Genomic DNA, 51,876 nt, shown 5'->3' on the forward strand with positions numbered 1-51,876 from the left:
TTTTTAATCTAAACTGACACGCAGCTGAAGGGTGGGAGAGGAAAAAGGTTGAAAGCAATAACGCTGCTTGCCAGAGGTCATGCAGCAGATTAGCAGCTGTGCATGTACATCTGAGAGGACACCACTGTTCTCATTTGTTTTTGTTTTCTTCCAAAATGTAACTTCAACAGGGCTCAAAGGTAAAAATGCAAGTTCTGTTTCTTCTGTTAAGTTTACGTTCCAGATCTAGCTTTGTCTACGCAGCCCGTTCTCTTTCCTTTAACTTTTCTGCTTTCTTTTCTTTTCTTTTCTTCTGAGCAGCCTCCTCTTTTGCTCTCTGTGCTGGAATAATAAATCATGCCAGGTTACTAAAACCAGGAGCAAATTGTCCATGCGGGAACTAAACAGGAAACCAAACAATCAAAATGGCAAAACACAGATAGCGTGTCACCTAATAAGTGTCGGCACATATCTGTCTTGGAGTCAGGCTTTTAAAAGCACGTGCTAATGAGACCAGAGTTGCTGTTGCTGGGTGTGGAGAGAGGTTAACTTCCCCCTTTCCAGGACATGTGCTGACAGTGCAGTTGAGTTTAATAACACTGAATCAATGAGACATCACGAACAGTCGTGCCCCGGGCTGGGATTAGGCTGGCCTGGCACATTCAGCCCTGAGCACAGCACGCAGCTGAGTGAGTAATGGGGTGGGTTTGTTACCTCCTCCATGGAGGTGTCTCTTCAAAAGTGATAAAATATTTGCTGGGTAATGTGCGCAGTAGCTGACAAGAAATGTTCAGGCCAAACTCTGTTTATCGTTGCGTGAGTACTTGGTTATCCTGGCCAGCATCCTCTGCAAGCTGGTTCCCCAAACGCCCTTCATCACTAATAGTGGCCAGAACTGCAAAAGCTGCTACTGGAAACCTGCTCGGCGTCTCATGTACAGGATCCTGCAAAACCATGATGCAAATCATTGAGTGAGGAAAACCGCAGGGAAGGATCTCAGTGAGAAAACCTACCTATTGCACTCCCTCGGTGTTAAAATGGACCCATACAGAATCAGTTATAGGCTTGGCTTGAGCCTCGTATTTTTATATTTTTCTGAAACCAGATCTGTATTTTCAGGAAGCTAGGAACAAAACCAGACAGCATGCTTAGCAGAAGTGGATGGCATCTGTGAGGACTGTCTGTGATGATGAAGCACGAATGGCAGGGACCTAGTCCTCAATGGCTGTGTGCTTCTCTACCTGTTGGTAGCTATTTGTGTGCAGATCTTTGGTGTCTGTGCTAATTTTGTTCCCTGCTTTACTTACTTTTGGGCTTTGGATATCTCTGCAAGATAGATATTTTTGTTTGTAGGATGTAATTATTTTATCATCCTTCCTTTTAAATCTCTCTCTTCTGCTCCATATGTACCAACCACCTTTTTTTTCCCCACAATTAGCCTAACCAGTTAATACAATTTAGTTAAGCTAAGAGATTTTTCTTTTTCTGCATCTGTAATTAGCCTGAAGTGTACTGCTTCCATTTCGTATATGAAGAAAGACTTGTCTGGGGTTTTTTGTCTTGTTTTTTTGTTTTTCCCCAGGCCTATCAGTTGCTTTTACAAAAAAAGGAAAAACCTTCTCCGTGCTTATGTGTTTTGCAGAGAACAGACTAAAGTGCAGACCTGTGATGTAAATGCTCAAAGACACATGTGACCCGATATTTCAAACAGCCTCTCTGTTGCAGCCGCTGTGCTTTTTGGGGAAGCATTAGCACTAGCGCGTTAGTAAGGACGGGCTTGGCGATGGGCCCAGCTCGGGGAGTTGCTGCGGCTCTGTGTCTGCTCGCCGCGGCGCTGGGTTAGCATCGCTCCCAGCACAGCTGGTGGGAGCCGTGGCAGCCCCCACCCGTTTCTGATCCCCGATCTTGCAATTTAAGTGACAAGGCCCGTCGGTGTGCTCCGGGGCTGGCCCTTCCGGAGAACTTCATTTCCCGGCAAGGCAGCCAGCGAACGCTGCTCGCTTACCAGTGACTGGCGGGGTTTCTGGGTTTTCGTCCATCTTCAAATAACAGCCGGTTCAGGCTGCTTGCTTTTATTTTACTTCTGAAATAGGTGCAAAGATGGGCTGAAACTGGAAATACGAAATAGGTTTGGCAACAAGTGGGAAAGCAGTGTTTTTCCTAAAGGAAAAAAAAAAGTCATGTTTGTCATCTACCAGGTATGATATAACAAGTATGTGTTTTTTCCGCATCTTTCTCCAAAAGTCAGGAGAAATCAAGCTGGAGTTGGTTTCTATATAAATTTAGACTGAGAAACAATTATACTAACATAAGGGCACATATGCAATCCAATATTTAAATGTATGTCTCTTCCTTCATGTACCTGATATTTTTGTGTATGAAGCTTTATTTTTGCGTCGTGATGGTACCTGCCGGAGGTGCAATGTGAAGCATCAGCTTCCTCAGTGAATGGAAGCAGAGTTGGAGCATCTTCCCCCTGGTGAGTGCTGGGGTTTCCTAACCCCCTGGCAGTTTTGGAGGCAGTCCTTGGTGCGTCCCCATTCCCATCGCTCTCCAATCACTAAATATGGACTCTCACTCTATTAAAAGTGCTGCGTCTCCTTTTCTCAGCTACCCAGCTGCCCTCAGACATCCTGCAGCCGGCGGTGACGGGAAGCGGTGGCCCAGCAGCGCAAGGGCTTCCTCTGCGGTGACCCTGGACCGCAGGCGCCCTGTGGTTTGCTGGTGTCGGATACCTCTGAGCAAACGCTCGGAGCGGGCATTGCACCGGGAAGCGAGACTCCCGTTCCAACCTTATGGTTTAAGGAGGACTTTTTCACCAGATCGGGCCCTTTGAAGTGACGTTTCTCTCCCGGAGCGATGCCCTCCTGCCAGCTGAGGACACTCTAGAGTGGGACGTGCTTCAAAACAGTTTCACAGTCTCTTTTCCATTGCTCAGTTCCCCTTTTCTGTGCCTGGGACATGTAAAATGAAACCACCTGCACTTTTTTTTTTTTTTTTCCCCCCCCCTTTTAGAGAGATTTCCTCTGGCTGAAATCTCGGTGCCCCCCCGCTGTCGCTGGGGACTGTCCTCATGGCAGTCAGCTGAGCCCGGGAGCAAGAGGACGTGGGGCTGTGCTGTAGCTGGGCTCCCCCAGCCTGCAGCCCACCACCTGCGCCTTTGCCTTTTCTAGCAAACCACGATACTGCTAATTCCCTCTCTCTCCAGCATAAACCAGCTGCAGGGCGGCTCCGATACTCCCAAGGTAATGGAGAACAATGTAACAGCCTGGAAAATAGCCTCGGTGCAGTAGGTCGAAGTGGGGTGCTGGTGAAGGAAAACCACAGTTCACAGCGAAGAAAGTCACTGCTTTCTCTGTCTGCACTTGGGGTTTGCATGGGTTGTTTACAGCACGGAGAATAACCCTGCCTCGGACAAAATCTTGATCTCTCTTTAGATACCAGCCACCCAGCAGCCCGCAAGCTGTGGGCTTTATCATTTAATCATCAACATCTACCAAAACTGCAGCTGGCTGTAAGGCTGGTTACCCAGCACTAGGTTCTCCACTAAAGGTGGTACAAGCAGAGGGAGAAAAAAACCTGGAGAAAGGCCAGCAGCTGGGATTATCGGCAAGTTTTGCACGTGTATTTTTGCTGGAAATGAAAGCTAGTTTGCTAGCTTTCACAGAGGGCACAATTACGTTCTCCGGCATGAGGCCGCCTTGGCCGTCCCTAAACGCTCCCAGTCTTTTCGGGTTCCTCTTTGGTCTCCGGGAGCGAAGCGTTGCCCGTGTTCGGCTGTTGACAGCCGAGGGGCGGCAGCACGTGACGAAGAGCAGAACAAACAAGCACGCGGTGTACTTGCGGATCCTGGCCTCCCGTCACTGTTACGGCCTGAGAGCGCGTCAGATAAAGACCGGTGGAAAGCGCAGTTTGATACCTGAAGCGGTGCTGAAATCACATCCTGACCCGTGGGATGACGATGACTATGGGTAAATACCTGCTCTGTGTGGTTCTGTCTGCCTTTATTCAGCCTGCTGCTTCTTCATGAGTAATACAACATGGTCGTAAGTTTTAAAAGCAACTATTTGAGGGCTGTTTTTTTTTTTTCCCCCCCAGGGGTATTTTTAACTCTTATCTATGTCCTAATCCAGTTCACAATGCAGTCTTAACGTCGTGTACAAGCACAGCCGGAGGCATGGAGCAGGGGCGAAAATGGGCAGCTGGGGTAGGAGCTGCTCAAGGCAAGACTGCTGCCAAAAGAAAAGTCCATGTGATGAGGGCTGCAAGAGACAGGAGGGCTATAAAGGGATCAGCTGTAATTCCAGTGGAAGCGACAGTATGCCGTATACTTAAAGTGACCTGAGCCTCAATTTTCACACTCTTAATGTAGTCGCACTTTTAATAATTTTCTTCTCATTGCTTAATAAACACAGGCTTGTTTCAGAGCTGATTCTACTACGATGAATGTGCTAAAATTAGCTAGGAAGCTAACCCTAGTATGTATAAAAGGGCGAGTTTAAATCTGAAGCGAGTGCCTTTCGAAGCAAAGGAAACCAGAGGCGTAGCAGCCGCTTTGTGGCAGTAGCTCATCTCCAGCTCCAGGGGACTATGGATAAACAGGAGATAGGGACGATCCGAGTGTCACATTCGGAGCAAGGTTTTATTGTAGCTTGTAGGTTACCTGCCTGTGAACCAGCTGTTTTCCCATTCACGTGAGAACCCAAATTGCCCAGCAAGGTTGCTGTATTTTCACCTTTATTAGTTGCCCAAGACAAATATAACTTGAAAACACCGCTTCAGACAGCGCAGGGCTTCTTATCTTGTCGGCCCTGAGAAGAGTGAAAGCACCTGCAATAAAACCTCTGGCAGCAAATCCAGTTAACGGCATTATAAATGTTGGCATGAAAATTTTCGGCCCCAGACGACTCCAGCAACTGCAGTGTCAGACGTCTGGCTTTAGATCAAATGCAGGGACTGACACAATCCACTCATTTTGTTAATGTCATAAAGTAAGTAGCTACTGCCACTGTTTCTACACTTACTTCGTAGAAACCATCATTAAAGAATTTTTAGACTTGTTTGCAAGGAGAAATGAAACTTTTTTTTTTCCAGCAGCCATTCTCACTATTTCTCATGTTCTCATTAAAAGGGCTCTCCACAGAGAGAAGGATGCTGAAATGCTCGCATCCACCAGCTTGAGCTGCACTGTTTTCCCAGCAGATAGATGAGCAAGGTCTGGTGTGGAAATGCCTTTAGCTGCTCTTTTGGTGTTTCTGTACACACGCGAGGTATTCCTGCACGTCGTCCGGAGAACCGAGAATAAGAGGGACCCTCTGGTGAAGAGCCTCGGGTTTCACATCCAGCACGGCCTCGGTCCCTGTAGTGGCCATGCCACCTGCCTGCTCGACGATGAAGGCCATGGGGTTGCACTCGTAGAGGAGTCGGAGCTGGAAGGAAAGAGGAAATGGGCGATTGCATTTGGGGAAATAAGACCAGAGAACTTACCAGCACTGAACCCTACTTTTGCGATTTTTGGCAAATTTCATGTCAAGCATCTACCCTTTTTTTCCCTTCTTCTCCTCCTCCCACCTCCCTTCACACCTTCTGCTCTGAAGACTAGCACACTGACCCCACATCCTCACCCCAGCGCCCCAGTTTGCAAGCTGCTGCATTGGTGTGTGGCATCAGCGAAGCTGTCTGTATTTTGTCAAAAATGTCAGAGTAGCTGCTGGGGCCGCAGTCGTCAGTGATATGGTTAAGCCAGGAACAGTAGCAATACTGGGGAAACAAAAGCCAGAGTCTCCTCTTGTGTACAGGCTTTATTTGTTATCTCAAAGCCTGGGGTAATTGTGTTGTTTGGTCAGGATATTTTGGAGTTTGCAATCCAATGCTCCCGGTCTCGAATTTCAGGTTGCAATTGCAGCTCTTCAGAAATGCAAATAGGCACTAGTGGCCTGCACTCGTGCAGACGGCAGCTCTGTTTGAAGAAGGAACTACAGTAATTATTGAAAGCAAATTTTCACTTTGAGTATGAAGGCAGTTGGACCCTGATATCTGTTCACATCGTTGGAAAAGTTAGCCTCTGTTATGCCTGTGCTCTAGTCAAATGCAAACTTATTTAGGACATTTGCCAAAAGCTTCTAAGTTTGAAAGGGTGCAGAGGGTACTGGTTGTTTTTTAACAGATGTTATTTCTGTAGATTTAGCTGAATGTTTCACTTGCATTTTTTGAGGTGCTGATGTACAACAATGGCGGTAGAAATCATGGAAAGGCTTTTCGTTTGTGCAAAAGCCAGGAAGTTTTCTGGGGAAAAAGGAAGTGTGCCAGAAGGCAACCGTCTACAGGGACAAGCAGATGGACTGGACAAAGGGCTTTACTGCCTGTCATTCCTCTGTCACCCCGTTTGTAATAAAACTGTGATATATTATGCACTTCAGCAGCACACACTGCCTCCATTCTGGTCTTTGAAGCGTGCTGAAATGCTCTTTCTGGTAGAGGAGTCCATGTGACGGGCACCGTGGAACCGACAGCCTTGCTGCTTCTCCTTAGAGCGTGGCAACGTCTGAACGGTCACGAGCCAGAAAGCCGCGGTGGTATCGCTGGGGAGCCACGTGCTGAGCTTCTTGCCACTTCACGGTGACTATGTGGCTGAAGGAAAGCATGGTTTTCCTGCCAGCAGCAATGAAATCTCGCTTAGGACTGGAACCTCCTGTCTTTTGATGGGCTTAACATTTCTAACGTAGCAGAGAACTGTTCATAAAAATATTACTTAGCATTTCCAATTTGAAGAGAGCATCTATAGGTTGGCTGGTTCTGCATTGCTTATTTCTGTGTAGTGAAGCAAAAAGATTGACTCATCATTTTATGCTCACTTTCTTTAACTTGTGGGAAGCAATCTACAGGCTAGGGACTACATGCATATCGTTTACATTTGCTCTAAAACTTTTGGATCAAATCCAGTCCCATTTGCTTCCTCTCAGTTCCTAAGTGCACAGACTGTCTTTCAGGGGAATGATCAGGGCGCCAGCCACAAAGCATCATCTTTCCAAAAAGAAGTTTGGGCAAAGTGATATCGATACAGCACTCCTATATGCTGCAGGCAACACAAGGTGGGAACTGGCGTCCTGATCCTTTGCTCCAGAAATCCATTAACCACTCCATATGTTTTCCTGTAAATAGTAGAAAGCCCCTGCTTCTGTTTTTGAATCAGCCTCAAAACACAGCATGGTCCTCTTTGCTCCAGACAGAATTTCTGTGGGCTCGTAAAAAAGCAGTGGATCCATTCAGCAATTTTGAGAGGTTAAGTACATTATCTTCACCTGCACCTGGACTCTGAGAAGGAAGGAAGGGTTTTGTCTTGTAATGACGGTGGAGTTCTGTTTCCTTCATTTCTCTCTCCTATGGCAGTGCAACGCACATCTAATGGCCAATGCAGGCTAACACGTGGAAATCTTGATTTATATAAAAATATTTGTACTTTGTACATTTGTTCTTTTTTCCTGTTTCTTATCTATAGTTTTTGACAATGGTTTAATGTAGATTTCCAAACAGAGTTTAACTTGAAGAGGGCAGTCAGCAAGTCCGCTTCTGTCACACACAGTAAATTCCTGCTGTCTCTTGTTCTGATACAGATGCCCACTATTTTCTGATACCCACCATTTAATGATTTTTTTTTCTTTTTTCTTTTTTTTTTTTGCTGGGATGCTATATCAAGTATTTAAACGAATTTGTCTGTAGAAACATAGACAACACTTCTGGAGTATTCTGAACACAGTTTTTCTCCTGTTCTCCTTACTTCCTGCATCTCCTGGATCTGCTGTTCTTCATATGACAAATACGTGCTGGCCTAGATGAACCAATACTCCTCTGTCCCTAAAGAACTGTACAGATCAGTATGTTCTGATACAACCATAGGAGATGGGGCAAGCAGATGTATGAGGGCAAACTCCTGCATATACCAGCCAAGGATATAAAAACATTTAAATAGGAGTCCTCAGGTATGGTATTGACCAGAAGAAGGTGTTGGAGGCAGCACAGCATGACCGTTCTGTAATGCACTGAGCCAGTCGCTTTCGAAGTGTGATCTGCAGGCTACTGGTGGTCCACCAATATAACCAATCTCTTGTAAAACACTTTCATTTAGAAGTTTGATGACAAGAGTGCCTGATGCCCCAGGAGAAAAACTGAGGTTGACTGTGGTCCATGGCCCAACACGTTCAGGGAGTCGCTGTTTGGCATTGCACTGCATTAAGTCGTACGGTATTTTGTACAGGGGAACATGCATTTCTCCGCATGGGAAAGCATAACCAACTTCCCAGAACACCAATCTCGGCATGTGTAAAACTCGCCTTCCACTGACAGAGATCTTTAGCCCAGTTAGCAGAAGCCTGTGTCTTCAGGGCTGGTGACGATAAGCCCAGTGTCCACTAGAAATGGGAGGTAGGCAGACTCAGTTGTCCAAACACTGGACAAGACCCTGTCTGGGGTTTCGAGTATCCCGCCTGGACTCCAGCTGCCAGTCCAAAGGGCAGAGGTCTCCTTCAGTTCAGTGTTGTATCTGCTAGCTGTGTGTAGGTATCTCAAATGGCTTCTGTGGCATGAAAAGGTTTCTATTTAGACAGTACATCAAGACCTTGGTTTCAGTGAATTACATTTGACTGATTTGTAAAATAAAAATACAAAATTTCTTGCCTTCAGAGGTATTGTAAATTGAATTGCTGACCATCATATCCATGAAAAATTTTCTCCAGGAATGGAAAATTATCTGTCTAGATATTTAAACTTTCCCTTTATGTTTCCTGGAAAAGCAGAGGTATTAGGTCAACCATGGAAAGAAGTCAAACGATTTACCTTTCCTTTAGGACTCTTCTGATTCGCTGGGTACATGAAAATCCCACCGTACATCAGTGTACGGTGAACATCAGCTACCATGGAGCCCACGTACCTGGCACCGTATGGGGAACTGCCATCCTGAAAAACATAAGGTAAAGCTTTAAATCTACCAGACTGGGCAGCTGGTAACACAACAAAATGCCATTTTGTTATAAACCAGGCATCAAAGTTGCTTAAATCAACTGCTGCTTATGGGACACTGTAAATGCCTAAACTAGCCTAAAATTTAGCTTTTTCTAAAATGTAGTGACTATGTATGAGATTGTGCACTTACTAATTTGAGTGCACAACAATATAGTGTCCATCTCCCAGTCTGTGAGCGAGCAAGGGCTGAAAAGAGTGAGCAAAAAGCTTCTTCCTGTGATCAGAGTAAGGTATCCGGCCGAGTGCTGATCCTCTGCTCACTCCTGAGTCATGGGGCGAGGGGGATAATGTCGCTCTGCTACAAGTCCGGACAGTTCCCAGAGGACCGTGGCTGTTTTCCGTCTAGCTTACCTGCCAAGCTGTGACACTGCTCAGAGCTTTCGTTTTGGATCTCTCTGCAAATGCAGTTTTTCTCGCTCTCAGCTTAGAAATTAATGTTTTTGAAGGAGATGTCATTTTAGGGAGAGCAGTCAGCAAAACATTTGCATCAGTCTCAGGGTTACTGATGATAAAAACAGTAAGGTGGAAAACGCAGAAGACGAGCGAGGCGACTTGAACAAATAGAAGTAGTATACACCGAATAAGCTCCAACAGGAGAAAAACATCACGTGAAGGGCTTTTCTGAAGAGGAAACACACAATAAAGCTATGAACTGAAGGAAAGCTCTTTGAAAGCTGGCATGCCAAAAAGTCTTTTAGGTCTTCTGACATCTTTCAGTCCCTCTTCAAGGAAGCAAAGGAGGAATCCTGGCCTTTCCCAGAAAACTACCAAAGGCTGGAGCTTCACGTACCTTTAATACTCTCTATATATTGTGTAGTGCAATGCTAACACTTTAAAGAGGGCTTCTGCATGCTTTTTTCCATCTGGATCAGTTGTCTAATAACAGGTGTCAGTGCTCTCTACAAACCTTGCCTTGTGCTGATACTGGTTTTGGATAAATACATAAAGAGAGAAATTGTGCAGCACTGCCAGCTCGGAGAATGAGGGAGTCACAAGTTAGGCCCCCAACAAAATCATGAGGTTAGCTGGGCAAAAAAAACAAATATGCAAGTTGGAGAGGGAAAAAATAGATTAAAAAAATGTCTTTCTATTTTGAAATCACTTTTTCGAACTGTTCTATGCAACTGTGGAGTTTTGGTATTTACTCTCTTTTGAAATGGGAACAGATCCTCGTGTAATTACACCATGTGACGCAATACAACGCTAAAGGAATTTGAGTCCTGAGAAAACCACTAAATATAAGGCTTGTGATTTTTATTACAGCTGGTAGTAAAATTGGAATAGGGAACTGTTCCGGCCTATGTAATCTTTGTTCAGCTGCACTTACGCTATTTCCCAAGCTGCTTTCTTCTTGTACAGATTAGAAGAACTGTTGAAAATTCAGAGGAAAACAGTAAAAAGCCTTGATGGATGAGACATGGCCTGGAGCTTTTATTTTTCTTTGTCTTGTTTAAACCTGGCCGTTGGTCACATTTTTTCCTGATAAAGCTAAGCAATACTTTCAAGTACTTGATTCCTTAATTCCCATGGCTTACCCTCAAATAATCACGTGTTTAGACGTCAAATGATAGCTCCTCCATCTCACAGCTGTTTGCACCTGTGACCTTGCAGCTGTAAAATCTGAGGCTAGAAAAAAACACCTTAAAGAGGGGCCAGAGAGAAGTTGGCAGTATTAGAAAAGATAATTTTCAGGGAAAGATATGATTATAACCTAAAATTGCTTTTAAAAATACAGTTAAAGGAAGAGCTCTCTTTTATGGTTTCAGAAGGTGATGAAGTAAGTCTTGAGAAAAGTTTGTTGAACCTGAATTTTGATGACAAGTGGGCCGTGGCACAGGCTGCTAAGGACTGCATTTATGACCCTATCAAATAAGAAGGCTGCGCTCCAGTGTCAAACTTGCCAAGCACGAGCTGCCCGGCTGAGCTGCCTATGTACAGCTCAAATGCAATTGGGATGTGCTGGGCTTCCCATCTGCGTGCAGGTCACTTATGCAGCTTATGTGTGCTCGGGCAGTGCTAACGTCAACTCAGTGAAAGGTCGTAGAGAATTGTAGTTGTCTCTTATTTGATAGAAATTCACCTGCTCAGCGTAGTGCTGAGACTGTGCTGAGAAAAATACAGACCAGAAATTGCTCCGTTCTGGTACAGAGATCACTTGAACCGCAGGCTGAAATCAATTTTTTTCGTTTGCCTTAGTGTCCAGCTACTTGCACAGGAGGAATGAACAGTCCCTTTAGTCTAGTCTGGTCCCTTTAGAAACTTCTTGTTTCTCCAGTAGAGCCACTTCTATGTTTTTTCTTACAGATGAGAAAGTTGATAGGTTTTGCATGTTTGCTGGCATGTTGCCCCGGCTTTCTTCTCAAGCAAAATAACAGGGCGTGAGTGCTAGGGAAATTCATCTCCAGTTCTCTCTAATGCCAAACTGTGTTTGCCCAGCAAGCATTTCGCACTGATTCAGCTGATGCTAATGAAAGAGCTGGAGAGCCTTGACGTTCCCATGGTCAGTATCCGTATTTTGAGTAAAGGTGTGGTTGCTCTTAGTCTTACTCTTTGTCCTGCTTTTCTTTACTTAACCTAAAGGAATGGAAGTGGCTCATAACATATAGGTCCTCTGATTTTTTTTTAGTTATTATTAATTTTTTTTCCTTCATGATAGGATGAAAGCCTCTTTCTCACCTCTTCTACTACTTTGTGTGACAGCTATGTTCTTCTACAAGAGAATAAGACCAGGTTTTTCTTGCATTACTATGACAACTAGGAGAGTAGGGGGAAAATATCCCTTTCCTACAGGCTACAACAGCAACTCCCTGCATCCCACCTTCAGTATGTACGGTTACAGTGACAAAAGCACAGTGCTTTTCTTAGCTTTTTCATGTCACTCGGGCACAGCTGGGCTGGCAGGAGAAGGCTTTCTGCTGTGTGTCCAGGTGCTGTTCCTGTGGCATTGCTATGACAGGCCCTTAACCAGGGGGTCTGCACTGCATGGCTCTCAGCCAACATGCTGCCATGAGACGATTTCTCTCGTGGCCAAAGAAAATTAAGCTAAAATGAAGTGGAATAGCAAAGTATGATGGTCCCCACGGTATGTTTGTTTGTTCTACCATTGATGAACCAGCACCAGCTGGAGACTGAGGCCCTGCACGCATTACTAGAAGAAGCTGTTACTTTGAAAGGGGTTAGAGGGAAATTTGTGCAGATGCAGTTTTTGCATCAGCAGTGCCTGTTATACGGACCATGCTGGAGAAGACAGGTTGCATGACAGGGAGCCTTGCAGCAGCAGCTTGTTCTTCAAGCTGGTGAAGCAGCAGGAGGTTCTGTGTTGCTCAACAAAAAAGTAGCTTTACTCTTTCCAGAAGAAATGGTTGCATCCAGACAAGTAGTTCCCACTGTGACCCACATGGCAATGGTAAGAGGCTTATAGCTGATCTGCAGAACAGTGTCCTCTTTCTAGGGCTTTCAATTCAAGTTTGATGCCTTAGGTGGATGGCGGTCCACAAGAAATTTTGAGGGTCAGCGTGGCTCTGTAGTCCAAACTATCTCATCCATGACACTGTCATTAGATAGCATGGGAAAATCTACGTGAGAGGTCAATCTGTTACATTTGGTGGTCAAGGACAGTGATACAGAACAAGGAATATGTTATGGGCATCATCATACTTTGCTTTTCTGCTCTATTTTTCTTTTCATTTTCCTGCGGCAATGTTAGAGAGCCATCTGAACAGCAGCATGTTGACCAAGAACTAGGAGACAGGGGAAATACGGATAGGATCAAGGAAGAAAAGAAAGGTATTGGAAAGTAACAAATACCTGAAATTAGAGCCTGCTCTGGCCTGCGCCAGGCTAACCAGTGCAGTAGTGCGCTGCTTGCTTTAGAGTGGCAAAAAAATCCGCTGACTAGAAGAGTCAGTGTAACAATGCTTTTCCGCAAATGAAGCACAAGTTTGAGATGAAATAGTGTTTGTAAATGAGGTTCTTCCTGCGTGTCCTGACCTAGGGATTTAGTGAATCACATGATAGAGCTGTCCTTGCAGAGCCTGTGGTGACATATTGCTGCCTGTCCAGTCTTGCCCCTAAGTGTTTGAAATCTCTGTTCACTCTTTTCTTGTTTGCCTAGTGTTGTTTATTTATTTAGGCTTTTTAAAACACCATATGGGTGGTTTGTAAAAACACAAGTAAATAAATCCAGTTTCAGCGCACAGTACTGAATATACAGCTCAGCATACTATGGACAGCATGAGAAGCCCAGAAGCTGTGTCCCGGCTGGGTTAGTTTTCGGGAAGCAGGAAGGCTGTGCAGGGGGCTTCCACGTCTCTCACAGCCTGGCGGAAAGCTCCCTTTGGAGTTTCAGAGCAGCTCACTGAGCATACGTAAGATGCCGTGAGGGGACACGCTCTATAGAGATGATCCAGAGTAACATGCACGAGAGCCTTTGCCCAGACATCAGCGTTGCAGCTCTAGTCAGTGCAGTAAGATCCCATTTACAGCTCAGAAGGAACTTTTCCCAGAAACATAGCTTAAACTCTGATTCATTGCCTTTTCCTTGTATAGCACCCTGAAGTTTTCTCCTGGATGCATCAGCTTTATATGTGCCCCATATAAGAAGTCTTAAAAACTAATAGCTTAAAAATAATTCTATGTCTTTTTTTATTTTAGCAGGAAGAGGACTGAAACCAGCTTCCTGGCTAAACTCAGTCCTGAGGGGTTACATCTCACCATGTTTTGCTGTGTCTTACTGGTCACACAGAGTCACACTTTCCAGCGAGCTTCTGGGTTTCCACACTGAAAGTTTGTGTTGTGTCCTTGTAGCATTGACCAGAGGCGGTACAGAGCTGCGCATCTCCATGGGGATGTTCATCAGACATAGAAAAATTTCAGCTTTGTCCCCTTGAAGGATGCGATATAATTTTCTTAACAATAGAAACGGTGAAGTTGTGTCTCCCACCCCCTTTTATTAACCGATGGGTTGTTTTGTGCTCCGTCAGGGGCAAGTAGGCAGTGCAAGGGTTATATTGCCTTTCTCAGATGTAAAAGTGTACAGGAAGAGGAAGGTTATTCTTCCCAGATCCCTGCAAACACCTTCTGAGCAGTAAATGGGATCCAGCCCCAGATGCGCAGCTGCACACAGGACTGAGTTGCATATTCAAATATGCAGATTTTGCTGGCACAGTTTCAGAGGTTTGTTGAAAAGCCTCATTCTTCATGTACAGCAGCTCTTCCTCTGCGTGACGATGGACTGGCTATGAATTTATTTACCAAAGTCGAAGCTGTGAAACACGTCAGGGCACTGGAAACTAACACATTAGCTGTGGAGCCAAAATGAACTAGATGGTACCAAAGGGTTGTGGGGGCTGAATTCAGCAAGACAGTCGCATGCGCTCCCTTCGGTCAGGGCTACACGGAGGGCAGCGTTCACCAGTGCACAGTGAATTGGGTCCAGAGCAACTATTTCCTTACCTCAGGGAATTTCTTCTTCTGTAAATATTCTGTCATTGCAGGGTCAAAATACTTGGCATAACCTTCGTTGAGACTGTAGGTCTTCCCTTTCTTCTTGATTTTGACATCTTTATCCACCAAAATAAATTCCCCAAGAGCCTACAGGAGAACAGCAGAGACCAGTTATGAGTTTTGTTGACTTTCCATAGCAGTTGCCACACTAGAGATTGCAGAAGCGCTAGCACAGCTTGGCTCTGTCAGCACTAGTCTTGTGTATAACTTCACAGTATTTCAAACAGATCAAAAATCACAGAATCAGTGTTAAGTTCAGGAAAACTTGCTGTATTGATAATATAAACAAAAAGCAGTTCAACTGTAATTGTTAGCCTATTGAATGAGGACCAGTCAACCTCAAAAGTTGATGGACTCTGGATCCCATCCTCATGGTGTCCACAAATCATGAGGTTACAAATTAAGATGTTACACTGCCCTGTGATTTTTTTGAACTCTTCTTTCTTGCCTTATTGTATTTTAAAGTGACTAAAGTGGCCAGCTCCCCCCAGAAGCTGCTGTCCAGAGTTTGAATGAAACTTCCACCTTTGAGGGAACGATCCCTTTACTAAGGTTATTGATAAAGCGAAGGTGGAGTTTCAAAAACAAGCCATGCTTTGATTAAACAGAATTTCTATATTATTGCCTAAATCTAATGCTGGTGTCTCACAGGAGCAGTCTCCACCCATTCACTCAATAACTCTTGTGGGGTTTCTAGGCTGGGTGTTAAGGGACAATGTATGTCTGATTGCATGGGCACAACTCTGCTTTTGCAAATTGGGTATGCAAGTTGGAGCACTTAGCCATAAAACTAAATTGCACTCGGGAAATCAGACACGTCCGTGCATGAACTGTATCGACCGATGGTCCTCACCCTGATCTGCCCACTGAACAAGCTGAGGTTCTTTTACAAACAGAAAAAGCAAAACCAGAAAAGCAGGAGTCCTTTAAGGGAAGGCAAAGACACTGTTTAGACTAGATTTTTCTTAAGTGTTTCCATGTGGGACCCAGCAGTCTGGTTTGCATGAATGGGGTGTCAAATGCTGTTTAACTTACTCTTGTTCACTGAATAGGAAACAAAAACAAAAAACAAGTATTGCAGCCAACATGCACATGTATTATTGAGTACTAGTAAGATGCAGGTGGGCTGCTACCAGAGGTGGGTGAGAGGAGAACAGCATAGATTGTCTCAAATTCAGAGACGAGGAGCAACAAAAAAGAGTAGACCCAAGTAGAGAAGTTATAAAGGGTGATAGCAATGTCATTAACGCCGTGATTGTACCGGATCGAGCATGAAGCAGTCCACTCCTTGCCCCGTGGAGAGGGCCACCAGGGTAGCGCTGCCGTACAGGGCATATCCTGCAGCAACAATATTGCGTCCGGGCTGCAAAGCATCTTTCTCGGAGGGCTCGTCTTTTGTTTCCTGAGGAAAGAGTGCATTTCAGTAATAGACACTTGGAGCAGATTTCCTTCGTGTGTCAGCCTAGGCCTTTGAAACCATCAAAACAGAGGTGGTTCCCACTAGTTCAGGACAAGTTTGGTACAAGCATACGCGCACGCTGGGACAGGATGGTGGGAGTCGTGCGGTCCATATGATACATGCAACAAAGCTGATACCTTAGCATTACCGCTTAGCATATTAATTCAAGAGCATCAGAAATCTGAGACAGCAAACAGGTATTAACTTTTCTGTAAACTTCAACACGAGCTATCTTACTGATGCCCTTTACAGGGGTAACTGTGAGGGAGAACGCAGTAATCAACATTTCCTGCCTTACAGACAGATTGTTTCCAGTAACAGAGTAAAAGGGTAGATGATGCAGCATGCTGGAATGAAAATTGTGCGTAGGTCTCTGCTGGTAACTGAGGTGTGATAAATGTGCACACACACCTGATGTATGTATCTGGGTATATAGTGTGTGCGCGTGCACAGCTATGCCTGTATCAGTTCATATATAACTTTCGCATATCATTTTACTTAAGCTTTTTAATTTGTATCGATTTCCAGCACTCATTCCTATTTGATACTCTGGTTATCACTGAACAAGAATAGCCTAAGCAGACCTTATATATTAATATAAAAGTATTTCCAGCCAGCTCTCAAGTGTGCCTCAGCCACCAGAGGGGTTGACTGGTGGGATGAGAAAGAAGAAGAGCCTAGAGTACTTGGGAATACAGACTCCAGCCTGTACTTCCTGGGCAGGTTGTTTAAACTCTTGTTTGTTTGTTTGTTTTTGTTTTTTTCCTTAAGCCAACTACAAAGTGGGTAGGGAATGCTTGATATTAATGTCTAATAATTAATCTAAAAAAAGTTGTCGGTTGTGGTGGATTTTCTGCATGTCTGATGCTGGTTTATTAGGAACTAAAATGAGAAGTCCTTTGGTCCCTGTCTCAATGCACTGGTTTATCATTTAATTATTTCAAGCTCAGATAATTTCTCAGTGATGCATGGACTTAATTAGACTGAGTAGCAGCTGGGTAGAAATCTCAGGTCAATCCAAAAGTATCTGGTTTAAAACAAAACCAAAATCACTAGAGGCTGTTTGTGTAGGAAATCAAATATTAGATTAAGATTGAGTAAATTCTTTTAAAAATCAAGAATACTTTCCACGGAATTTTTCCACAGGAAGATAAAAACCCTGAAACAAATCGACAAAATCTCAGCTGTGGCCGGGGGGCAAGGAGGTCCCAGGGTGCCCAGCAGGGCCCCGGCAAGGCGCAAGGCCGGGGACATCGGGGGGATCAGGTTCATCCTCGTATGCCAGCTCCTAGAGGAAAGCAGAGGCGTGGGATGCCAAAACTACATCTTTCATGACATGTGCAGGCGGTAGTTCCGCATCAAAATGTTTTCACCTTCAGCAGAAAGATTATGATTGAAAGCATTTGTTGCTTTAGGTTTCAGAGGGTTTTTTCTTTTCCTGTATTTTGCTCAAAGCTCCCTCGCACCCACGTTATTTTGCTAAATTTTTCTGTGGAGGAAATCCGTTTTTTTTCAGCTTGCCACGGGGACTGAAATATAGCATGTGCAAATACATCTGCTATGTAGTCTCTTAGAATCACTCTATGTCAAGCTGCTTATTCAGGAAGGTTATAATACATGTAATAAAGGCAGACTAGTTAAAGTACCCATTTGTGTATACCAGAAGTTTGAATATTGACTATCAGTTCTCTGCTAAACAATCCTTTTCAAAATCAGCTATTACACTTCACGTAGTATTTTTTTCTTTTAAAAATGCATCCCCATGGCATATGCATCTCAACATCAAAAGCAATAAAGCAGACTCTTATTTGCAATATTAAATGCAGAATTAAGCATACATTTACAAAACTAATTGCAAACATATTTCGATTTTTCTAGCTTTCTGTATGTTTTCCTAATTAAAAACAATGCTGCTTTAATTTTGTATAAATATAATAAAGAGGTTTGTTTTGTAGGACTTAAGTGTTTATATACAGTGTATGTAGCTAGAGGTTACATCTGATGTTGTTTTAAAACACATTTTTCTGAGATGAGCTTTTCAGTTCTATCACTTGAATGCTTTTCCTCTCTATGTTTATATGCTGAGAAACTATAGATTTATTGACTATTCTGAAAAAAAACAAAGGAACTTCTCTCTTGGAAGAGGGACATTTGCCCAGAATTCACTTGTTTTTCAGTCCTTAGCTGCAACTGTGTTTTGAAGAGCCACCTTCCAAATGGAAGGTAAAAAGTTCAGCCTCAAGCAAATTTTTGCAGAGCTTGTTGGAGTGTAAAAAAGCTAAAGATCAGCTGATGTTTCACTGTTAACACTGTGGTAGTTATGTCCTGCCAAGTGCTGTGTAATACAAAACGAACCAGAGAATTAAGCTGGACAGTAAACTCAGATAGCTGCTGAATATTTTCACTTCTTTCTGGTGTACAGATGGAATTTCCTTTCTGTTACATGTTGGCTGGGAGATGGAGATAGTGAGAGCTCTTTATGCAGATCTTCGAAGTAGTCTTTGGACTGTAAGGGCTGTGCAGATTGAAGGTTCAAGCTCTGACAAAGTTACTTCAGCGCTTTGTGGCTGGGAAGCAGATGAAATAGGGTCCACGGAGTCTGGTACCCTCAGGTGATACCTGAGTTTGAAAATTTTTGCATGTATGATTTGCCTACATCACCCTGGGACTTCTCAGCACTGGGAGTAGCTCTGGCAGGTCTTGGTTTCCAAGTCTCTGTTCTTATCACGTATTTCATGTTCTGACTCCTTATACCTTCTCTGCAGGGACAACATGGTATTTCCTATGGCAAGGATGGGGGGGGAGGAGAAAATACATCTGGGAATCTGGGCAAAGTTAAAAATAAAGAAACAAAGCAAAGCTGCAGTCATAGCACATAGATGGAGTGTGAATTGTGCATTGTAGGTTCATCTCAGCAGGGTAAAGAACGGGGAAGAATCCAGGCCAAAAAAAAATACTTATTATCCCCACAAGCCTGACACTCCACCAACTGAGAGCATCCCACCAGGCGGTGACTGTCAAGGTGCTGAGGACCCCCTCGCACCAGTCTCAGCAGATCTCCTTCTTAGCCCCGCTATACGGACCCACAGGGTTTGTAACCATCCTGCCCATCCTTCAGGAGGAAAAAGGCAGGTGGAAAATGAAATAAACCTAAGATGGCATTTATTTCCTGGTGGTTCTCCTAAGAAACTGATACAGGGGTCTTCTGGCAGGAGGTGAGGATACCTGAGGCTGTGGTGGTGGTCCTGGCTAGAGATCAGGAGCAGCGACAGAGAACCATATTAAGGTTTGAAATGTATTGACAGAGTCTCGTCTTCACAGGAAAGTGTTGACTTTCTTCTTCCTGAAGTGAAGCCAATATTTCAGTTCTGGAGTGTGTGCCTTTGGGAATGAAATTAAGGCACTGGCATGGTGAGAAAATCAGCCAGGCGAACGTCTAAGAATTGGAAGGTACCAAATAGCAGACAGGTGCTGAGAATGACCCTCTGGGAGTAGACTTATTCTAGCTTTTCCAAAATGAGGGTCTTGCAGTTTAAATGGCTTGAAATAAATTTATATTTTCTTTCTTAAAGCATTTTCATCCACTGGGATAAATATGTCACTTTTGTTCCTTTCACGCTACCATACAGCAACAATTATTAAAGCTCCTATTATTATTTGTTTATTTTAAAGGGTTTGAAGTTAAAAGTTAATACTTTTGCTATGAAATATCTTATGCGAGAGGAAGGCATATTAATATATACTTTGGAATTAGCATTTTAATGAGAAGAATTATCCAAGTGAAAGTCTGAATGCAACATTGCTTCTGTCTTTACAGGGGAAATCGATAAGCTATTCCTGTAATTAAAAAACTGTGCTTCACCCTAGCGGCACTGTTTTCATTTGGGTATGAAGAATTTGTACTAAGCAATGTAAATATCTCTTTACGAAGAACTGAAGTATATTCACCCACATGAAAAGCAATAACTTAGAAACAGTGTTTACAATGAATATATTAAGGTATATTAGAACAGCAATTACGGAAAATTTAGAAAATGAATGGAAAACGTCAGTGTTTGAAACAACATGAATTATCTGGGAAATGTTAGTATTCTGAAGCAAAATCCTAGGGAAGGCTAGGAAGTCCATAGCCTTCGCATGAATTGACAAGTGAGTTAAAGATTATGGAGAAGTCTAATCTGTATTTCAATGCGCGAAGTTACATGAATCACACTGACCACTTGCCTCTGGAGTTACGTGGAGTAAACTAAACACAACACCTCTCCTTCCAGGCAAAAAGCTACTGTTTAATATTTGTAATGCATCATGCTTACTGTCTTTAGGCAATAGCTGTGTTGTCTGCTATACTTATGTTAAATGTAGGGAGGTGAGTAGTCTTTCAGGCTCTATTTCTAGGGTTAAAGGGGCGAGAGCCCCATTTCTGGCTACAAGGGCACGTGGCACGGCCTGCAGCTCCGCTCTCTTCTCTGCAGAAACCCAGGCAGCGGATCTGCTCTTCCCACGAGCCGTCCCCCGGCAGTGTCCTGGAGAGAGCTGGCCTGTCTGCGTGACCCTGCGACAGGGGCTCGTGCTGAAAATTAATTTCTGTTGGCAGGCAGCCACTGGGTTTGTGCTGTCACCCTGCTCGGCCTGAGCCATGACTCTGCCTGGTTTACCAGTGGACATGTTCTCACTGGTGATGACTGGAATAGCACCTACCTTAAATGTGAAAAATCATGACTGGCTTGGAAGTGACGGGTTAAAAGATAAGGGAGGGCCTTGCAAAGTTATCCTCGTGCTTTGAGATGCAGCGACTGAGTTTGCAAGCCTTTATTTGCAGCCACGAGGGCTGTGAAAGTTACCTCAAAAAAAAAAAAAAAAAAAAAAACCAAAAAAACCCCAGGTTCTCCCGCAGTCATATGACTGCAAACACAGGCTTTAGGAAAAACACCAGCTGCTGGGAGATTAGCAGTCAAATCACAAGACTTGGCACGACTATTAACAGCTGTTAATGATTGTTAATTGGCTGCAGAGCAGTGGTGCCAGCAGGGACCACTTCTCGCCATCCTTAGGTGGCCTCCATCACTGCCATGTGCATAAGTGTGCGTGGGGAGGCCACTGCTCTGGTAGCTGCGATGTGGTCCGGGCAGCGAGCTGCAGCCTCAGCCCTGCTCAGTGTCAGGGAAGACAAATAATGTAATTAGTAGCCATGGTGGAAACCAGAGCTCTAGGTCACCTGGCAGGTTTGGCTCCATGCCACAACATCCCTCAGCTCTCCTGCAGTGAGTAAAACATGACTGAAGTAGCTAACCAGCTGCCCAAAGGCGAGAGGGGGTTACTGAAGCGCCTGTGCGTCTCGAGGAAGGAAGTGCCAGCAATTTCCCAGGGCTGAGTGTCCACTTCCAGGAATCCAGGAAGCTCTTTAGCGCCGGTGGCTCACAAGTGTTGTCTCGTCTGCCCTTTCTAAAGCTCTCCCGAGCCCAAAGGTGCTTAACATTAAGGGCCTAGGAAAGAAACTAGGCAAGCTAATATACCCAGAACAGTTTGTTTTCACCGAGTGCATCGTGCCTCGTGTGTTTTGTTCATCGTCTTACCTTTTTGTAGATAGCAAATATTGTTCCTATTGGTGCCAAGCAATCTATGTTGGATGAGCCATCGAGGGGATCAAAGCATACCACGTATTTCCCCTGAAACAGAGGTAGCAAGGAAAGGATTAAGTGATATGTTGACTTGCAGTATTATTTCCCTTTACTTGGTACACTCCATGTTTTTATGCCTGCGCTCAGCTTCCCGCGTGCCCTCGATGGAGCTCCTCCAGGAAGGCGGCACTTCTGGCCCAGCAGCGAGCTGCCCTTTGCCCACTGGGCCGGCCACCGAAATCCGAGAGGGCCTGCTCCCGCTCAGCACGAAATCGGGTGACAGAGAGGAGCAGTCCTCTGCTTCCAAGCAACACGAGAAACAGCTCGGAAGCGAAAGGAGTCATTCTGAAGGGAGCAGCTTGCTTTAGTAAATGGGTTTTCTTACATTTTATTCCGAACCAAAGGGTTTTCCTACAATGTGAGATACGAGGGTGAGAAGGAAGAGCGAAACGGTCTTGGGGAAAGCTAGGGTAGGTCAGCGTGAGCACCGTCTCCGTGCACTAGGATCCCCTCCTGGGGGGGCCCGCTGAAGCAGTCACGTGTTTCCTCTGGACATACAATTTAAAGCCCGGTTCTGCCAGACCGTCATCTGGTTTTATCCTGCCTAAATAATAACACGATCCAAAACAGCTACACTAATGGTCAGGGAATGTAATAGTACGCTTAAACCTGGCAACCGAGATGTGTTTACAAGCTCCAGAATTATTATTCCCCCACCCCTTCAAGAAAGTTCAGTAATAATTTCCCCCCCAACGGCTCCTTGAGCTGTTGAGCTCGTGCCTCCACCACAGTTAATCTTCAAAGCAACAAAATAATCCTGCAAATGTGCTGAACGCCCCTAGGAAGAGCTGGTTTTGGGGCCAGGTCCGGGGTTCATACTTGAAACGAGAGTACCACCTGCTGCCGCCCGAGCCGAAAGCCCCCCGTGGGCAGAGGCTGCACGGACCTGCTTGTCTCTGGGGGTGATGATGGCCTCCTTGTTCTCCTCCGTGACCAGGACGCAGGTGCTGTAGGAGGACTGGAGCATATTGATCACCAGGGAGTTGGATAGCACATCCAGCTTCTTCACTTCGTCGCCGGTCACGTTCATGGTGCCAGCGATGCCAAACCTGGAGAAAAGCAAAAACATTAAGAAACCTGAAGCACTGAGGAGAGCCATTAGAGTTTTTAAGGAAAAAAAGAAAAAGTCAGGATGGCGCCTTCCTGCTCATCTTTCCACACGTCTAACTTTTGGATTCAAACTGTCAAGGTTCGTTAGGAGATGGTAGTCACTGTTAGAAAATAAAAGTGGCCATGAGAAAGAACAAAAGTGGTGGCATCATTTCTGGGATCTACCATGGTCCTTTTGGTCCAGCTGGGATCTCCCCCAACCTCTTCCCAGGAGCAGGCACCCGCCTTCCCCGGCAGCCCTGTGTGTGCCTGCTGTCGGCTCCTGGCAGAGGAGGTCCAGCCAGCAGCACCTTTGAGGAAGGAGAAAGGTAGTTTTCTGCCACTGGCACAGCTCGTACAGCTGTTCAGTGCTTTGCGATAGTCCGTTAATTCTTGTCCTGTAGGTCCCCGGCTGCCCAAAAATCAGGAGCTTGAAAGACACCTCTGAATAATTCCCCATTCTGAAATGTATCTCAGAATCGAGATCTGTTTGTTTTGTGCCGTGACAGTGGACTGTGTTGGGCTGATGCCAATGGCTGATGCCATTTTATACCCACAGTTTTAATAATATAGTAATATACCCATATAGAGAGAGTAATATATATATTTCTGATATTTTGCAGTTCAGGAACTTCAGTTTTGAGCTAGTGTGCATGGTTCAGGCCTGTTGGAAGTGTAAGGAATCAAATAGGGAATAGATACTTGGCATAATTCATTATGGAGGGGAGGAGAGGACAACTAATTAATTTCTATAGTGTTGGTTGAGATGGAAGGGGTAAGATCTTTTTTCTCACTCAAAGCTGCCTGAACTTTTCAGAAGTACCTAATGTTTTGGGTACTTCCATTTTGGCATGGCAAGTTTGAGACATGTGAAGGGAACTGGATTTTCAAGGAGTGCTGAGCACCCATTCTCTAGGCAGCATGTTTCCAGGCAGGTTCCCAAATTAAACTTTTATAGCTTGAAGCTGCTGCCTCTGGCTCTACTACTGTTTTTTGTTTTGTTTTTTTAACATAAGCAAGGCTCATGTTCTCACTGCGCATCACGCCCCACACTTGTAAAAGTGGGGGTGATAGTGCTGATTTAATTTGATCATTGAGGTCTTTGACCAAATATTCAACAGAATTGCAAAAAAAAAAATAACCAACCCAGGTGCCATACATTTTGGTGTTTCCATAGCTAAAAAAGGAACGAATTGTCTTCCTACACAGATATAGCCCATCTGCATATATGTGTGGGGCATGTGTATGTGTGTGTATAGATGTGTATTTATATATATATTTTTTTCTATATATACAAATACATAAACACAATCATATATTTCAATACATAAACCAAAACATGTATATCTTAAATATACAGTTTTATTAGTGATTTCTAGTCCTCTGAGCTGCTCCTTATAGTTCACCATTAAAAAGTTTGCATTGATGTCTTATCCGACTGGCTGCGTGAAGTTGAGCCAACCAGCTCAACTCATTCCAGGTTTTGCTAGGCCAGTTCTTTGATTGCATTTTCTGACCTGCTAGATGTCAAATTACTGTGTTTGCTTTTCATATTGGGCCTTTTGAGTCTTCCCATCTGTAGCCCTGACAGCACTCGGGGGAGGAGGGGGAGAACGTACTCGGGAATGCATATGGCATTTCTCGTAGGGCTGCTGCTTTACACCGTGACTCCTGCTGCCACCAGGGATCTGGCCTTCCCAAGAAGAGAAGGCGAGCCCTGGTTTGCACAGCTCCGGCACTGTGCTTCCAGGTTAGGAGAAAAGATGACAACGTGACACTCTGTAAATTCACAAGAGATTTAGAAATACAGCAATAACAACATTTGCAAGAGATAATGAGGCGACTAGTAGTGCATTGAAGTTCTGCCTCAAGTTTGAAGACTGAAACATTACACAGCAGCAATTAGTCTAAATGGCCACCTTGATATTAAAGTGCTCCAGAAAAGCAGATCTCCCATTTCCCACTCTTGATAATCCACGCTCTGCCTTCATGCCTACAGTCACTTGGCTTAAGAAAGACACTTGTATTTATGAATCCCTGCCCTTTTCTCTGTGCAAGCAGTGTTCCTCTACCTGCTCTTCCTCCTCCTCCTCCTCCTCCTCCTCCCCGTATTTCTAAGTCGGACTCACATTTGGGCAAGGCCTGCCTTCCTGACTGCGGAGGAGATAGCCTTTATGGCCGTCAGCATGGAGTTGAGCAGCTGCGTCAGCTCCCCCGTAGCTCCTTTCACTCGGCGCCCCTTTTCCATAACAAATCGCGTGAGCGTCAGCATATCCGTTTCGAAGGGGGTTTTGTCGGACATTTTCGCTGGGTACCCAAGTTCTCCTCTTCTCACCCACACAGGTCGCTTCCTTGCCGTGCCGTGCTCCCAAATAGCTCTTTTATTTTAAGGAGAAGCTGTTGGCTCTGTTGCTGATGCGAGTTTATTAAAATGTCCCCGAGACCACGTGGCTGAGTGCTCAGAATAGCTGTGCCTGGCCCTGCTCCTCTGGGGACGCCGCAAAGCCGCCCGAGACGGCGAATACCGCCTCCCAGCCGCCCTCCCCAGGTGGCACAGCTAGTGATGTGTGCGCCTGATTGTGTATCGGAATTGCGCTTTGAGACAGTTCCTGCCACCAGCGCTGCGGCTCCGCCGGCAAAGCTCCTGCCCTCGGTCCCCACGGTCTCCTGTGGACCCTTCCCCTTCCGGCCTCCTCCGTGGACGCTGAGCGTGGGGGTCTCCGAGGCGCGTGGCACCTCTCAGGGGAATCGATAGACGCAGCAGGGTGGCTGCTTGGGCAGGTTACGGGTGCTTTGGGCTGAGCGTCGGGCTTAAATCACTGCCTGTCTCTGAACCGGGAGTACTTAACCACCCAACCGTTGTGTGGGGGTTAACTCATCATGTATGGAAAATGCTTCAGCCAGGGCTAGGTCTTGTCTATGCTGGAGATTTTTTGCATGATAAGTTTACAAAAGGAGGACATTGAGCATCTAGACATGCATTTATTAAAAGTGTTTTATGTTGCCGGTCAGTCTCCTACAATCACATTTTAATGACTTTCATGCCCAGTCTGCGCTACTTGTAATATTATAGTGCTTGTATAAATGAGAAGCACTAGTGAGCTATGGCTTGATTGCTTACTAAGTAATTATCTCTTCAATAACTTACAAATGAAGTCTATCTGATTTAAGCATATCTGTGTCATAACTCACAAAATGAAATTTTAAGGCAGCTTTGTTACAGTGGTGCAACATCTAAGTATAGGTATGTCTTATTTTGCAATTATGCTGCATATAATTCTCCCATCCTTTCCCTTACAAGCAACATATTTGGATCCCAAGATACTAATGTGAAGGCAGATATGAACGTAAGTGAACTAGGTACATGTGATCTGTAACTCTGAAATTACAGATTTTAATTACAACATTATCTTCCCACTCAGATGAGGCAATAAGAACAATTGCACGTTGCAGTCTTCATTTTACTTGTTAGCAGCACTGTCTTCTTTTTAAACTGAAGATCTGGAAAGCCCATAAATAAAACAAGAAAATCTGAAGTTAAAGCAGAAAAGTTTTATCATTATTTATTTAAGCCAACTTATTGGGCTAAAATCATGCCAGGAAGAAAGCAAGCTAAATTCAATAACAAAATTTATATCTAGCTTTGTCTTTGTTAATATGAACTGCAGCATAGGCAAAGATTTCTGATTTTCCTTTACATTCCTTTTCTAACCTTTAGCATTTATTTGGCCTTTTCTAAAAGCCTCTTTTCACTCATGAACTGTATGTTACTTAGAGATTCATAAGAATCTTTGAGTGTAGAGTTTTTGTACGTTGAAATCAGCCTTAAGAAAAGGTCTCGGAGGCTAACAGCACTGAACTCTCCAAGAAGGAGAAAGATGTAGTTCTGTGCTGTTTATGTCATATGTGCTTATCTTTGGGATGTTGTTCATGTTGCGTTTCTAAGGAGGAGGGCAGGCTGGCAAACAGCTACTCAGGTGGCACAGCAGGCAGATTTTACGCTCTGTCCTCTAAGACAGTGGCAGAAGAAGAAAATGGTCTTGAATATTCCTTTTTTCTTTCCTAACACTGTGATGACTTAGTTAATATTACCTGATACCACTGGCATCGTGGGAAGAATAATCTGGAGCACATTTTGCCAGGTTAGGAGACTGACTTTCTTTAAAAAGGCTTTGTATGAAAACTTATGGTAGCGCATGGTGAAGCTATTAATACAAGAATGGGGCAGAATTTGCATTACGTGTGCAAACTGAGCTCTCCTGGCTTCACGTACAGTACATTACATTCAGCACGTTATTTCATCACTGTAGCAATTCTCAGCCCAACCATTGCTAAAATGCTTTTAATGTGCAATCCGGGCTGCATCGCTAGAATACCATTGGGATACCCAATCAATTCAGCAAATAAGAGATGAAGCAGGGGAGGCTGTGGCTTCTAACATTTGTTTAAAAAAAAATCACGCGGAGAACCTATTTACTGTTGAATTCAAGTGATCTTTTACACTGGTCAAAAAGACAAAGTTCAGATCCACTTGTAATAGAAAGCTTGTTTTGGAGACCCCTACTATTAAAACTATATACATTATTACTATTTAAATGGAGACAGAAGAGTGGGGAAATAAGATTGTTTCAAAATGTATGAAGACTCTTTATAAGTCTTGAGTACCAGTCAATAAAAAAGGTCTAAAGAAAATTCATTTGACAGATCTGCAGAAGGTTTGTCCTCTAATGTAAACCATAATGACTACGTAAAAGCTCTTGGGGTGATTCGTATTTCCTTTGGCATATAGGCTTGCCCTGTGCCTTAAAGGTGACACCTCTTCTAACTGGAGCTAAATGTTAGTTGTTTGAATGGTGCTGACTGAAATTAGAGCTGCTGACCTTTCACCAAATGCCATAGTTCAGCATCTGAGTGGAATAGTAGGTAATATTGCAACTGGAGCTGAAGATGGACACTGTGACAACCGAATTTTTTCCATCTCACTTTAATAGACGTAGCTGGCTCTGGAAATGGATTTTCCCTGCAAGTGATTACACAAGGATTGCTTTCAAATGTGATGCATACATGACAGATAAAAAACCTGCTCCTAATATGAGCGTGCTAACTATAAAATGTCAATCTACAGGCAAAATCAAAACACTAAAAACTGAACTAGTAAACACAGGCAGCACTGCCTTCTTTTCTATAACCTTTATCTGCTGCCAGTGTATCTGGCAGTGCCAAAATAGATATACGCTGCTGAGGGATTCCCGAGGTGTCTGAGGGCAGAATACAGCCAAGGAAGTACTTTCAGTAGATGAAGTGTGTGCTGTAGATACCTTCTGTCTGCTGTCAGGTTGTGTCAACAGATTGGTGAGGCACTGGTAGTCAAAATCAAACTATGAAAGCCACAGAAAAGCTGGGAGGACCTCTGACTATGCTCTACTTTGTGTAATAAATAAAAAAAATGTGTCCAACTAAGGCTCTGGAGACAAATTGAATTAAATACTTAAAATCTATTAAGTTAGGCATGGCTAAACTAACTTTCAGCCATGCACTTTGCTCTCAGAGTAGCGTCCAGGACCTCAGAGAGATTTAGAGTCCTCCTTAGCATGAACTCTGCTATAGCTGCGTTGGTGAGCTTGGACCCTTTTAAAGTGTTATTGGACATGTGCTGGAGCTAGCAAATAGGGAAATGCTCAGGATAGGGGTTATGCCTGTGATCCTTTCGGGGTGTCTTTCAGCGTGTGAGGTAGGCCACACCTTACAGCTTCGCTTATCGTCAAAAACTGAGAGGGACTTGCTCTTTCTTTCAAAATCACAATGAAAAGACAAAGCAGATGCAAGGATTACATTCTTTCCTTTGCAAAAGCGAGGGCTCGGCTGTGTCCAGTGGTTGGGCGCTCACCAGTACAGAGAAAGCCGCTCTGGTCCTAACGCAAGTGAGAGCCTGTGAAGAAGAGCCCAGGCCACAGCAGCCCCCATCACAGCAGATTCGTCTGCTGCGCACACAAACCCTGAGGTCTCCCCCACGTACTGACACAGCTTTGAGAGGTCGATGTCAGTAAACACTCTCCTTTTGCGCTGGCCCTCAGCCTGGCAGTAAGGGCACCCTCCTGGGAGATGTGGGCGTGAATCTCCTCATGGAAAGGAATTAAGACAGAAATTAGAAAGTATACAGCATGGCAGATATCACTGGATCAGACCCCCAAGCGTCCCATCTTCATTAACAGGGTCTCATGGGAAATAGCCTTCTCAGCAGAAAGTATGCCCTCCGGCCCCTCTCAGAACTCCTCCTCCCTTATCACTTTGGAGAGCACACCTATATACACTCATTTAAGGTTTGCTAGCGTGCCTGAAAAACACCAAAATTTGGTCTATTTCAGAATAAGGGCCTTCACGATTTTTTGAGCGCGAGCCTTCACAGAGCATACCTTCGTGCCACTGCCTCTAGGTCCCTCCCATCCACACCCTCATTTCTTGTTTAACATGAAGAACCAAGCTCAGACAAGCTATCTGCACTAAAATACACAGAGCAGTAAATCCGCAGATAGGCAGGTTTATGGTTCATTGTACCTGACATGAGCAACCACAGACTGTGGGCTGCAGCACTTGGGTGAGTGATCAGCTGAATTCTACTAAACAGGGAAATCCACATGTTCCTGTGTTCAAGTCTGGCAAAGGTAAGGGGCACTGAGAAATGCTGGCAGATTTGGACTGATGCAAAAAAGCCTGTAAACTACAGCCACAAACTGTACCCAGACAGGTGGACAGTCCTTGTAGCTCTCAAGCATTAACATCACGTTCCCAGCAGCATGCTCTGAATCAGCATATTAAATGTCAGCATGCTCTTCACCACTTCTTTCTGCTTGTGTAGCACAATCCTTCCTTTCTGTGGTAATCCATACGCCCAAGATAACACAGAGAACATCTGGTGAGGATTGCCCTGACAGCAAAAAAGAAATTCATCTTTTTCATCAGGCAAGCAAACTAATTTCTGGCAAAGAAGGCCAACCTCACCATAGAAGAATGTCTACGCATTCTTCCTATCCAATTCAAAAATTCACAAATGTTAATTCTTAATAAGAACAGGCCCAGACTGAAAGACAGTAACTTCTAGAGTCCAGAAACAATGTGTGAAGGTATCTACATTGGCACTCACATTTGTTGCATAAGAGCAAGAGACTGGTCTAGGAAAGGTCACTCAGTGTAAAAGGCTGCTGAGTCTTCCCACCAAAATTTTTTAGGAGAGATGGAATCAGGTATTTTGGTGATAGTCTGTAGCTCATTAGGGAAAGCTGAGTCTGCAGCTAGTCCCTGACTGCAACACACTATTTTCTTATAACAGTGTCTTTTGTGTAATTACAAATTATAAAGGAAAAAGCAAACATATTTCCCCCTTGCTTTCACTTTTAATGCCTCCTTTAATGCAATCTTTTAATGCCTTTCATTGCACAATGAAATTGCACAAGATTTCCCTTTAAAAAAATGTTATGAAAATATGGCTCACTTGCTTTCCTGCTATAGAGGTCTGACAGTTCAGTCTTGCAGTATTGCACAGTGTATTCTTTGGTTCAGCTGTAAGGCATTTCTTCCTATCTGTATGGCCCCGCAGCTTTACTTAGCGGAATGCTTTTTGACAATCTCAAGGTACTCCTTCACATCATCAGGAGACCCCAAGACAACAGGCACTCTTTGGTGGATATCCTCAGGCACAATATCCAATACTGCTTGATGTCCTGTTGTTGCTATCCCCCCAGCCTTCTCAATAACAAAAGCCATAGGATTGCATTCGTAGAGCAGTCTCAGCTAAAAGACAAAAATCAAAATGGCAATGGTCAGTTTAGGTAATGCTGTGAATTGTGAAATATAAATATATTTGGCACTTGATTAAAGTATTAAAAACTACCAACTAAAACCAGTCATCACACTAAATACTTCATGTTTAATATAAACTTTTGATTCAAGAATGAAAGTGCGTAGATTTTTCTTTTAAAAAACAAAGTGAATGCTGGGGCTGCCCAGTTTGAGTACTTTCTCCATAGTTCACGTTTGCATTGTGCTCTTCTTAGAGGGACAAAGCTCATATGTGAGACACTAACAAAGCAGCAGACCGTGCAGGCCTGTGTGGAAGGAAAGAAAAACTTTGGCCCTGAGTGTGCCATTACTTTTCTCTAATGAATAACTGCATCTTATCTACAACCTGAAGCAATAGTTGATGGACAATTACAAAACAGATGAAAGGTCTCTGCTGAATAAACAGACCCCTTGTCAGCCTATACGGCTGTGATTTTCTCTACGTGACCGTGGTCCTGCAGAGCTAGCCAGGCATAGTTCCTCCAGACGCGGTAGTGTTACGGAGCAGAAGATGCAGATGTTTTTCTATTTGGCAGAGCTTTTTATATAGAGTTCCCTGTCTCTAGGTTTCTGCTATACTGGCTTACAACAGGAATCTCAGCCTAATGCGTGTTGTTTACAATGCGTTGTAATGTGTCCTATGGTTGGGGACAGTACAGTTTGGGCTGGGATGGTACAGAGACGCCTGTTTAAAGAAGACATCCCTTCCAGTGTTCCCGCTCGTATTTCATAATCTGAAAAGGTCTGGGGATAAAGAGAAGGCAGCGCAGCTGAAACAGGTTAGAGGCAGCCATAAAACAGTCATCTGACAATAGGTTGTTGTCATTTGTGGCAGTGGGGACACAAGCCACCAAGGAGTAAAAATATGCTCTGGAATCAACATTATATAAAATATTGCTATGTTATAGTGAAATATCTATGTAACATAACATTTTCTATAATTAGGCTCATTCAGGTTTACCTTTCCTTTGGGACTTTTGGCGTTAGCAGGGTATAGAAAGATTCCTCCATACACCAGTGTGCGATGCACATCAGCCACCATCGATCCTACATACCTGCCACCATATGGCGAACTGCCGTCCTATAGAAAGATATTTAAAAAAATGCAACCTTTGAGTAAGTCAGGTTAGGGTTTTTTTTTTCCCCCCTCTTCTCTTAGTGGTCTCTTAGTGGTTCTCAGCTCCACCTTATTGTGCTTCATTCATTATACTGAAAATAGTTGGAGAAAGTTTGGGTTTCCTCCTCATTTTCTAATTGGGAAATCCAAGAAAAAGGACTGATAGAAAATTACAGGATAGATTAGTGGCAGAGCCAACAATGTTTCCCAGCTCCTAGTCAGGGCTGTAATCCCTGGAAAATATTGCATTCCTAGTAGCAAAAAGATCAAGTGTTAGAAACGAATGTTGTGTTTTTTCCCACTGTAGCAGAAAAAAAAATCAGAAACCAAAAGAAGCAATCTTTCCTAATTCTTCTACCCATTTTTGTCGGCTTCTGTAACTTTTTTGGTAAGAAAAGGTTAAGAGTCAACTACTGTAATGAGTTCCTCATTATACTCCAGACAGTAGTATATTTTAAAATGTTTTAATAATTTTAAGTAATATAGTGGAATATTTCAAATATATTCTAATATCCAAATAAACAACACGTTAAGCATGGCAAGATGCTTTCCTTCAAACTGTTACAATGCAAATAAATATCAGTCTGTCTTCAAAGTAACACCAAGAAGTCAAGACTGGACACCAACGGTAAACAATCGTAAATGCTTATACTTCATTGTCCACGTAATACCTTCAGTAATGATAGAGGTAAGATACAACGGACATGATTTTATGGGCACCTCTCTGACCTTCGGGCCTCCTAATACCAGGAAAAAACAGGACCATGAAGCAGACCTTGAAATTACATGAGCTTTTCAAGTGAGAGGCCCCTCAGCACCCAGCTTGTGTTATCACCAAGGATTCGATCCCTTGCCACCCCCACACAGCTCTCCCTCTCCATCTACGGAGATGGACTGCAGCTGCAGTGGGGAAGCAGCGATCTATCTCACACGTAGATGCAATTTCTTCACCACCAGACCAGAGTTCTCCTCTCAGCTTAACCGCACAAACTGCCTTCTTTGGCCTCCAGCCCCCTTATCTATGTCCAGCCAGGCAGGAAGACCAAAAAGAACAAACAAACAAAAAAAGAGGTGTAGTGCAACACTGAAATGGTGAAATGTCTGGTCACGTCAACTGCTATTCTAGCTAGCAGCACAATCTTCTGAATCCCCTTTCTGTCTTAAACTTTGTATCTGAAATTAAAGTCCTATGTACAAATACGTCATAAATAGGTAAGAAGAAGGAAAAGAAGCTCTGGAACAGTACCTCTTACATGAGACAGTGATTGATTGTAAAGTTGGAAGTTATGAGTGTTACTTGTCACCAAAAAGTTTCTCTGAAATGGAAGCTTTTACCTCAGGGAACTTCTTCTTTTTGAGGTAGTCTGTGACTGCAGGATCAAAATATTTAGCATAGCCCTCATTGAGACTGTAGATATTTCCCTTCTTTTTGATTTTCACATCTCTATCAACTAAAATGAATTCTCCAATTGCCTAATAAGAAAGCAAATCAATCTGTTAATTTTAATTGTGCATTTATTTACAAGACAAGGGAAAAACAATCCTACATACAATTTAGTAGAAATTTACTACGGTTGCCACTTTCTTTAAATAAATACAACCTTTGTGTAAGGCACCTATGAAAAAGTGGATATTTTCAGTCTAGATGAGAAGTGATGAGCATACAGAGTATGAATTCTGGGGTCATGGAAGCTTCTTCATACTACCATTCCCATTTCCACATTATTATTCTATGCCAAAAAAATGCAGTTGACTAAATTTATTTAGCTCTCTACTCCTTTGCTAGACTAATAATAAAAGTACAGCTCTGAGTAGTTCAGGAATTAAGACTTAGTTGAAGCAACAGTTTGAACTTCTCCAAATAGCTGTAGATATTAAAAAATTCCAGTTCCTCTTAGCTTAGCCTAACTGGAAGCCAGAAATGTGAAGTCAAGAGGACTATTCCCTATAACCAAGGGCTGGGCTATTTAGTACTCACTGAAGTAAATTTCCATGTTAGTGTTAAAACAAACACACAAACAAACATGCACACACGCTCAAATCCATGTCATGAATATAGATAAAATACATGCAGCTACTTAAGCTATTACTGAAAAGGGAACACCAAGTTCCATTTCCTGCTATATGATCATGACAGGTTCCAAAAATTCAATGCAGGAGGGTGGCACACCCTGATTAACTGACTACATTAAAGTTTGTCACTATAGCAAATCACTTTGTGTTATGGTAAATATGCCTTTTATTTTAAAATTCCTACAGCCAATGCAATCTAGAATGCCAAACACATCCACATGCTTTACTTACTCTTTCACACACCATGATGAGATTTGAAGACATAAAAGATGGTTAAATATTTCTGCTTCTCTAGTTTACTTCAATATTAAGGTCCTAGCATTAAGGAGATGAGACAGACAAGTCTTGTGGGGCATTCTGCATCGCAGAAAACGGCTTATTTTAAATATCACATTATTTGACACACACTGTGTTTTGCAGTGCTTCACTGACTTGGCTGTCTCCACTTTGTTGAGTCACACATAAAGCCCACTGCAGCAGTCAGGAAGAATGCAAAAACCTCTTGATGCTACTTTTGATAGACATTAAACGTATTTCATTTCTCTACATTAGCCTCGATTTGAAAATTGCTCCTTTGTTTGATTTCTTTGGGACAAATGGTTCTTATAGACAGCATCTTGATAGCTCCCCATCTCCACCCCTCAAAAAAGATATTCTTACCGGATCAAGCATAAAACAGTTGACACCTCCAGCAGTAGTAGCCAGTACCAGCATCGTGGCACTCCCATAGAGAGCATAACCAGCTGCCACAAGATTACGCCCAGGTTGTAAAGCATCTTTTCCAGAAGGCTCATCAGGGGATACCTAGAGTAGAAAGGATCATAGTCAATTTTACTTCTTTTTTACAGTTAGTATACAACTGGACTCTCTTTGAGATAGGGATGGTCTCCTACTCCACATCCATGCAACAGCTGGCACAAACACTCCCATGCTCCACAACCGGGATTCCTACAGGATGTGCTAATACAAATTATATGGAGGAGATAAATACATTGATCTGGAACTGTTCTTATATAAGCCCAGCTGGAATGCAGGAAGCAGGAAAGGAGTCAGGAGATAATGTAGAGCTGTGTACCTCCTTGTAGGTGATGATGAACACAACTCAAAGCAAAACACTGAGGCAGACTTGAAAAGCAAACAATGAAACATGACTCACGGAGTTTACAGCTGATGAAAAGTACGTAGATTTTTTCTGTTTTCTTTTGCTTCGTGTAAAAATGAAGTTACTTTTAGTCGCATCACAACATACAAAAGATGATTAAAATGGACAGTTGGGTGTGTTTTAACTGACATACTTTTCCCCCATCTTTTAACATGTAAATCCTGTATTTCAAGCTCCTTCAGACATGGTTTCTGCCTTTTAGAGTGAATTACATGGCACATGCCATGTTTCAGCTCTGTTCTATATTTGAAGGCTACCCTCAGGCTGAAAAGACCATTAATACAGATGAACAAAAAAACCCAGAAAGCACATTCCTCAAGTAAATAACAATCACTTGGTATTTTGTCTCAACATAATTATTCATTAAATCTAAGACCTGTTTTGTTTGTAAGGGGAAATTCCTTTACTGGCTAATTAAATATCAGCTAGGCTTGCACATACACATAGGCTTCTCACCTTCTAAGAGTAATGTTTATCCCTCACAAACACTTTATACAAATATCTGTGTAATAGGAGATCATCTACCTTTCTGTAGATGCCAAAGATGGTCCCAATGGAAACAAGGCAGTCAATGTTAGATGAGCCATCTAGAGGGTCTATGCAGACTATGTATTTACCCTGGAAAATACAAAATAAGAAACAACTGGATGAGCGGCATTATTTACCTACCTACACCAAATAAAAATATTTAAGTTGTTAAAGCTTCTCGGACAATTTCAAATCAATATAAACTAAGGGACTATTACAGTTTGTGAGGAAACTGAACTCTAATGTTTGAAATTTCTTGGCCAAGCGCATGAATTTCTGTCACAGAAGGAGCTGGGAAATCTTTAGCTAAAGTTATAGATGATGATGTAGGAAAGCTGAAGTTCTGCTATATCATTTTAGAAAAAGAATCTCTAATGATTAGTTTACTTTTATATATTTAATTAATGTTGAGCCAATTTGATAGACATCCTACAACATCTACCATTTGAGCTATGTTTTCTCATCCCTAATGAAACTGCCTTCTAAATTACAAGGAAAAAAAAGACAAATTAAGGAGATCAGTCTTTTTTGTTCAGATCTAAAATTAAATATATTACAAAGTAGCCTTAACACCTGACATTCACACACTATACATTGCACTTTACTGCACATTCCACTCTAAACACCTAATGAAAGCCTGTGCTCAGAAATGAATAGGCGCTCAGAGATTATCTTTGCCAGTTTGTGGTCTTACAATAATCTTTTCCCGGTTTATTGTTTGCTTGTTTGTTTTCGAAAAGAACGGTCCCTGCCTATTGCTATATTAAAGATTCCTACCGATACAGGAAATTGCCAATACAGGGAAAAAAGCTGAACATACTGTACCTTTCAAATAGCCTATCTTCCCCTTTACCACCGATAAATTGTTATTTTACCCACAACCATTTTCATAATTATGTGTAACAATAGTGTTTATTTGCTTTTTATTTGATTTTATCCTATGTGCCAGAAACTTACTTAAGCCCAGCAACACTTTATACTGCTATCATATGGGTAGTGTTCTGATAAAACCCACCATATTAGCTCACAATTAGTACTTAAAAAATAATAATAATTAACACTGAGCCTCAATGATCTTTGAGGCTCTAAAATCAACTTTGTTCAGATCTAAAACAATCAAGAATTCAGTATTTGATCCACAAAAAAACCAGTATTTGATCTCCTGACAAAGCTATGCAAAACTTCACAGAAGGGCTTCATTAACTCAGAGCATAGTTCCAGGGATCAGCAGGAATAGGCATGAAATAAGTTTCCCCAACAACGAGATGAAGGAGAAGGGAGAAAAAAAAAGGCGGATGGAGACGAATTCTACAGATTTTTTTAAAAAGTCAATAGAGCAGTCTGGGGAGCAGAAATAATAGAAAGGACAACTGCTGAGAAAGAGGAGCACACAAGAAAATACTTGTGTTTGCCAGTACTCAGAAAAATACAGGTTATGTCTGAAATCTTTAGCTCCATTTTCATTTCTTACATATGAAGAGATAAATCTGTAAAGGCTGATTCAAAATCAAGTCCTGAGAGGTTTTTAAAGCTACTAACCCTTTTTTCGGCTTCTACTATAAGGGCATCTTTGTTTTCTTCTGACACGATAACACACGTGCTGAAGGATGACTTGAGCATATTAATCACCAGATCATTGGAGAGGATGTCCAGCTTCTTTACTTGGTCTCCTGTCACATTGGTAGAACCAGCAATTCCATAGCTAAAGCATGGGAAAGAGGGGGCATTTTGTAAAAAAGGGGTGCTTTACCTCCCAAAGTTCCCCACTTCTGGCAAGCCTGTGCTTGTAAAACAGCTTGTAAAACAAACAACTCTTTGGATGATATCTCGGCTCTCTAAGCCCGCTTTATTTACCAGCTGATGGGTTCCTGCTGAGACCTGCCAACACCAGCTGTGGTAGTGAGACAGGAATACACTGAACATGAGGAACACAAGAAAAGCAAGCACATTTAAACAGTCCCTAAACTACGGGCAAGCATAGCCAGAGCAAGCTACGAAGACTGAATTATAACCATACTTTAAATTAGCTGTTAACTATGAGACCCAGATATTGCCCCTAGAACCTGGGCTGCCATATCATAGATGCTTTAAAAGCGAGGACCTCACTAGAAAGTTTATATTTAAAAAGTAACAGTGATTCTGATTATATTAGTTACACTATAACTTTTCTATGTAATTTGCTCTTGGTTAGCAATACCCTGTACAAATATCTGTACAAACACTTTGGTCAGAGGTTAAATCAACATTTTTGTGCTGTAATGTTTTTAGTTTTAAGTTGTAACTGTTTCTTTCGGAGTAAGACTGAGAAATGCAAATGCCGAACAGAAATGAAAGCAGCTATCTGGTTTCCTGCTGGCTGGTCACAATCAAACATCCAGCATGAGGAAGTCGCAGGAGAGCTTGCGATTGGCGACTTTGAAAGCATACAAAACAAACATAAAGGAAATCTGGGTTATGGATTATGTCATAAAAGAGAAAAGCCATACCTAGCTCTGCACAGACACACAGATGGCTCTTCCATACTTAAGTTTACCTGCGATATGTTGATTAAACTGAATATTGGTATTTCTTTTTTTTTTTCCTTTTTTTTTTTTTTGTAGTGCAGCTAACCATGCTACTTTAGGAACGTACTGCATTTGTTCAACTTATTTAATGCATGAGGAAAAGTGAAAGACCCTGCAGAATTCTCTACCTCTGCTGTGATGGCTTCAGCATTTTTCTGCAGTGTTTTAGAAAATGTTGTACTTTAAATGCTGCACTTTGGAGTGGGGGCCTGAGTCCTTGGCCAGATTTGGTGCCTGGCCTGAGGGGCATGTTGGGGGCAGGTGGCACCTTGCACAGGGCCTTGCACATCACAAGGGATGATGGTGGTGGCAGTGGCCCAGCTCCTCAGCGTCCTCATGGCTGGGCCGCGGGGCAACCCCGAAAAAGGGGCCCAGCAACGCTCCACGCTCTCTGATGGCCGGGGAGCATGAAAGACACAAGAAGGGGCTGGCATGTAGTGACCGTAAAATTGTCCCAAGCGTATTAGATGAGATCTGAAGTCAAGACAGTGAAAGATCTCTTAAATATTGATAGAGCGAGACGTTTTCCTTTGCTTCTGCAATTGCCTTTGTTTTGCAGACTTCAGTCACCAAATATTGCAGCTCTCTGACACTAAGGACACATTTTGTCATAAGTGGTACTCTGTATTCCTAGAGGCATGTTGCTTAATGTATTTTCCACTGCATGGTCTGCAGAGGCAAATTCATTTTCTTTCCATTACATTTTTCATTAAGTAATGAAGCAGCTCACGTCTAAAGCCCTGATCGGCATGCTGGGCGGCTTATCAACAGCATGCAAAATACTCGGGGGAATCAGTTGCCCTAGACCGGTTTTGGTTATTTAACATCTCAAGAGCTCTCATTTCCTTCTGAAATCTTCTGAAATCCTTTCCTCCCATTTTCCTGCCTCCAGAGCACTCGCCCTGGGTACCAGCTCTGCCTGGCTGACTGCAGACACTGCTGCTCCTTGCAGGGACCGTTCTAAAAGCCGGGGACTTCCAGGCTGCCACAGGAAAACTCAGGTTGCTAGGACACTATGTGAGAAAAGGAGAAAAAACCCACTGAATTTGATTAAAGGAGGGGACGGAGGGGTGGCGGGGCGGGAGAGGCGAGCGGCCCGGTGGCACTCACAGGTTGGCGATGCCGGCCTTGCGCACGGCGCTGGAGATGGCCTTGACGGCGGTGCACAGCGAGTTGAGGAGCTGCGTGAACTCGCCGGTGCCCTTGGCGCGCCGCCCTTCCTCCATCACGAAGCGGGTCATGGTGATCACGTCGGTGTCGAAGGCGGAGCGGTCCGTCATGGTGCCGCCGCTGGTGGTGCCGGTACCGCCGCCCCGGGACGAGTGGCCCCGCTGCCGCCGCCGCCGCCGCTAGCCCGGGCGGGGGGCGGGGCTTGGGCGGGCGGGGGCGGGGCATCCCGGGCTGGCCCCGCCCCCGGGCTCCGCGGGCTGCGGCGAGCGCTGCTGCCGCTGTTTGACCCCAAAAGACGGAGGCGCGTCGCAGCGCAGTGCGATGCACCCCCACGAAAACCTGGGTGCTGCCAGACCCGAGACACTTCGGGTCTCTAAACTGGAACTTCCGACGTACAGCAGAAACAAGGTCTCTCCACCTCCGATCCCAGCTACACCCCCGCACGCAGTAGTTTGAAAAATACAAATACGGTTGTGCATTATCCTTTCGTTGCCATGTAGATTTATCGTATCACCCATCATTTTATGTCTGCACTATTTAAGGAGACGAACCCACGACATTTTGATTTCTTTTTGGCAGGATACATCAATGATTTGGGTAAGCCCAGTCTCAAATGCCAAAATCCAAACAGCAGACTGAAATTGTTCCAGGTAGTGCCAAACACAGGGCAAAAATCTTAAAAAAAAAAAAAACAAAAAAAAAGCACTTCTTTGCAGATACGCACTGTATGTCCACACATTGCTTACATCAGAGGTATGTGTAAAGGCCTTCTTGGTCCAATTCAGGCATGCCCAGAAGTACACTCAGGCCTCAAAATGTTAGTTGTAAGTAGCTGTAATGCTCTCCACAACAGGATATTTTGGTCTTTGGTAAGTGGTTACCAGCCCAGCGTTTCAAAAGAGTTCCTGGAGAGGGAGGTGGATTTGGGAAAATTTACCGAGGATTAATATTAGCTCTTTCTTTAAGGTTAAATAATGCTTTCCAGCAGTCCATGGCAGCTACATCAATCGGAATAATAGAGAAAGATAACAGCAGACATCCCATAAAGGTTTGGATGAGTGCACTGAAACCGGGCAGGACAGAAGAGCCTAGGAGCGTATGACCCACTGTAACAAAAGAACTGCTGATTTGGGACAATTTACCTTTTTTGTCAGGACCCTATATAATACATCAGTAACCCGCAGAAAAGTCTGTGCTTCAAGATAAAATAGTCAAGATCAGTGCAAAAGAATTGCGACCTAAGTTTTTTACGATATCTGTGCCTGAAGAGAAAGAGCATCTCTCACCCCCAGTACTCTGCATATTCCCCCCAGCCTCTGAGCTGAAACCTTTGCCCTTTCGGAGTGGGTGAGGCGAAGGGGGCAAGACTTTTACCCCTTCCCCTCATACCATGGAAACCAGGCACAAATAATGGCCAGTATTTTCACATATCGTGGGAGAATACAGGGAGATAACTGAAGCAAAATGAAAAAGGAGGCAGCTTTCCTGGAGATTTACTTCCCCTGCCCAAAGCGTCCCCAGACCCTGGGAATAGAGGAGGAGTCTTGAACCTAAAACGCACATGCAACCCTACGGCAGCCATGCTACGTGGTAACATTGAAAGCAGCGTAGGCTCTGAAGGAAGTCCTCCATGTTGTGAACATGTCCCCTTAGAAAGCGGTAGTTAAACATTTATTGAAAACAAACGTGCGGGCGTTGGGGAAGAAAGGTCAGTGCTGGCTGATTAAACATTGCTGAAACAGTTTGCTTCTGCACAGAAGAAAACACAACGCTGTTTGCGAACCGATGACATTCAACTGGAGACAGTACACAGTTATTCAGAACTGTAAGCATCCAAAACAAACGTTTTTGAAAACAGCTTTTCTCCCTGTATGCAAAATCCCTATAGCCTAATGATTATGAAAACAAAGACACATGCCGAAGATATAATCCCCAGGTATTTTACTACAAAGGCTGCCTCTGGGAGCTTCAAACGACAGGCAAAAAGACAGTGGGAATTCAAGCCTTCCCCAAAGGCCTTTTCATCCTGAAGGCACGCATCCGTGTGGGAAAGGCTGCTTTAGATCCCCGCGCAGGGGGGACCGAGGCCGGCCATCGCCTGCCGCCTCAGACGGATCCGCCGGTGTGATTTCTAGCTAGGCAACCGGACTTTTGCCTTCTTTGCTTCATAAAGTGTTTCCCTCCTCCTGCATGGATTCCCCACGCTAGGCCAGCCTCCCCAAATACGTACTGATGACTGTCATAGCAATATCATGTATCTGGGCACAGCTGAAAAATACTGGCAGGCACAAACTTCAAAGGGACACAATTATGGGTGGAAATTAAAAAAATGTTTTCTCAGTATGGTACCTGTAAAATGTCGTCCATCTGATATTCACACATTAAATTACTCTGCCAGTTCGTATGACTTTTGCTACGCTCAGTAAGCAGAATGGAACTATAAAACTGATACTCAGTGATGTGCTGTGGTAAGGGATTTTTCCCATTACACTCCTGCATGCTGCCCTCTTGTGTCAGTAGCATATAACCATATAATATTTTTAAGCATATGTATATAAACATATAAGCATATAATATTTTTGGTACTTTATTGTGAGACTGGGCTCTTTTGAGAGCACACTCATGTTTTAATGTGTGTTGCCAGAGCACTTAATATGCAGAAGATTGATTCTGAAAAGGAGCTCTGTGTGTCTCTGAACTACAAATATTGTCATCTTTATTGTCAGCTTTTGATCTCTGTATTTGTTACCTATCCACAAGATCCTATCAGGCAAGCAGAGCAAAGAATATATACTTGAATATTATATATGCTAACACCTCTCTTTTTAAATATCTTATAAAATATCCAGAAAAAATCTTTACAGTAATCATTCCAAGTTTAAGAAAATTCAGGAACTGCTAAAAGAATAACCTGAAGAGACTTCAGTATCTTCTATTATAAGCTACAAAGCTATCAAAGAGTAGATTTATCTTTTTTAACTGTTTACTTTGCAGATAAAAGATAAGTGTTATAGCCAACAAGTGGCATAATGTCATGATTAAAGGATGCCACCTCTCAATGCAACATCTGAATGGAAAAAGATTGTGGTTTTATATTTAAATAGCAAATCTACAAAATTCAAGATGGCCAAAGGAAGAACATTTGATACAAAAGGTCAAATTCTGCTCTCAGACCTGATCCAGGGTTAGATTTCTAGGGCAGATATCGCATTAATGTCCTTGTAGATTTAGCTGCAGGACCAAAACCTAGTTATGCCGCTCTGCTGAAAACAACAATCTGTTCAAATTTTTAATATCCTTTTGCTTGGGATGATTTAAATGAATAGTATTGGAGAGATTCAGCTGTGGAGGTCTTGCTTGGGCTGTTGTTCAGCTCTGGTAATTTTAACTCTACTTGCATCAGTTCAGGATTTCCAGATAATCTCAAATGTTTATCAGAACAACAGAAAGTCTTTTCTCCCAAGTCCCCACTCATTTGTATTCTGTAAAGGCAGAGATGAAGCAGTGCTTGGCATTTCCAGCTTCATTTGCAGTGTGGTGAAGGTCTAACTTGAATCTGTTACATCAGTGAGGTCCAAGCTATAGAGTATGCTGAAGGAATGGAGCATGGTATCCACAAATGTCCCCTTTTGCCTACGCCTCTGAAAAACAGGGCCAATAAAGGAGGCTGAGTGACTGCTTACAAGGGTATTCCCTGTTGTTCTCTACCAACTTTATCCTGCTTCATGCCAAAGGTACTGGCAGTAAAACTATTTAAAGCAACTGCTAGCTTTTACATCTTTTAAATTAATTTTATTCAGTATTTACAGGGTTTGTCACGGTGCCTAAATTCTGAAAGAACACTAACTAATCATTACAACATCTTTGTGGCGTAGATAGGCAAGTAAAGCAAACTGAGGAAAAAGCTTTATCCTGGGCTGCAGGGGAAAGTGTGTTGGAGTGAAAAGCTGGCTGATTACTTTGGGAATTCGCAGTTTGAAAGAGTGAGAAAAAATGGGAAAAAGAGCATTTAACTCAGTAATACGAGAAATTGCATTTATGACCTTTTCTGCGTATTTCCTTTTGCTCTACTAACTTGATATTTCTTTTGTGATACAGTCGCAGCCAGTATAGGAGAAAGCAGAGAAGGGACATGCCTAGCACACATGAAGTCAGCTCAGGAGAAACAGCAAGAAGGTAGGACATCACTGCAAGATGATATGACTTTAAAAACAGGAGTAAGAGGTGGGTAGGAAGGAACTTAGGCTTTAGATTGCTCTACAGAGTCCATTTGATTGTGATAGGAATAATAAGCGGTGGCTCAAAATCTTTTTCAGTTAACTAGTTACTAGATAGCTATAATATGCTGATCTAAAATAGGATTTTGTCTTACAATTTCCCACCATTTCTGCATGTAGGTTCACTTTACTGATGGCAGTAGTGGCAAAAACATTTGCTTTGATAATACACCATAAGGCATGTGTGGTCACATTGTGCTGTCTTTGTATAGTCTTTTATAGGAGAGGGACCTAACTGGGACTCACAAGCGATGGTGCAATCCAAAAAAGACACTGTTATCGGACTTAAGATACATACTGAATAACTTTGTCTTGATCTTACATGCTTTTCTTCTGATCAAAGAATCTATTGTAAAAGTGAATGCATCTGTGCATGAGGACACATATAGGGTTAAAATTAAAAGGACCGTTTTTAAGACTGCTTTTAAGAATTTAGTTTCATGACTCATGTAGGTATGAATGTGTTGTGTAGGCTAAACCCCAGCCATCACTTCGCAAATGTGCCAGTGCAGTTCCCAGTGCCAGTTCACCACACAGCATAAAATTGATATCAGAAAGACAGTATGTGTCATGCCAGGAGGAAACTGGTGTAGGTGGCAATGTCAAAATCAGGCCTGCAGTTGCTGACTGTCTCTGGGAAATAGCTTTCTGCTTGCCCAACTTCCAGGATCCAGGTATACTGGCTCCCAAGTTATTTAAGAAAGTAAGACATGCCCTCCGAGGCCAAAGTGGTGGCATCTAGCCAAGGATTTGTCTCCTGTGGCGGCAGGCAGCACGTGAGCCTGGCCACTTTCTGTGTTCCTTTGCCCTCTTACTTCCCAACATCCATAACTGGATGAGAGATGAGAGAGGTAACCTCCCTGTCTACTGTTTTAGTGTTTGCTGTCGAGGCATTTGTCTAATCCCAGTTCGAAAGTGCTGATACTGCCTGCTTCCACAGCCTCTGTCACAGCACACTGGAGACATTCACTACCCGCCGGGTTAAAAAGCTCCTTCTTTTATCCTCTTTCAACCAACCTCCTACAAGTTTGAACAACTGTCTTCTGGTTTTAGCACTCCGGGATTTGGTGAATAATGATGCTTCATTAAACTTATTCACCATCTTTAAGGTTTCGTAAACCTCAGCCTTATTCTGGAGTCCCATGCTTTTAGTCCCTCTTTTGAGGCAACTGCTCCATATTCTTAATTATTTCAGAAACCTCTCTGTAGCTCCACTGGGTCCTTCCTGACACGTGCAGCACATAGTACTTAAGATAAGGCACCAAGCAGCATATGATGCCCTCTGTTTTCAAAATACGCATCTCAATGACGCTGGTCATTTTTTTGGCTTCTTTGCCTGCCACTACTTTTTGGAGCCAATTTTCATATTTTTCTTGACTCACAATGAGGGGGATTTCTAAAATTCATTGCCATTTACAAAAATATGCTCTTATCCTCTCTGTTCAACTCCATCTACTCTTGTTTTGTGCTGCAGAAAAAAAATGCACAGAAGATGCTCAAATTCTAAAGCATCACCGTTCTTCCTGGAGATACATAGATATGCTGGGTTCAGTGAAAACACTCAACATGACCATTGCCTTCTGTTCAGGCTGAATGGTGGAATAATCAAATTCTTCTTTAAGAGACAGATAACCTAATAGGAAGCTATAATCCAAACCCTAGCACATTGCAAGGTAGGACACTGTCACTGTAGGGGTCTGATAACATAAGCAGGGGTTCCTGTTTGACCTCATTTCTGTAAGCTTGAGGAAAGCAGCAGAAACATGCAGAGAAGGCAAGAAGGACACCAGGAATCCAGCTGGAGTTGCACTCTTCTAGTGTGACTCCAAGGAAATAGATTTTGATAAGAACACTGGCTGGAGAGAAATATGGAAAACAAGAAAAGATAGTGTCTTACTGTCTTGTTCCTGCTCTTGGAGGAAACAAGCTGTTATTATATGCTTTTCTGTGAAGAAACAGGATTGTACACTGTGCTTGAGGAGGAGGAAAAATTGCAAGAATATAGTTCAAGCTCAGCAGGAGGTGAAGGTCCCTGTCTCTCTGAACGGATCCGAGGCGTCTCGCCTGGCTCCCAGACCCTGGGGAGCCCAGCAAGAGCTGGAAGCTGGGAGCACTTCCCCCTGAGGGAGCCAAGATCCAGCCTCCACATGAGGCAATGCATCCAGCCGAGCTGGGAGCATCCCCTGCTGGGATCTCTTCTTTTTTGCGGAGGCAATGCCTTCCTCTCTGAGTAGCAATGTTTCTTGGCTCCTTTTATGTTTGTGAGACTCTGTGAGAGGTGCAAGATAGAGGCCCTCATCCTCATGACAAGATGCTGCTGATCGGGAGGAGACTGCCCCAGGTCCAGTGGGAGCCTGGTGCCACATTTGGTGGCCATCACAGCAGCGACATGCTCATTTTCAAGATGAAAATTGTTCACACAGACATAACACCATAGCACTGTGGGTATCACAGAAACACCTGGTTCTCCCCAGTTCTTCTACCCCTCTGGAAACAACTAACAAAACTTAGCTAGCTGTCCAAGCTCACGTCTAAACTGACAATTGGATGAGGATGGTTGTAACCATTGAACTGTTAGCACAATAGCTCCAGGGTAAAAATGACCCAGTGGAGGAGATGAATTCAAGACTGCTCAGGGCTGCCTGTGGGAGATTCAGCTTTGACTTAAGAGAGGAAGGAGGGCTGCCAACCATTGCTTCGGAGCACAGACACAGTGTCGTTTTTCCAGTGCACACTAACTCCACTGGGCCTATCCACCAAGGCAAGACGTTTCCCTTCTGAGGACAGATTTACAGTCATTTCTCTGACTCCTTTTCTTAAAAAGCATGTCTGAATGATTAGAGGGATAGACTAGAGAAGACGACAAGTGCTGTGGCACCAAAAGGGGTCTTCCACTAGGGCCAGATGCTGCCATATGCGAATGGGGCTGGGGCAGTGCTGGTGCTGTACCAGTGCGTGGCTGGTACCATGACATGAGGGAAGGACATGTTGCCAGCAGGGCCGTGTGATCGACAGCATGTTCAGCCTGTTCAGCTTTCAGGAGCCACCGAAACCAGACCTGTTGAGCTACTTAAGCATGGCCTGCCCATCCACCCAGCATCTGGAAGCTCATGAAAAGTGTATCAAAATGCAAGAAAAGCAAAGGGAAGAAATGAGGCTGAGCTAATCATAACAAAGAGAAAAGAGCTAGTTTTCTAATCAGAAGCCAGGAGAGAGAGGATCTGCTCTGTTTGCTATTGATTGAGTGTTGCTAGTTAGACTGTTACTCTGCGGAAAGGGATTATGGCCAGAGGCTTGTGTAGGTTGCATTATTTTGTCCAAATCCTGTAACTGCACTGGCATTCCTAGAGAAAGAAACATTCTGGGTGACGATAAGGAAACTTTTTCTTCATGTAATTATCATCGGAAAATATACGTTACCTTACTGGATCTGATTTGCCATTAATCTAGACCGGCATCCTGTTTCTGACAGAATCTGGCACTGGATGTCAAAAGAGTCTCCCTTCCACTCTTCCCACATGCATTAGATCTCACTTTGAAATCTAGGACAGGCTGACTCACCTATGAAGCATGGGCCTTAGTAGCCTTTCCAAATTTCTTGCAACTAATCATGCTGACTGGATTTCTAACTGCCCAGTTCCTTTCGAAAACTTACTGAATTCTTAGCTTCAGTTACTCCTGTGAGAAGGAGAAGCAAAGTCTAATTATCCATTTAGGGGTCTACTGGTGATCAGTCACTGAATACAGAAAATCCATAATATGAGCTTTCAGGTTGTTAGTGGTGAGATACTTCCTAAGCCTTTTTTCCGGAACTTAAATTTTTAAAAGAAATCAGAACCTGGACAGTTGACTTTTATCTAGATCAGAATTGCATCGCTTTCCATTGATGGAATTTCTGACAAAGAACAAGACCATTTGGGTCTGATCAGAATATTCTGCTCTGCTGAAATCCAGAAGCTTTACTCCTTTCTGGTGCTTGCAAAAAATGAAATACTTAGCAATACTTAACAACAATTAAGTTTTTTTGATTTTTCATTCATTATTTGCTAATACAAGTTCTATTAGAATCATCATTCTCCTGCTAAATTTTTCATTTGAGTGAAACCTGTGTTTTCTAGAGAATTGTTCAGTCAGCTGTAGCATTCCTATTAGGAAGATTCTCAAGACTGGCACTAAATGTCAATGTAGATGGAAGTTTCTGCAAATAGACCAGGCAGCATAGGGCTCTGTTTATAATAAATCATATAAGACTGATGCTTTGGAGAATAAATTACAACTACAGGAACTTAAAGGTTTTGACTAGACTAAGCTTTACTGTTTAGATTCAGGTAGCCAACCAATTCTGGAGAAACCAGGGTATTCATATGCAAGTAACTTTATTCTAATCTCATTCTTTGCCAAAAAGTTATTCACATATTTCATATCCTAGCTCACAGGACCTTTGGAAGTGGCTTGTTTTAACAGGGGTTATAGTGCCATCACTAGGTATCTGCAGGCTCTGGTCTGCAAGCAGGATAAATCTCCCTACCCGTACATGATGCTTTCCCAGTCACAGCCCAAGCCTGGGTTACTCACCTCCCTGCTGTATCTACTTGCACTTAGTAATGGTGAGTTTGGAAGGGGTTATCCCTGAGGCTTAAGCACAATAGAGAGCTCTAGAAATGACTTAGTGGATTGATCAGCAAAAAGCACAGCAATAACATATGTCCAATTTGTCTCAAGCATGCTCTCTCCACTTCTGCCTTGAAACTCCTACCTTACCTGATTTTTGACAAATGCAGCTTTCGTCCAGAAATACCATGGTAGGAACCACCATAGACAGGAGCAAGAACTTTGCTTTTCCCAGGAGACTTATTTATGAAGCTATACCCCACGCAAGGGGAGACCAGGGGAGGGTTGATGGCTGCCACAGGATGGCAGTGGCCAGTGTCTGGTTTGAATCTGGAGTTGAAAGGGGTAACAGGACAATGCAGAAGCAGCAAGAAGCACCGAGACCCTCTTGGGTTTCTAATGGCTAGCAGGCAAGCAGGTAGAAGTCTGGAGTCTGGGGTGGGCAAGAAAGCGCAGATGAGGAAGTGTTTGGGCCACAGTGAACCCCAGCACTTCACAAAGAGAGGACTAGGGGTGGAGCTGGGGTAGGAAGGCTGGAGCTCAGAGACAAAGTCATTTTAGAAAAAAAAACGGTATCGAAGAGTCTGAAGTTGGCTGGACAAGTTCTGAGACAGGAGGACCTTCAGGATAGGAAAAGATTGGGAAAAGGGTACACTGGAAGACATGGGAATATTGAAACACATTGGGAAGAGGTGGGAGGTGCTGGGGCAGGAGGTCTAAAACTATGGGAGCAAGAAATGACTTCTCAAGGGTTAAAGAGATTCCAGGGAAAGAGAGCCTGGGATTCCTCACACCAACACTTTCTGTTTTGAAAATGAGCATGTCACTGCCATGACGACCACAGAGCATCTCACTGAGCTCAAGTAATACCGTGGAGCGTGCTGGCATGGGAGTCACTGCCGCTCAGCTGAGGAGCAGCATCTTGCCTCAACAGGTTAAAAGTGCATGTGGCCATGCAGATGTCTCGTGCAGCAGTAGCCTGAAAACAGACTGAAAACAAATTGTCTCCTCGGGGAAGGAACTATGCATTACGCATTGCTGAGCGTGCAATGGCAGTGGGGGGTCATTCTCAAGGCTCACTCCACAGCCTTTAATGGACAGGAATAAAATCTGTCGACATCTAAATTCCAAGGCTTAATACAGTGGAGCTAGGCTCTTCCCACTGTAGGAAAGACAGGGTTGTGGTGGGAAGGATGCTGGGCCAAACAGAGCAGCTAAACTCCTTCACTAATCTGCTACCCAGCATCTAGGATAGGTGTACACTGATATTCTTCCATCTGTTTCCTTTTCTTACCATACCCAATTGCTTAAAGACAGTTTTTCCACAGCTGTTCCTTCTCAGGGAAGCCTGATCTCTCGAATGAGAGGCAGAGGGTGACAGAGCGCAGAGTGCCTCAGAAGGCCAAAGCCTCAGAAGGTGCTGCCAGATGATGGCAGCTGTCACCTGGGTCAGTGAGACATCTGGAGGGAAGCCCAGATGGAAACAGCTAGTACAGACAATAAACTACCTGCATAAGAGAAGACCATCTCAGAGGAAATTACTTTCTCAGAGAAGGGGAGTCCCTCTAGGGTAAAGGCACCTTGACAGAGCAATATTCGGTGTCATTACTGATCTGTGCACAGGGGCAGATGTTCGCTGCCTACATAGCACCTGTCAGGAGGAATATCCTCTTAATATGTAGCAAGAACTGAAACTCTGACGCAAAGCGTTGTTTGGTTTGTTCATGCCCAAGGCAGTCAGGATATAAATTAGCATAGGAGATCTGAAACTGCTTTTGCTTACCATAATAAACTGGTATTTCAGAATAACCTCTTATGTCAAGAGGTTCTTATGTGTCTGCTCATCTTTAGCATGCAAAATGCACAGCTGCATAAAGCATCCTTGCAGACTGGAAGTTAACTGCTTCCCTGCAGAAAGTGGTATTTCATGTCTCAACTTCATCATGTTCAGCAACCATTCATCTCACTTGTGTTAAGTGCGACAGCCAGGGCTGGCCTAAAGTCTAGGGCACATCAAGATGTCCTAATTCATACACCTTTGTTCATGCCTTTTTAGAATAGCAGTAGCTGAGGAAATCCACTGCAGACTGTGGCTAGGTGACCATTTCCTGAGCATGTTAGAGATTACACTGTTTTCTGTTATCAGGCAGGCTGGGACTACAATAAAAAATCAGGATGGGAAGAGAAAATTTCACACTCACAGATCCTAAGCAAAGCCATAATGAAGCTGGTAGGGATGATACTAATGGAAGTGGGATCCACATACACACCTGCATCATTCAGGATCACCCTTCACTCACAGACCTTTTATTACAATAAAGCATGATATATCAGAAAGAGTAACAGTAGGGAAATAATTATCGTGGAAAAGATACTTTCTCTATTTTTTCCTTTCTTCTTTAATATTGCTTGATGTTAATGAACACTGAAGTGTAGTATCCTCTGTTCGAAGGGTACAAAATAATAAATGAAAATTAGCTTTATTCTTGACAAGGAGTCTTTTCTGTGATGTTGTTAGTAGAACGTAAGCACATGCTAGCAGGGCTAAAATTTGGAAGCTTAAGCTCCTGGTGCTTACGAAGACAAAGAAGCAAGGTCGAATCAATAGATAGCTTTGAAAATTCATTAATCTTAATGGCAGAGGTTTTAATAGTTAATTAAGACTAAGTTAATTAAAACTAAGTTCTCTTTGCAGATGGCTGCAACACATGTTGCAGACTAATGGTGGCAGAAAACGTTGCTTATTTAAGTACATACCATACTGCAGGTGCATTTTTTTGCATATAAACTTGGTGTGGATGTATTGAAACACAGTGTTCAAAGCTCTGTCTTGCCAGTAGATGTTCAGTCTGTTTTCCCATCCTTGCACTGTTTCAGTTATGCTACTCCTTGGCTAAGGTGATAATTGCATTTTGGTCTCCACAAAACAGAAGCACCTCAGAAAACTCAGAAAAGAAGGCAAGTAGTTCACTAATGAAATAAGAGCCATAAATGATGGGGAACAACTTATGAAACTAAGCAAGAGGACAACCATGATCTAGTGCAGCTGTGGGGCTTTAGAGAAAATACTCAAATACAGTATTTGCAAGCAGGAGTAGGGTGAGGAAAAAGGTTTGTTGAACAGATCTGAATAATATTTTCACTTTGGCCATGTGTTTGCGCATATAAATGAGAACAGAAGTCCTGCACCTCTGTTTCTTTACCTGGAAAGGCATTTTTCATATAGATATTCTGCCAAGAACGTAGAGCATGCTGAGGGAGACATGAGCAGACATCCGGCACTTACAGATAATGCTGTTCCTGTCTGAGTGACAAATCTTTTCACAAAGGTGGGAGGACACTTTCCAGTTGATAAATTAAAATGGTGAGAGTTTTTATAGCAGTAGGTCCTTGCACGACAAAGGATATTAAACTCAAGGGTAATGTTTTCAAAGTGCCAGGTGACTTAGCTGTGTTCCAACTTTCAAAGGACTGTGGGTGTTGCACTCATGTCTGCAATGCCATGCAGAAATATATGAGCTGGTTTTGATCTTGCTAGCAGCATGGAGCTCTGCATGAGCTGATTTACAGTGTTTGCCAGGCTGTTGGAGAAATAGTCTCTAATGCCTTATTTGTTTCCAGAAGGAAAATGGTAAGGTACAAAGTCTTGAGCATCATCTTCCAAATCAAGGAATTGAAAAGCAACATGCTACAGAAGTTATGTGCTTGGTCTTTAGTGCTTTCAGTGAGATGCAGTGTATCAGAGTTGCCTCCCTCACAGCACAGGCTGTGAAGATAATGAATTAGTAGAGCATTGAGATCTTAGCACAA

At 43.4% G+C, this 51,876-nt stretch overlaps 2 protein-coding genes across 2 annotated transcripts; both read right to left on the reverse strand.

Moving 5' to 3' along the window:
* Positions 1–4,125: 4,125 nt before the first annotated feature.
* Positions 4,126–25,371, reverse strand: LOC112978751 (fructose-1,6-bisphosphatase isozyme 2). Its single transcript, XM_026092428.2, has 7 exons — positions 24,858–25,371; positions 22,526–22,688; positions 21,535–21,627; positions 15,764–15,904; positions 14,452–14,589; positions 8,812–8,931; positions 4,126–5,408 (listed from the first exon to the last, which is right to left on the reverse strand). Exons 1-7 carry the CDS (start codon positions 25,028–25,030, stop codon positions 5,214–5,216), a joined length of 1,023 nt encoding a protein of 340 aa, XP_025948213.1. The 5' UTR covers positions 25,031–25,371; the 3' UTR covers positions 4,126–5,213.
* Positions 25,372–30,111: 4,740 nt separating this feature from the next.
* On the reverse strand, positions 30,112–39,343 carry LOC112978796 (fructose-1,6-bisphosphatase 1). The gene is made up of 7 exons (XM_026092528.2): positions 39,119–39,343; positions 36,984–37,146; positions 35,442–35,534; positions 34,415–34,558; positions 33,017–33,154; positions 31,526–31,645; positions 30,112–30,516 (listed from the first exon to the last, which is right to left on the reverse strand). The coding sequence occupies exons 1-7, from the start codon at positions 39,286–39,288 to the stop codon at positions 30,325–30,327; spliced, it is 1,020 nt and encodes a 339-aa protein (XP_025948313.1). The 5' UTR covers positions 39,289–39,343; the 3' UTR covers positions 30,112–30,324.
* Positions 39,344–51,876: the final 12,533 nt, after the last annotated feature.

The sequence above is a fragment of the Dromaius novaehollandiae genome, chromosome W (assembly GCF_036370855.1).
Source record: "Dromaius novaehollandiae isolate bDroNov1 chromosome W, bDroNov1.hap1, whole genome shotgun sequence".
Classification (NCBI taxonomy): domain Eukaryota; kingdom Metazoa; phylum Chordata; class Aves; order Casuariiformes; family Dromaiidae; genus Dromaius; species Dromaius novaehollandiae.

Excerpts from the sequence above, each read along its gene's own strand:
- LOC112978751 (XM_026092428.2), bottom strand. The coding sequence starts at position 25,030 with ATGTCCGACAAAACCCCCTTCGAAACGGATATGCTGACGCTCACGCGA. Across the intron at positions 8,932-14,451 it reads AGAAGAAGAAATTCCCTGAG|GATGGCAGTTCCCCATACGG; the intron begins GTAAGGAAATAG and ends TATGTTTTTCAG. Across the intron at positions 5,409-8,811 it reads AGAAGAGTCCTAAAGGAAAG|CTCCGACTCCTCTACGAGTG; the intron begins GTAAATCGTTTG and ends CTTTCCTTCCAG.
- LOC112978796 (XM_026092528.2), bottom strand. The coding sequence starts at position 39,288 with ATGACGGACCGCTCCGCCTTCGACACCGACGTGATCACCATGACCCGC. Across the intron at positions 37,147-39,118 it reads AAGGCCGGCATCGCCAACCT|CTATGGAATTGCTGGTTCTA; the intron begins GTGAGTGCCACC and ends CCCATGCTTTAG. Across the intron at positions 33,155-34,414 it reads ACTGTTTTATGCTTGATCCG|GCAATTGGAGAATTCATTTT; the intron begins GTAAGAATATCT and ends CTTTCTTATTAG.